At 32.3% G+C, this 72,089-nt stretch overlaps 4 protein-coding genes across 11 annotated transcripts; 2 read left to right on the top strand and 2 right to left on the bottom strand.

Annotated features, from left to right (window-relative positions):
• Positions 1 to 42,983: 42,983 nt before the first annotated feature.
• On the top strand, positions 42,984 to 47,879 carry LOC114177722 (Calmodulin binding protein-like protein). Of its 2 annotated transcripts, XM_028063202.2 has the most exons (8): positions 42,985 to 43,554; positions 43,621 to 43,702; positions 43,888 to 43,966; positions 45,078 to 45,130; positions 45,289 to 45,776; positions 46,194 to 46,354; positions 46,681 to 46,884; positions 46,972 to 47,879. In XM_028063202.2, the coding sequence occupies exons 3-8, from the start codon at positions 43,904 to 43,906 to the stop codon at positions 47,557 to 47,559; spliced, it is 1,557 nt and encodes a 518-aa protein (XP_027919003.1). In that variant the 5' UTR covers positions 42,985 to 43,554; positions 43,621 to 43,702; positions 43,888 to 43,903; the 3' UTR covers positions 47,560 to 47,879. The 2 variants fall into 2 exon arrangements, with proteins under 2 accessions (XP_027919002.1, XP_027919003.1); XM_028063201.2 differs by lacking the exon at positions 43,621 to 43,702 and having other exon boundaries at positions 42,984 to 43,554.
• A 2,498-nt stretch (positions 47,880 to 50,377) lies between these two features.
• Positions 50,378 to 53,678, top strand: LOC114176930 (LIM domain-containing protein WLIM1-like). The gene is made up of 5 exons (XM_028062134.2): positions 50,378 to 50,900; positions 52,134 to 52,230; positions 52,336 to 52,376; positions 52,512 to 52,601; positions 53,247 to 53,678. Exons 1-5 carry the CDS (start codon positions 50,763 to 50,765, stop codon positions 53,493 to 53,495), a joined length of 615 nt encoding a protein of 204 aa, XP_027917935.1. The 5' UTR covers positions 50,378 to 50,762; the 3' UTR covers positions 53,496 to 53,678.
• A 2,615-nt stretch (positions 53,679 to 56,293) lies between these two features.
• Positions 56,294 to 57,819, bottom strand: LOC114175661 (uncharacterized). The gene is made up of 3 exons (XM_028060435.2): positions 57,392 to 57,819; positions 57,150 to 57,283; positions 56,294 to 56,731 (listed from the first exon to the last, which is right to left on the bottom strand). The coding sequence occupies exons 1-3, from the start codon at positions 57,690 to 57,692 to the stop codon at positions 56,612 to 56,614; spliced, it is 555 nt and encodes a 184-aa protein (XP_027916236.1). The 5' UTR covers positions 57,693 to 57,819; the 3' UTR covers positions 56,294 to 56,611.
• Positions 57,820 to 65,923: 8,104 nt separating this feature from the next.
• On the bottom strand, positions 65,924 to 71,540 carry LOC114178209 (nucleobase-ascorbate transporter 6). Of its 7 annotated transcripts, none has more exons than XM_028063978.2 (15): positions 71,305 to 71,540; positions 70,940 to 71,081; positions 69,972 to 70,069; positions 69,671 to 69,847; positions 69,187 to 69,287; positions 68,812 to 68,887; positions 68,685 to 68,744; positions 68,387 to 68,571; positions 68,028 to 68,124; positions 67,447 to 67,533; positions 67,092 to 67,150; positions 66,908 to 66,999; positions 66,711 to 66,788; positions 66,446 to 66,606; positions 65,924 to 66,347 (listed from the first exon to the last, which is right to left on the bottom strand). In XM_028063978.2, the coding sequence occupies exons 2-15, from the start codon at positions 71,049 to 71,051 to the stop codon at positions 66,129 to 66,131; spliced, it is 1,602 nt and encodes a 533-aa protein (XP_027919779.1). In that variant the 5' UTR covers positions 71,052 to 71,081; positions 71,305 to 71,540; the 3' UTR covers positions 65,924 to 66,128. The 7 variants fall into 7 exon arrangements, with proteins under 7 accessions (XP_027919779.1, XP_027919783.1, XP_027919782.1 ...); XM_028063982.2 differs by having other exon boundaries at positions 70,940 to 71,071; positions 71,305 to 71,518; XM_028063981.2 differs by having other exon boundaries at positions 70,940 to 71,110; positions 71,305 to 71,504.
• Between the last annotated feature and the right edge of the window lie 549 nt (positions 71,541 to 72,089).

Below are 72,089 nucleotides of genomic sequence, written 5' to 3'. Positions count from 1 at the left end.
CTTTTTCTCTTTACCTCATTGTTCCTTTTCTCTCTACCCTGGTGTCTTCTCTCTTTTGTTGTTTATTCCCTCGTTCACTCACACCATTGATAGATTAACAGACACATTATATTAATGTTTACTTGTTCATGTCGCTGTCATGTTAATGATGTCATGTTTTTGAAATCGTAGAGTAGTGTGGTGATTGTTTGAAATTCGGAAAGAATGTGCTCATTCACGAACAAAATATTTTAAGACCTGAAAGCATGGATATCAAAAGGAAAAAAGTTACCTGTGGCGGATCTTTACTTATAAAGGGTCAAAATATTATTTGATTATTAAATTAAATTATTAATATAATCTTTTTAAAAATAATTTATTTAATTAAACAATTTAATTATTAATAATTTGATCATTAGGTAGAATAATTAGTATAATATTTTAAAATATGTAAAAGAATAAAATTTATTTTGTTTTTATTTTCATCAATAACTTTCTTTTTATTATTTTTAAAAAGTAAATTTATGATTTTACTTTTTATTAATATAATTTTTAAAAATTAATATTAAAAATTAATTTATCATAATTTAATGAAAATTTGAGAATGAAAAATTGAGAGTCGTAATTACTAAAAGAAAAATATATTATAATCAAATTATAAAATTAATTTGAAAAAATATATAATACATTAATTTTTTTTTCTATTTTCATAAAAAAATAAATATATAAAGTTTATGAAATAAAAAATAGTGTTAATAACTATTAACCTAATAGTTCATTATTAAGTGAGACAAGAAAATTATTTTTTTTCTTCAAGAATAAAAGAGAATAAATGACAAATAAGAGCAAAAGCAATAAATTTGTGTTTAACTTTTTTTTTTCTTCAAAAACAAAAGAAAAACATATGAGACCAAAAAATGAGTACAAATTTATGAAAACCTAAAAAAATAATGAAAAATAAAATAAAAAATATCTTAATAAATATTTGTTTTAATTATTATTTTAGTTTTTTTTTTCAAAAATTTAAGTTGGTCCTTAATTTGATTTAGTCTCAATTTGGTTTTGATTTTTTAGTCAAAATTTGACATTTATTGGATAATAATAAAGATGAAAAATAATTCAACCTAAATATTTTTATTCTTTATTATATTTAATTTTATATTTTATTATTTATTAAATTAAGTATTATGGTTTATAAAAAAATTAAAAAGACACAATTTAAATTTCTATCAATTTTTAAAATACATTGTTTATAATTTAAAAAAATTTCAAAATTTTAAAAATATAAGTAATTAAAAAAATCAAAAGTATATACATAACTAAAAAAAATCAAAAATATTTTGGGACCATGGCCCCTCCCTACTCCATATATAGTCCATCAATGAAGGTTACTTATATCGATATCTGGAAGTCAATAGAAAAGAATTATTCTTTCTTATCTTGAGTTCATGAAGTTACTAAAAAGAATTTCTCTTTCGAAACTCGACTTTTAATAGTGTATTAGCTCAGATCTCAAACATTAAAAATTCTCTTCCGAATCTTGACTTCCGAAAATTAATGAAATTTTTTCTTTTTTAGATTTTTTTTCTGAAAGTCAATTGAAAAAATCTTTTTCCAAATCTTGACTTTCTAAAAGACAATAGAAAATTTTCTCTTTTAAAAGTCACTCAATAAATTTTTCTTTTGGAACTTAACTTTTGAAAGTGTATAGTTTGGATATCAAATATTCAAAATCCTCTTTGAGATCTTGATTTTCGGAAGTCAATTGAAAAATCCTCTTTTCAGATCTTGACTTTCGAAATTAATGGAAAAATTCCTTTTTAAGAAATCACTCAATAAATTCATCTTCTGGAACTTGAATTTTGAAAGTGTATAATTAAATCTCAAACATTCAATATCTTTTTCTATATTTTGACTTTCAAAAGTCAATGAAAAAATCTTCTTTCGAATCTTGACTTCCAGAAGTCAATTGAAAAAATCATCTTTTGAATCTTGACTTTCGGATATCTATGGAAAATTTTCTCTCCCAAGTAGGGGAAAACTTTGAAGGTGCAAAAACAAATCTTAGGGTTGCAGCAAGAAACCAACCCTTCTTTGACTTTGATTTAAGTGAGCCCACTTGTTGGAGAAATGACAAAAGACAAATTAGCTCTAAATTGTACCTTTAAGGGTGAGAAATGGATTTGTTCACAATATTCCGCTTTTTCGGTGTACTTCAGGATTTCTTTCTTTATTAATATGAACGAAATCAATTTAATAAAAGATTGGTTGATATGGATCAACTATGAGTAATAATAAAATTTTTAATTTTTAATTTAATTTATTGATTATTGTGCTATGTTTAATGTTATATATATATATATATATATATTATTTTTAATGTTTTATTTATTTATAAGTGGATTTTAAGTTATATAAGATTTAAAATTTTAACTTGCTCAATCTTAAATTTATTATTTATATATATATATATATATATATATATATATATATATAAAATTCCATACGTCATATTGATTTAATTTATTAATTTATTAAAAATAATATAATAAGCAATAAAATTAATTAAGATTACAAGGTCAATCAAATAGAAGGAAAATATTAAATATTGAATTTTGAAAGTTAGAATTAAGTTTTTACGTTAATTTACTTCAGATTTGAAAATAAAAATAAAGTAAATCGATTTAAATAATCACATTCATCTTAATAAATTTTTTATTTATGTAAAATTTAGAGATTACAAAAACGGGTTATTTAACCCATTTTGACCGTTCATGTTTTGACATGCAAAATGTGGATAAGATTAATTCGTTTCGCAATTTTAAAAACGGATTTATTTTTTTTCCCCATCTCGGTACGTGGTCCATGGGTTGGGTCCTTATTTGTAATAAGCAAAATATTTTTTTTTTTTTACTTTTTCATAATAATTTGTTTCGCAATTTTAAAAACGGATTTATTTTTTTCCCATCTTGCTACGTGGTCCATGGGTTGGGTCCTTATTTGTAATAAGCAAAATATATTTTTTTTTATTTTTTCATAATAATTTTTATTCATTTGTCATCAAAATGATTTTAATTAGTTCAACTAACCATAGACAAGGAATAATAACACTAAAGATTATAAAATACAATATTAATATGTCACATTACAAAATATATACAAATTTGTTAACCTAAAAATGTATAAAAAGACATTTTCTATTCGATAATTAAAATCATTATCTTATATACAACTACTATATATAATAATAATAATAATAATAATAATAATAATAATAATAATAACTTATAGAAACAACGTGACGAACGATGTGAGATCCTAAGAGAAGAATAGCAAAGAGTTTTATGACTTTTTTACCACTACTGCTTTATTGTCCCATTAAATTTATTTCATTTTGTAAATAGGTCAACGAGCTAGTCCGTCCCGTCTCATTTTAAACCTGCACAAACATTCAATTTATGCGGACTAGTAAGCAAACCAGTTCGCCTATCCCACTGAATTGTCACCTCTAAGAAAAATAAATAAAATATTTTAATATAGCATTTGTCATAAAGAAGAAATGTTTAAACTGTTTTTAACCTCAATTTCTCAATTCCTAAAACTATTGATGGACCTTATTTTAGCTTTAAAATTTAAAGTTAATTTCTAAATTCTGTAATTTCAAAAAATTATTTTAACATTCTTTTAAACGTCTATAAATTAAATTTCATTAAAGTAACAATTTTAAAAGAAACCTAAATATACAATATAGTATTTGATAATAAGAATACAAAATTTAAGCATATTATCGCCTAAACGATTTAAACTTTTTAATCTAATAAAAAAATTTAACGATATACTTCTTGACATACGTTAAAAACTATTAATTTTATAAAATTACATAAAGTGAAAAAAATCAATTTTCAATTAAAAGTTAAAAACAAACTTGCTCTTCGAAACAAACTTTTTTATTTTAAACGATTGGTATGTAAAGAATATAGGTTTTTTTATGTTAACAAAAGTTTTAATTGGAAAACTGTTTTTCTATATACTTTTTGCTTTTTTAAATTAATTTACTGAAATATATTAAAAATTGTAGTATATGTTTATCTTAAATAAAAGTACCCATAAACTTTGTTGGGGAGTGTCTAACTTTTAAAGATGTGCGTGGACTCTTATTTTGTTTGTTCTTAAACCTTTCGGGTTTGTGGGTCCATTTAACACCGGCCCATAACCCAATGTGACGTCCATAGGCCTATTTCATCACAGCCCACCCACCGACTCATGACGCATATCGCGTGTTCTTTACGTTGTATTAATTATATTATCACTTGGGAATGTTTATCACTGTAGGAAAAAAAATAATATATAAAAGGTTATTGAATTATTAAATTTAACATATTTAATTTATTAATAAATTAAACATAATAAAAATGTATTAATTTTAAGAATATTTCTAGGATTTTAGATAAATTTTAAAAATAATTTAAGTTAATAGAAATAACTACTAACACAATTTATAAGAATATTACTATTATAAATATTATAATTGTCTCACTGAAATTCTTAATTATAATTAATAAAATCATAAATCATATGTCCATTCAATATATATATATATATATATATATATATATATATATAAATTAGGATGAAAATAAATTTGTTCTGTGAGTTTATCCGATTTTAACAAAGAATATATGATTGAGTATGAATATGGAGTATCTTCGACCTTTTCAATTGAGTATGGAGATGTACATATTGACCTAGTCCCTGTTTCCATACCCATCATATTTTGTAGCTGTTTAAATTTCACACTTAATTAAGTATCTTTAATATATATTTTTTTATCTTATCATAGCTTTTATGTAACTATATTCAAATAATATATATCAAATTAATATTTTTTATGTCTCACATTTAAATATTTTTATTTATCATATATTTTCATTTCACATGAGAATGTTTAACACTCTCACTTTAGGTGTTTAATATATAGCATAGAATTTTCATTTATTAGGTATTATAAAAAAATTATCTTATTTACTCTATTATTATTAATTTTTGTTTCATTTGAAGAACTCTTTTGTTTCGTTGAAACAATTTTTGTTATTTATCAACCATTGACTATGTTGATATTCGAAAAATTTTCTTAATCTTTAAGGTATTTTTCATTTTATCATATCCTTAATTATACATTTGTTTTCATTTATACAATTTTATATAATAGTCTCTCAGATTGTTTTTAAGACACATTTGATAAATTTTTAATATTCTTATTTGTTTTTTAATTTTATCAAGTAGAATACTATTTTGATATATTTTATATAATTATTTTTTATTTTCTAAATCATTATCAATCATATTGTAATTTTGTCTCTATAATTGTATAAATAAATTTTATTTACTATAATATAAAAATTTAATGTAATTGTCATGAATTTTTTTATCACCATTTAACGTATATTGAAGTTCAAAAGCTAAAAGATCTATCTTAAAATTTTATTATTATTAGTTTAATATTTATTTTTTACATGATTTTGATCAAGTGATGTATTTAGTAGTGTATAAAATGAGATTTATTAGAATTTAAAAAATTGAAATAAACAAACATTTAAAATAATTTTAATTTGAATATTTATTTTTCTTTTATATTTTTAAGAAATATTTTTAAATTTTATCAACTAAGTTCCACTAATATTTACAAATTTAATAAATGTTTTGGTTCTCATGATACTGATTAAGAATTCCCCCACATATATTATTTGTCAACTATTGAGTCAATTGATTTAAATTTAAAATGGGTGTTTTTGAAACATGTCATTTTAAAAAAAATATTAATTCAAGAAGCAAACTGATTATACAAATAAATAGAAAGTTGTTTATTTTTAAATAAATAGATTAGAGAAGTAAAAAAATAAAATAAAAATTTACTTATATTGAAAAAGTGCAAAGAAATGGCTTGATTATTTTTGTGGTTGAAGTTTCGTTATTAAGGTACGAAGGAAATCATTGGAAAGTTATGTTTCTCCTCTCTGGGAAAGTGAGTTTTGAGAAATAATGTGTGTCTTTCTGCAATAATAATGATTCCACGAGCTATGACAGAAAAACTTGGTAGACAGCATGTAAAGAGGAAAACATAGTTATAAGAATATTAAGTGTAGATTTGAGTTGGAGTAGTTGAAGGTAGCTACAACTTATGTGGAGAAAGAAGGTACGTAGGTAAATGATGGATGCATGTGATGAAATAATAGAAGCATGTGCATGGTCCAGAATTTATATCACCTTCTTAACAATTGCGAATACTCTAAGGAACTGATGTGGTCCAACTTCATTCACAATGGAAGATGCAACATTTTGTTTACTTTGGAACCTAATGCTTCACCACTTTCTAATAACAATTTTCTAGACTATCCTACATATACATCAACCAAAACTATATATTCACTTTTCCGACTTTTCTCACTTCACATCTCTCATCAAGCTCAAAAAGAAAAAAAAAACAATAATAAAATAAATTAGTTGTAAAAATAGAAAGAAGATAAAAAAGATTGCAAGTTTAGATTTATAAGATTAATTTGAAAAAATTTGAATTCAAATCTTCCTATTAACAAAATAATAACAACTAATAAACGATAAAAATAATGTATATTCAAAACTTCCCCTAATTCAATCGGTCTAATCGCTTTTAGGATAAATAAATTTATGTTTTTTGGAGAGTCCACATAAACCCTTTAGGATCAAACAATATTTTAAAAAGATTATTTATGTAAGAATTTTTTTACAATTAAAAAAACTATATATTTGTAAATATAAATTTATGCTACAATATTATTTTTATTGTTATGTTTTAAAAAATAGTATCACTCCAATGCAATTACACGTGTCGTTATTGGGTTGATTGTTTAGGTTCTAGATCGTTATAGCGATGTTGCAATTTGCATGAGGATGATGGTGGATGAGTTTACAAATCCAAGTGTGTTGTTAAATCAATAATTTATCCATCGTTCATATCACATCAGTAGTTGTCTGTTAATCAATGACATGGCTCAGTTGGTCATGCATGAAAACAACCTCATTAGACACGTGGCCTCTTCGTTTTGGTGTGTTATCTTGTATCTTCAAGGTATTATTACATTAACTAAAGTAATCGTACTTCTAATTATTGTAAAAGGAGTGATTATGCCTACTTATAGTTTTTTTCTGAGGGAAAATAATAATGGTTTTGTTTCTTGTTTGTACACAACAAAATTGAGAGTGGAGATAATAAATAATCTTCACATTAATGGAAGATATGGGACGACATACATTTGTTTTCAGTTTCACTATTAAATTACTAGTACACTTTTATCACATAAGTTAGATAAAGTTTAAATATGTTTTTGTCTGAAAATTGAAATTAAGTGTTTTTTTTTTTTTAATTTTGAACTAATTTATTCTTTCATTAGACATATGTAGATTTAATCTTTTAAATCATTTTCTTTTTAAAGTTTAGTTAACATTTTAAACGCGTTTCTCAATTAACATTGGAACTAAAATATATCAAATGGTGTAAACAAACTAAAATACTACAATGAAACATCAAATAAACTTAATAAAAGTTGGTTAAAAAGACTAAATTCACACATTTACATAATTGAGGGACTAAATTAGTTCAAGATTTTCATGAGGGGCTAGTTCCAATTTTCACTGCAAGTTGAAGCACAAAAAACATATTTAACCCTTTAGATAATATATATTGATTTTTTTATTTAATTTTGTATCTTATTTTTAATATATATATATATATATATATATATATATAATATTATAATTATAACTAATTTTTAAATACTTGATATTAAAAAAATGTATAATTATGATATTAAATATTTGTTAATATTTTTTTATATAAATATTATCTAATTAATGTTTGAAAAAATAAATATGTGAATAATATATATTATCTTCGATGTATTATCCTCTGCTACTCTCAATATATGTGCACAAAGTAATCCTATGAACAGATCAGTCGATATTGCATAAAGAAGAAAGTGAATGTGTGAATAATTTGACCATCTTAAAATGTATATGAACTATGATTTTCATTAATTTAATGGTTTACCTTTTTGTATTATACATGGTTTTTTCAAGAATAGATTTAGATTGCTTAGATATAAATTTTTCTAAGTGGATATATCTTAATTTAATCCTCCACAATTATTTGTATTATAATGTTTTTTCTTTCAATAAATATTATGAAGAAACACATAATTATCAACATACGGTTTATGATTCCTAAGAGATCTCTTAATATAAAATCAAGTTTTTAAAATATATAATAATAACAAATAAATTTCTATAAATGTCTTTAAAAATATTGATTATATTTTATTTACAATAACAATTTAAATTTCTATAAAAATTTAATTTCAATTAGTTATAATTTCCTTATACTTATACATTGACGTCTAATTAAGGGATGAAAAAAAAAAAAAATTCACCGTGTAAGAGTATATTGATATTATGGATATATAATTCATACATCGTTAGTTTTGATCCACCAATATTTCACAACCAAGAGGGGTGAATTGGTTTTAACAAATTTTATTCAGTTTTAACAATTTCGAAATTGTTTTGATAAAACATTTGCTTGTTGAATCAATTAAAATAATGTGATTGGATGCTTAATGTTTGAAGCATTTATACCATGTCAAAAATATAGAGAAGAAGAGATATCACACACATGATATTTATACTGGTTGGATTCCTTAAAATCTATACATCCAGTTTCTCCTAGCAAACTAGCTAGAGATTTTCACTATATTTCAAGAATTACAAGATTTACATATACACTTGGTAAATCTAAACTTTAAGACAAAAAGAACACACAAGCAAGGCTACCACACACTTGCTTAAACAAACAAAACAACAAGGCTATCACACACACTTGCTTTAGACAGAAAACATAAAAAACAGAGAGTTTCAAACTGTACTAAAACACAAGAACACAACCTATAAATTATATTGAGTACACATTTTCCAAGTCTGAAATTTCTTCATCTTGCCAAGTCAACTTTGATGTGTCTTGATGAAATTCTCAAGAGGACCTTCCAAGATTGCTCCAAGAACCTGTTCCACACCTTTTTTTCTTTCTTTGGGTTGCACAACTCTTTTTTCAGCAGGTGCAAAGACTGTTTTTATCTTATCAGCTGCTGTCAGCACGAGTCTAGTCGACAAGATTAGTTGGCTAGTCGACTACATTATGACAGGACCCAAAATCAAGATCCAGAACTAACTTAGCTAACTAGATTAGTAGTTTAATCGATTATCAAAACAACATATTAATATTTTCAAATTATCACATACATATATCATGTCAATCATTGTCATGCTATTATGGACATCATCAAAAACTTAAAAACATCACACATACACTTAATAGCAATATACATAATCTATACACGATTCAAAGACTAAAACATAATCTAAAATATTTTTAATAATTAAGAATAAATTTTTATATGGAGTTAAAGTAAGCCATAACTGTAACATCCTAAAAATTGATCTCAAAAACTTTAAGTCAATTACTTAATAAAATATCAAGATTAAAAATGTCATATATATATATATATATATATATATATATAGAGAGAGAGAGAGAGAGAGGTTAAATATGTTTTTATCCCTTAATTTTCAATGAAAATTAGAATTAATCCTTCTCAAAAACTTTGAACCAATTTAGTCTCCCATCCTTAGAAATATGTGAATTTAGTGTTTATAACCAAATTTTGTTAAATTTATTTTACGTTTCAAACATACTTTATGATAATATTTGAGTTCTTTACAATGTTTGACACATTTTCGCTTCAATGTTAACTCAATACTATCATGATACGCATTTGAAATGTCAAATAAACTTAATAAAATTTGGTTAAAAGAACTAAATTCAAACATTTCTAAAGTTGAGAAACTAAATTAGGTTAAAGTTTCAAAGAGAGATTACCAAAAACATATTTAACCCTATATATATATATATATATATATATATATATATATATATATATATATATATATATATGAAGTTTAAAGGCTATTACAATCTTTTAACATTGTATCTCAAAATAACTTTTCCTAAACATCCCAAAGTACTTCAAAATATGATAAGTATGTTTGATACAATTTTCTAAAACAAAGACAAAGACTTCATCTACTGAACTAATAACTATTCAAAACTATCAGAGATACTATTAATGACAAACTCCTTCTCCTGAGCTACTCACCCCATCCGTTCCTACCTTTGCTCACGTATTTATATATGATCATCACATAAAAACAAGCAACACAAGGAAAAGAAAAAAAAAAGGTAAGCTAATGCATTTAGAGGAGAGGAAAAACTGATTGGATAGGACAAAATAACATACAAGAATATTAAATAAATCTTTTATAGTGACAACCCACAAAATAATCTCAAAGATTTACTATTAGGCTTGTACAGAAATTACTACTAAAGTCTCATTCATCATTACAATGCACCAGCACATCCAACTCCTATTACAATTATACTCACGTACGTTACTTCCTTCTAGAAGATTAGCGTATTGAACGGACTCGTGAGACTCTACGCTTGTCATACTTACTCACTATCTTTGAGACCATCATTAGAGAGGGATTAAGATGAAACAAAATATAATTTAAGTCATGACAGGATTAATTTCACTAGCTCCCTAAGTATGATTCTCTTTCCTATCATATTGTATGTCATGTGAAGTTTCCCTCAACTCTCATCACCTAGAGATATCATACTCTATGTGACTATGTGAGTTAGATATTAGTAGAGTCAGGATAGTCTCACTATCGGAGTCTCCTTTCAATACACTTTGACATCCTGAATAATGGTATTTTTCCTTGAAAATGGTCACTGGGAACCAAACTTTTCATATCTAAGCCAAAAAAGACATAACAATTAAAAAAAAAAACTTAGTTTTTTCTAAAACTCTAGACCAGCGACTCAGTGCCTCCCCTGCCACCTAACAGTGTTTAGAGCCACTCAACTGTGGACACACAATAGAAAAAAATTGCTTCTAAACAATTGAATTTTTCCTTCTACCATAATATCATACTCAGCTTATCGACATTATTATTTACAATAATACCAACCTCTCTAAATTACTCCTTTTCAACAATATCAACATCACATTTGGTCAAAACAAATACAAGAACCCATAACAAATTAACATATCAGTTTTTACCATCTTAATTTATCTCATTCTATAACACAGAATTCACACATTCTCTTTCCCAAGAATCATTTTCTTTTAGTACTTATCAATATAATTCTCATTCAGACTCACTTCATACTATTAAACAATTTAGTCATGTCATCGGTCTACAATTCATCATCCACCAAAAAGATACCCACTCAAAACACAACACAGATACTTAAAAACTCTAAAAAATTGCATCAAATCAAACTTCACAAAAATTCATTTAAAGGTTATGGAGTTATAAATTCTCATCTTAAAACAATTTAAACGATTAGTTTTCCTTATCTTAAGGAAGACTCTTATCACTCTTCTTCCATTACACAACGTCTCCACTTACCATGGTACTATATTTATAACCCATACACTAAAATCAAAATCAACGATCGAATGATGGTTTAAGGACAACGACTAGATAAAGATGCATATAGAAAACAGAAAAAATCACATGCAGCTAGAGAAAGCTGCATGCACTAAAATTAGAGAGAAAAATTTGAACTTATCCGAATATGAAATTGATTGACTTGTATAATAGAATTCTTAGCACTAATTATTTCTATGGCTTGGATCTTCAAGAGGAAAAAATGCAGAAGATCAATTTACTAAAAAAAAATATTGATTACTTTTATAATATATAATATGTTATCAATAGAGAAAACTGAATATCAATATAATAATATAAATTCTACTCTCTTCACAATCTTTCCACAATATACATAATTAAAAGAAAAAACATTATCTTATTTGGTCAGATCTCCCGAAGAGGCAAAGTCTTTATTGTACTCTTTTATATTACAAATATTATTATGGTGTAATGTTAATATTACAAATTTTAATTATACCCATTGAATTTCTTTACTATCGTCAAGTATTACAAAAATTTAATTAAACCTAAGAAAATTATTTTTAGTAAATAATTTAACAAATTCGGTATCTATGCATAAATTTCAGGTCATATATATATATATATATATATATATATTCCTTTAAGTTTAAATCAATGTTAGTTAAAAGTTAAAAATATTTCATTTCATCGATTCTTTTAATTGTAAAATGCAAGACAATCAAATATCATAATTCAAACTTTGAACTCTAAATTGACAGTAAAAACATTTCCTCTTGTTTTTCGAAAACAGCTTAGTTTTGAAAGACACTTAGGATTTATAATTTGAAGTTGAAAAACGTAAGTTTGTGTAGAAGGATTTTATTGTTGTCGATTTGTGTTGAATGAAAGATGAGGAAAAGTAGTAGTTTTGGGTTTGGCATGCCTAATGTTGGAGGGATGAGTAAAATATGAATTAAACCGAAACAATGATTTATGAAGGAAGATTCCCGGAAGATGAAAAGGGATAAAAAAGGTTTATTGTACCTTACGCTACAAAAAATAATAATGAGACAAATACTAATTATTTGCACCATCTTCCTTATTTCATCAACAACATATCACGCTTCACAAAACGACACTAACTCTATTGTTAATCAACTTAAATACCCATTGTACGTAATTATTTTATCATCATGTCGTCATCAGGTCGTAAGACATTTTTTATTATTTATTAATAATTTTATTCATTTTGAATAAAATTAAATTATACAAAGATACATGTTTTTAAATAAAATATTTAGAGTCTTCTTAGGAAGTGTAAGAGTGCCAGATGCTTATACAAGAAGAATCCATGTTTCCACGGAAAATATAACAATCTTTAAAATATTTAAATATATTAAATTTAAAATTTATTTTATTCTAATTTGTTTCATTGTTTAAAAGTTCTGGTTAAACAAGATAATTTTAATGTTGTGAATTTTAATTTGTGAATGTTACGCTATTTATTTTAAGAATATGAATGGTACAAAATGTATTTGATATCTTGATGAATAAATATACTTTATTTTGCTAGCTTACTCTTATGTTTGTTTTTTTTCTTTCAATTGTATTTAGTATGTGAGCAAACATATGATATGCAGGCAATGGTAACAGTACTGGAGTAAGAAATTATAAACTCCACGTAAGTGGTTTCTTATAATAGATTATTCTAATTAGATTAAACTTATAAAATAAGACAACATTCCAATGAAATTTCAATATGTTAAATGTAAGATGTAACAAAATGGTATTTTAGAATTAATAATAGTTTAAAGATAGTAAGATTTGATTATTTTAATATTAAAAGAGTCTAATAAATAGTTTTATTATAAATGAGTTTTATTATTTTAAAACAAATAATTTTCAATAAACTATTTTTCTAAAGTTTTTTACTTCTCTCTAAGAGTTCTCATATTCTGTTTGTAAGGGAGATATATGTAATCACAGAAACAATGAAAAAGTGATGTTAATATTTGTTGGAAAATCACTTCAAAATTTATATAGATCAACAAAGCCTAAACATCATCATTTCGTCCCAAACCATCAAACCCCCCAAACAACAAAAATGAATGACTAAACTACAAGGGTATAATTTCCAAATTATATACAAACGTGGTAAGCACAATGTGGTCGCAGACGCTCTATTCTGCCAAGAGGCACCAACACCATTTGTTTTGCTCGCCTTGTCTTCTGCTTTTTTCGATCATCCTCCAGGAGTTACACAATTCCATTGCACTAGTAAGGGTCAACAATTAATTCGTTTGTGCACACAGGACCAACCGTTGCCTAACCTTTTCTTTGTTTGCCAAGGCCTTTTGTTTTTTCGCCTAAAATATTTCTACCTTCACCAAAGGACTTCAGACAACACATCCTCCACGAGTCCTACATAACACCTATGGCAGGTCACTCTGACCTCAAACCCACTTAGGGTTGTAGCCTCCTTCTATTGGCTTAGGTGAACTCGAGACACTAAGCACTTCATTCAATAGTGCCTCATATGCCAATGCAACAAGTACCTGTCATAGAAAATACAGGGGTTACTTCAACCATTACCACATCCATAATAAGTGTGGGAAAACTTATCCATGGACTTTATCACACACCTACCTTCCTCAACGGGCCATATAGTAATGTGGGTCATATGTGATCGCCTAACAAAATATGGCCACTTCATCGCATTACCCATACATTTCATCGCTCAAAGCCTTGCCCGTCGTTCCTCCATTAAGATATGTTGCCTCCATGACTTGCCTAAAACCATAGTATTTGATTGGGATCCTCTCTTTCTAAGGACTTTTTGGCATACCCTGTTTAAAGCTCAAGGAATAACCCTACAATTCAGTTCTTCATACCACTCAAAAACTGACGAACATAGAGAAGTTTTAAATAGAGGCCTGAAAGCTTACCTGAGATGCTTCACTGGAGACCACCCCCACAATTGGTACCAATACTTGCACTTGGCAGGACTTTGGTACAACACAACTTACCACTTGAGCACTGGCACATCGCCCTTTCACGCGCTCTATAGGCGCCCTCCACCGACAACCCTTAACATGTTACACACCTTTAGAGACGACACCACTATTTTAGACCTTCACCAACACACATTGGTCTTGCACAATCTAAAAAGTAATTTTCGTTGCACTCGTCAACAAATGGATAACCAAGCCTAGCATCGCACTAACATGAGTTTTAAAATCGTCGATTGGGTTTGGGTTCGCCTCCAACCATACCATCAACACTTTGTGCACCGCTGCCCTTGTCCGAAGCTAGTCCCAAGATATTCCAGTCCCTACCAAGTCGCTTGCTGCATAGGCAATCGCTTACGAACTTAAACTCCCCCACCTCTCGCATACACCCAGTCTTTCACATTTCTCATCTACGACCCTTTAAAGGGCACCCTCCTTCAAAAAACCCAACTCACACTACATTTCCTACACCAAATGCACTTAACTCACCCACTTCAAGTACATTAAATACTCATCAGTTCTTCACCTAACACATTAACTGCACCGCCCTTGTATAGAGCATATGGTTTAGTTTGATTGTATAAATATTATATTTTTATAGTGTTATCTTTTGTAAAACTGTATTAATATACTTTATACACTAGATTACTTATTTTGAATACTATGGTGAAGTGTTTTATTATATTAGTTTTAAGCTAGTAAAATGGGATGTTACAATAAATATTTTATAGGATGAGTTCATAAACAAATTAAAACAAATTACTTTTTTTTCCAAAGTTTACAACGATAGCAGAGTGTTTTGATAAGTGGGTTTAGATTTAGGAAAGAAAAAAGACAAGTTCAATGTAAAAATGAACTATAATGTATTAAACAACAAAAATATTTGTTCATTCAAACTTTAAAAACGAAAATTTGAGTTTATGTTTTTATAAGCTTTCTTTGAACCATTAAATCAAATAGAAGTATGATTGAATATGAATAAAAAATACTCAAAGTTTAACTATCAATTCCTACATTCTTTTAGGAGAGACATTGTTAAACTATAACTATTCATGAATGTGGGTTAAGAAAAAAAAGTATAGTTTGGATCTACAACCTTGAAATTAATCTTTGTGAAAGTGAAAGAATATATTGAAATTCTAGTTTGGATTTTCACTTTAGGGTAGGTTTTCTCCTCTCGTCTTTTCCTTTTAGGCGACACATTATTTTGAAATAACTTTATGATTTGATGGATATGTTTTGGGTTTTGAAGTTATCTAAGAATCCCTAGGATTCCTTACCAAAGTTTGATTTAATTAAAGTTATACTAAAAGGTGTTGATAAACACAAGTGTGGCACTTAAAGTGAAATTAGCATTCACACGTTGTGTAAAATGATATTTATTAGAGATAATACTATTTTGTAGGAATATGATATATACATTAGGTTATAGAATATATGGATGACATATTCAGACTATTTATAATCTAAAGTATGTAGATAAAAAATATCGGATGTTGACATATCAATGATATTTAAAAATGAGTTATGTTAATTTTCCACATGTTAAATTGAGTTCAAGAAATAAGTGGATTCTCATATAAAAAAAATCATTCAAGAATAATAAAATATTTTAGAGAATATATTATGGATGGTGTTAGTTTCATATATTTATATTATTATATAATAAGGAAATTTCACTTTTTAGTGTATATATTTATTTTTCATTTTTATCCTTTAAATAAATGTTTTTTAAAATTAAAGTAATTATTTTATCAATTATATCCTTTAAATGATAATGTTTTTTATTTGACATTTTTTAAATTAAATTATATATAATAAAATTGTAAAATTTATTTATATTTATTTTTATAATTATAGTAATAATAATTTTTTTTATTATAAAGAAAAAGAAAGATGTCTTCAAAAAGTTTTAAAATCTAGCAGTTATTAATTTAATTGTATTAAGATAAGTATAAATATAATAAATTTTATGTTATATTAATTTTTTTTGTTTTCCTGTATAGTTATGACGTGATTTTGAAATCTAATACGGGTTAGATTACTATATGAAAATACATAAGAACCTGATCATAAATTTTAAAGAGAGTAGAATTATATTATTATAGTAATACTCTGTTTTTCTTATTAATAGCATGTTTTATATATTATGAAAAAATTAAAAAAAGTTTTGAAAAGGGTTTTTATCTTAGAAAACAGAGGTCATCTACAGAAATCTTACGAAAACTTATTTAATTTTCGGTTCTCAATCTTCTTCCTTTCTTCTTGCCAAGGATTTTACCATACCATATATTAGGGTAAGTTCAAGATTTTCTCCTTTGATTTTTTAAATCATTGTTCAATTGTTGATTTTAGTCTTTGAGTTGTGAATATAGGACAATTGTAAATGAAATGTTGGGTAGGAGGAAGAACAATGATAACAGTTTTTTAAGGTAAGAGAAGCTGATAATTTAAATTATTTTAAAATGAGAATTTGTAATTGCATAACCTTTAAATGGTTTTTGTGAAGTTTGATTTGATGCAATTTTTGTAGAGTTTTTAATGATCTGTGTTCTGTTCTGAGTTGGGTATATTTTTGTGGTTGATGAATTGTAGCGTGATGACATGACTGGGTTGTTTAATAGTATGAATGAAAATTATATTGATGAGTACTAAAAGAAACTAATTCTTGGTGAAATGGATATGTATATGAATGATGTGTTATAGAATGAGAGAAATTAAGATGATAGAAACTGATATGTTAATTTGTTATGAGTTCTTGTATTTATTGTGACCAAATGTGATGTTAACATTGTTGAAAAAGAGAAAATTTGAGAGTTTGGTATTATTTTAAATAATAATGTTGATAAGCTGAGTATGAGATTATGGTGGAAGGAAAAATTCAATTGTTTAGAAGAATTTTTTTTTTTTATTGTTGTGTCGTGTCCATTATTGGGCGGCTCCAAATACCCTTAGGTAGCAAGGGGAGGCACTCAGCAGCTGGTCTGAAGTTTAGAAAAACTCTAAATTTTTGTTTGAATTGTTTATGTCCTCTTTGGCTTAGAAATGAAAAGTTTGGTTCTTTATAGCTATTTTTAAGGGAAAATATCACTATTTAGGATGTCTCTATATTGAAACGGAATTCTGAGAGTAAGACTACCCTGACTCTACTAGTATCTAACTCACATAGAGTATGATATATAGGTGGTGAGAGTTGAAAGAGCCTTCAAAATTAGTTGATTATAAAGATAAAGAATTATTGCAGTTCATTCTATTTCTTTTATTGGTTTGGCTGATAAGAACTAAGTATTGTTTTTGTTTTAGAATCTTAAGAAAGTCCTACCCTATTTTAAATCCTATAATTATTCATTCTATTATTTCTTAATTTTGTGATTTCTCACATAATATCTTAATGCAACTCCCATTACTTTGTCTGATTTAATGTCAATCAATTATTTTGTCTTATCTATAACAGAACGTACTTATATTCTTTGAGTATTTGCAAATGGATAAAATTTCTTTTACTTTATATTATTATCAAATAATTCAAAAATTATTCTATGTATTGATACTTACATCTCCTACTACTAGTGGGGTGACAACTAGTTTTGGCATGTTGGGGGATATCATTACCGTCGAACCAAACGCTTATATTGTATTTGCTGGTAAAAGAGTAATTGAACAAACATTGAATAAGATAGTGCTCGAAGATTCACGAGTTGCAGAAGTTTGGATTAGTTTATTATTTGGGTCATACTTAGGGATCTAGTGAAATTAACCCTGTCATGACTTGTTGTTGAGTTAATATATTTTTTCATATGGGTTATAATCATTGAGAGATTGTGGTTATAATCTCAGTCCTGCAGTTGCTTTGAATACTGAGGTACCAGACAAAATTTGGTTTGGTAAGAATGTTAGCTATGATCATTTACGTGTCTTTGGTTGCAGGGCATTTGTTCATGTTCCTAAGGATGAAAGATCCAAGTTAGATAAAAAGACAAGGCAATGTATCTTTATTGGCTATGGTGAGGATGAATTTGGCTACAGGTTTTATGATCCTATTGAGAAGAAGCTTGTTAGAAGCCGTGATGTACAATTCATGGAAGACCAGACCATTGAAGACATTGATAAGGTGGAAAAGACCACACCCGAGAAAGACAATAATCTCACTGATGGTAATTCGATGAGGTTGCCCGCTCACAATTTGGAAAATGTTGAAACGGAAGCTCAAGACAATGAGCAACATGATGATGTTGATGATCAACAGGTTGGAAGTGGAGTAGAGGTTCCAATTGATGATGCTCAAGAGGAACATGATGATGATGATCTTGGTGATATACCTGAATCACCTCAAGTCCAACTCAGGAGGTCTAATAGACAGAAACAACCTTCTACAAGGTATTCTTGTGATGAGTACATAACATTGACTGACGGTGGAGAACCTGAGTGTTTTGAAGAGACAAAGTTCATTGCTATTACTGAAGCATGCAAGGAGTTATTATGGTTGAAGAAATTCTTACAGGAGCTTGGTTTTAGGCAAGATAACTATTCATTGTTCGTTGATAGCCAAAGTGCTATCCATCTTGGTAAGAATCCAACCTTTCATTCTAGATCCAAACATATTGATGTGAGGTATCATTGGATACGTGATGCTTTGGATGCTAAGTTGTTGGAGTTGGAAAAAGTTCATACAGATGATAATGGTGCTGATATGATGACTAAAGCATTGCCAAGAGGAAAGTTTGAAGTTTGTTGTGAGATCGCCGGTTTGGCGGTTATCTCCACATAGTTGTGAGGGGGAGATTTGTTGGGTATTGGGCTCCCTTCCTATGTGGAGAAAAGGCCCAAAATTTGAGAAGCCCATGTCTCACTTAACCTAGTGGAGAGGAGGCTATAAAAAGAGAGAGGCAGAACAATAGAGTTAGAATACACTGAAAGCCCTAACACATAGAGGGAGAGGTAGAGGGAAAATTCTGTTCACGTTTTTCATAGAGCTGTCGCAGTAAATTCGGCGCTGCGGATTCGTTCACCGTTGGATCGGGCTGAAATTTTTACAGCAGGTTCGGAACTCATTGCTCTTCATTCTGACCGATCGGATCTTTGATACGAGGTCTGAGTTGGGAGATATTAATTTCGCACTGCAGCAGTGATTTGTAGAGGTTTTCCTCTCTTGTTCTTCTCTATTTGAAAGCTTTGTTGCTTTGTTATTTGGTTGGGTGTTGGCACTAATTTGTGCTATTGATTGAGACTCTTTTTGTACTCTTGTTGATCATAGTGGAGCTATTTCTTTGGTCTGGACGACTCGTGGTTTTTACTTTTGATTTGAGGGGTTTTTCACGTTAAAAATCTTGGTTTTTCACGTTATTATTGCTGCTCTTTGATTATTGCTCCTCATAGATTCTTGCAAGTTAGGGGAAATTATATCCGCTGCATTCTCTGGTATATTGTTTGTTGTTGTTTTCCCCATCAGAGTGGTATCAGAGCTCTTGGTTGGGCTATATTTACTTGCTTGAATGATGGAGGCAAATGCAAAGATGATTGCTTTGAATGGTACAAATTATCATTTGTGGAAGGACAAGATGAAAGATTTATTATTTGTCAAGAAATTGCATCTTCCGGTTTTTACTACACAGAAGCCAGATTCTATGTCTGAAGAAGAATGAGATTTTGAGCACCAACAGGTATGTGGTTTTATTCGGCAATATGTTGAAGATAATGTTTATAATCATATTGCTAATGAGACACATGCCAGAGCTTTGTGGGAGAAGATTGAGTCTTTGTATGCTTCTAAGTCGGGCAATAATAAATTATATTTGTTAAATTGCTTGATGAATTTGAGGTACAGGGAGAATTCTTCTATTTCTGATCACTTAAATGAGTTTCAAGGGCTCCTAGATCAATTGTCAGGAATGGGCATAAAGTTTGATGACGAAGTTATGGGATTATGGTTGCTTAATACTCTACCAGAGTCTTAGGAGGTATTTCGGGTTTCAATTACGAACTCTGCCTCGAATGGTGTTGTTTCTTTTCAGATGGCAAAAAGCGGTGCTCTTAATGAAGAGATGAGAAGGAAGGTACATGGTTCTTCATCTCAGTCTGAGATGCTTGTTACAGAAGCTAGGGGGAGAAGTCAGAAAAAGGAACATAAAGGTGGTAGAGAGAAGAGTAGGAGCAAGTCCAAGTCAAGATACAAGAATTTAGAGTGTCATTTTTGTCATAAAACTGGGCACATTCAGAAATACTGTTTTAAGTGGAAAAAGGAAAACAAAGACAAGAAGGGCAAACAGAGAGAGAATGACCATGATGATGATCGTGTCACTACTGCTACAGATGGTGATCTTGTTCTTCTTCGTGACTTTGAGTCCGTTAATCTTGTATCTGATGAGAGCATGTGGATTATTGATAGTGGTGCTACACTGCATGTTACACCTAGGAAGGAGTTCTTCACATCTTACACTTCTGGTGATTTTGGAGTGTTGAAGATGGGTAATGATGGTGAGTCTAAAGTGATTGGTGTTGGTGATGTTTGCCTGCAAACCAACATGGGAGTGCAGTTGTTGCTTAAAGGAGTCAAACATGCTCCAAATGTTCGTTTTAATTTAATCTCTGTGCAGTTGCTTGATGATTGTGGTTATGACAATCACTTTGGTTCTAGTAAATGGAAGCTCACTAAAGGTAACTTGGTTATGGCCAGAGGGGAGAAACAATCTAAATTGTACTGGACTAAAGCTTTGGTTGCTAAAGACAGTGTGAATGCTATGTATATGGAGGCATCTTTGTGGCACCGGAGGCTTGGTCATATAAGTGAGAAAGGGCTTAACTGCTTAGCTAAAAAGGATGTGCTTATGGGATTGAGAAATGCAGAATTGGAGAAATGTTCTCATTGCATGGCTGGTAAACAAACCAGAGTATCTTTTAAGAAGCATCCTCCCTCAAGGAAGTCAGAATTGCTTGAATTGATGCATTCTGACGTTTGTGGCCCATTAAAGGTAAAGTCATTTAGTGGTGCACTTTACTTTGTTACTTTTATTGATGATTGTTCCAGGAAGCTATGGGTCTATGCTCTTCAGCGGAAAGGTCAAGTACTTGAAAAGTTCAAGGAATTTCATGCTATGGTTGAGAGGCAATCAGGCAAGAAGCTGAAATGCATCCGTAGTGATAATGGTGGTGAGTACCGTGGACCTTTTGATGTTTATTGCAGGCAGCATGGTATTAGACACGAGAAGACTCCTCCTAAAAATCCTCAGTTGAATGGTCTAGCGGAGAGGATGAACAGGACCTTGGTTGAAAGGGTTACATGTATGCTTTCGGAAGCAAAGTTGCCTAAGCACTTTTGGGGAGAGGCATTGCTTGCAGCTGTGCATGTTATTAATCTCAGTCCTGCAGTTGCTTTGAATACTGAGGTACCAGACAAAATTTGGTTTGGTAAGAATGTTAGCTATGATCATTTACGTGTCTTTGGTTGCAGGGCATTTGTTCATGTTCCTAAGGATGAAAGATCCAAGTTAGATAAAAAGACAAGGCAATGTATCTTTATTGGCTATGGTGAGGATGAATTTGGCTACAGGTTTTATGATCCTGTTGAGAAGAAGCTTGTTAGAAGCCGTGATGTACAATTCATGGAAGACCAGACCATTGAAGACATTGATAAGGTGGAAAAGACCACACCCGAGAAAGACAATAATCTCACTGATGGTAATTCGATGAGGTTGCCCGCTCACAATTTGGAAAATGTTGAAACGGAAGCTCAAGACAATGAGCAACATGATGATGTTGATGGTCAACAGGTTGGAAGTGGAGTAGAGGTTCCAATTGATGATGCTCAAGAGGAACATGATGATGATGATCTTGGTGATATACCTGAATCACCTCAAGTCCAACTCAGGAGGTCTAATAGACAGAAACAACCTTCTACAAGGTATTCTTGTGATGAGTACATAACATTGACTGACGGTGGAGAACCTGAGTGTTTTGAAGAGACAAAGTTCATTGCTATTACTGAAGCATGCAAGGAGTTATTATGGTTGAAGAAATTCTTACAGGAGCTTGGTTTTAGGCAAGATAACTATTCATTGTTCGTTGATAGCCAAAGTGCTATCCATCTTGGTAAGAATCCAACCTTTCATTCTAGATCCAAACATATTGATGTGAGGTATCATTGGATACGTGATGCTTTGGATGCTAAGTTGTTGGAGTTGGAAAAAGTTCATACAGATGATAATGGTGCTGATATGATGACTAAAGCATTGCCAAGAGGAAAGTTTGAAGTTTGTTGTGAGATCGCCGGTTTGGCGGTTATCTCCACATAGTTGTGAGGGGGAGATTTGTTGGGTATTGGGCTCCCTTCCTATGTGGAGAAAAGGCCCAAAATTTGAGAAGCCCATGTCTCACTTAACCTAGTGGAGAGGAGGCTATAAAAAGAGAGAGGCAGAACAATAGAGTTAGAATACACTGAAAGCCCTAACACATAGAGGGAGAGGTAGAGGGAAAATTCTGTTCACGTTTTTCATAGAGCTGTCGCAGTAAATTCGGCGCTGCGGATTCGTTCACCGTTGGATCGGGCTGAAATTTTTACAGCAGGTTCGGAACTCATTGCTCTTCATTCTGACCGATCGGATCTTTGATACGAGGTCTGAGTTGGGAGATATTAATTTCGCACTGCAGCAGTGATTTGTAGAGGTTTTCCTCTCTTGTTCTTCTCTATTTGAAAGCTTTGTTGCTTTGTTATTTGGTTGGGTGTTGGCACTAATTTGTGCTATTGATTGAGACTCTTTTTGTACTCTTGTTGATCATAGTGGAGCTATTTCTTTGGTCTGGACGACTCATGGTTTTTACTTTTGATTTGAGGGGTTTTTCACGTTAAAAATCTTGGTTTTTCACGTTATTATTGCTGCTCTTTGATTATTGCTCCTCATAGATTCTTGCAAGTTAGGGGAAATTATATCCGCTGCATTCTCTGGTATATTGTTTGTTGTTGTTTTCCCCATCAGAGTGGTATCAGAGCTCTTGGTTGGGCTATATTTACTTGCTTGAATGATGGAGGCAAATGCAAAGATGATTGCTTTGAATGGTACAAATTATCATTTGTGGAAGGACAAGATGAAAGATTTATTATTTGTCAAGAAATTGCATCTTCCGGTTTTTACTACACAGAAGCCAGATTCTATGTCTGAAGAAGAATGAGATTTTGAGCACCAACAGGTATGTGGTTTTATTCGGCAATATGTTGAAGATAATGTTTATAATCATATTGCTAATGAGACACATGCCAGAGCTTTGTGGGAGAAGATTGAGTCTTTGTATGCTTCTAAGTCGGGCAATAATAAATTATATTTGTTAAATTGCTTGATGAATTTGAGGTACAGGGAGAATTCTTCTATTTCTGATCACTTAAATGAGTTTCAAGGGCTCCTAGATCAATTGTCAGGAATGGGCATAAAGTTTGATGACGAAGTTATGGGATTATGGTTGCTTAATACTCTACCAGAGTCTTAGGAGGTATTTCGGGTTTCAATTACGAACTCTGCCTCGAATGGTGTTGTTTCTTTTCAGATGGCAAAAAGCGGTGCTCTTAATGAAGAGATGAGAAGGAAGGTACATGGTTCTTCATCTCAGTCTGAGATGCTTGTTACAGAAGCTAGGGGGAGAAGTCAGAAAAAGGAACATAAAGGTGGTAGAGAGAAGAGTAGGAGCAAGTCCAAGTCAAGATACAAGAATTTAGAGTGTCATTTTTGTCATAAAACTGGGCACATTCAGAAATACTGTTTTAAGTGGAAAAAGGAAAACAAAGACAAGAAGGGCAAACAGAGAGAGAATGACCATGATGATGATCGTGTCACTACTGCTACAGATGGTGATCTTGTTCTTCTTCGTGACTTTGAGTCCGTTAATCTTGTATCTGATGAGAGCATGTGGATTATTGATAGTGGTGCTACACTGCATGTTACACCTAGGAAGGAGTTCTTCACATCTTACACTTCTGGTGATTTTGGAGTGTTGAAGATGGGTAATGATGGTGAGTCTAAAGTGATTGGTGTTGGTGATGTTTGCCTGCAAACCAACATGGGAGTGCAGTTGTTGCTTAAAGGAGTCAAACATGCTCCAAATGTTCGTTTTAATTTAATCTCTGTGCAGTTGCTTGATGATTGTGGTTATGACAATCACTTTGGTTCTAGTAAATGGAAGCTCACTAAAGGTAACTTGGTTATGGCCAGAGGGGAGAAACAATCTAAATTGTACTGGACTAAAGCTTTGGTTGCTAAAGACAGTGTGAATGCTATGTATATGGAGGCATCTTTGTGGCACCGGAGGCTTGGTCATATAAGTGAGAAAGGGCTTAACTGCTTAGCTAAAAAGGATGTGCTTATGGGATTGAGAAATGCAGAATTGGAGAAATGTTCTCATTGCATGGCTGGTAAACAAACCAGAGTATCTTTTAAGAAGCATCCTCCCTCAAGGAAGTCAGAATTGCTTGAATTGATGCATTCTGACGTTTGTGGCCCATTAAAGGTAAAGTCATTTAGTGGTGCACTTTACTTTGTTACTTTTATTGATGATTGTTCCAGGAAGCTATGGGTCTATGCTCTTCAGCGGAAAGGTCAAGTACTTGAAAAGTTCAAGGAATTTCATGCTATGGTTGAGAGGCAATCAGGCAAGAAGCTGAAATGCATCCGTAGTGATAATGGTGGTGAGTACCGTGGACCTTTTGATGTTTATTGCAGGCAGCATGGTATTAGACACGAGAAGACTCCTCCTAAAAATCCTCAGTTGAATGGTCTAGCGGAGAGGATGAACAGGACCTTGGTTGAAAGGGTTACATGTATGCTTTCGGAAGCAAAGTTGCCTAAGCACTTTTGGGGAGAGGCATTGCTTGCAGCTGTGCATGTTATTAATCTCAGTCCTGCAGTTGCTTTGAATACTGAGGTACCAGACAAAATTTGGTTTGGTAAGAATGTTAGCTATGATCATTTACGTGTCTTTGGTTGCAGGGCATTTGTTCATGTTCCTAAGGATGAAAGATCCAAGTTAGATAAAAAGACAAGGCAATGTATCTTTATTGGCTATGGTGAGGATGAATTTGGCTACAGGTTTTATGATCCTGTTGAGAAGAAGCTTGTTAGAAGCCGTGATGTACAATTCATGGAAGACCAGACCATTGAAGACATTGATAAGGTGGAAAAGACCACACCCGAGAAAGACAATAATCTCACTGATGGTAATTCGATGAGGTTGCCCGCTCACAATTTGGAAAATGTTGAAACGGAAGCTCAAGACAATGAGCAACATGATGATGTTGATGGTCAACAGGTTGGAAGTGGAGTAGAGGTTCCAATTGATGATGCTCAAGAGGAACATGATGATGATGATCTTGGTGATATACCTGAATCACCTCAAGTCCAACTCAGGAGGTCTAATAGACAGAAACAACCTTCTACAAGGTATTCTTGTGATGAGTACATAACATTGACTGACGGTGGAGAACCTGAGTGTTTTGAAGAGACAAAGTTCATTGCTATTACTGAAGCATGCAAGGAGTTATTATGGTTGAAGAAATTCTTACAGGAGCTTGGTTTTAGGCAAGATAACTATTCATTGTTCGTTGATAGCCAAAGTGCTATCCATCTTGGTAAGAATCCAACCTTTCATTCTAGATCCAAACATATTGATGTGAGGTATCATTGGATACGTGATGCTTTGGATGCTAAGTTGTTGGAGTTGGAAAAAGTTCATACAGATGATAATGGTGCTGATATGATGACTAAAGCATTGCCAAGAGGAAAGTTTGAAGTTTGTTGTGAGATCGCCGGTTTGGCGGTTATCTCCACATAGTTGTGAGGGGGAGATTTGTTGGGTATTGGGCTCCCTTCCTATGTGGAGAAAAGGCCCAAAATTTGAGAAGCCCATGTCTCACTTAACCTAGTGGAGAGGAGGCTATAAAAAGAGAGAGGCAGAACAATAGAGTTAGAATACACTGAAAGCCCTAACACATAGAGGGAGAGGTAGAGGGAAAATTCTGTTCACGTTTTTCATAGAGCTGTCGCAGTAAATTCGGCGCTGCGGATTCGTTCACCGTTGGATCGGGCTGAAATTTTTACAGCAGGTTCGGAACTCATTGCTCTTCATTCTGACCGATCGGATCTTTGATACGAGGTCTGAGTTGGGAGATATTAATTTCGCACTGCAGCAGTGATTTGTAGAGGTTTTCCTCTCTTGTTCTTCTCTATTTGAAAGCTTTGTTGCTTTGTTATTTGGTTGGGTGTTGGCACTAATTTGTGCTATTGATTGAGACTCTTTTTGTACTCTTGTTGATCATAGTGGAGCTATTTCTTTGGTCTGGACGACTCGTGGTTTTTACTTTTGATTTGAGGGGTTTTTCACGTTAAAAATCTTGGTTTTTCACGTTATTATTGCTGCTCTTTGATTATTGCTCCTCATAGATTCTTGCAAGTTAGGGGAAATTATATCCGCTGCATTCTCTGGTATATTGTTTGTTGTTGTTTTCCCCATCAGAGTGGTATCAGAGCTCTTGGTTGGGCTATATTTACTTGCTTGAATGATGGAGGCAAATGCAAAGATGATTGCTTTGAATGGTACAAATTATCATTTGTGGAAGGACAAGATGAAAGATTTATTATTTGTCAAGAAATTGCATCTTCCGGTTTTTACTACACAGAAGCCAGATTCTATGTCTGAAGAAGAATGAGATTTTGAGCACCAACAGGTATGTGGTTTTATTCGGCAATATGTTGAAGATAATGTTTATAATCATATTGCTAATGAGACACATGCCAGAGCTTTGTGGGAGAAGATTGAGTCTTTGTATGCTTCTAAGTCGGGCAATAATAAATTATATTTGTTAAATTGCTTGATGAATTTGAGGTACAGGGAGAATTCTTCTATTTCTGATCACTTAAATGAGTTTCAAGGGCTCCTAGATCAATTGTCAGGAATGGGCATAAAGTTTGATGACGAAGTTATGGGATTATGGTTGCTTAATACTCTACCAGAGTCTTAGGAGGTATTTCGGGTTTCAATTACGAACTCTGCCTCGAATGGTGTTGTTTCTTTTCAGATGGCAAAAAGCGGTGCTCTTAATGAAGAGATGAGAAGGAAGGTACATGGTTCTTCATCTCAGTCTGAGATGCTTGTTACAGAAGCTAGGGGGAGAAGTCAGAAAAAGGAACATAAAGGTGGTAGAGAGAAGAGTAGGAGCAAGTCCAAGTCAAGATACAAGAATTTAGAGTGTCATTTTTGTCATAAAACTGGGCACATTCAGAAATACTGTTTTAAGTGGAAAAAGGAAAACAAAGACAAGAAGGGCAAACAAAGAGAGAATGACCATGATGATGATCGTGTCACTACTGCTACAGATGGTGATCTTGTTCTTCTTCGTGACTTTGAGTCCGTTAATCTTGTATCTGATGAGAGCATGTGGATTATTGATAGTGGTGCTACACTGCATGTTACACCTAGGAAGGAGTTCTTCACATCTTACACTTCTGGTGATTTTGGAGTGTTGAAGATGGGTAATGATGGTGAGTCTAAAGTGATTGGTGTTGGTGATGTTTGCCTGCAAACCAACATGGGAGTGCAGTTGTTGCTTAAAGGAGTCAAACATGCTCCAAATGTTCGTTTTAATTTAATCTCTGTGCAGTTGCTTGATGATTGTGGTTATGACAATCACTTTGGTTCTAGTAAATGGAAGCTCACTAAAGGTAACTTGGTTATGGCCAGAGGGGAGAAACAATCTAAATTGTACTGGACTAAAGCTTTGGTTGCTAAAGACAGTGTGAATGCTATGTATATGGAGGCATCTTTGTGGCACCGGAGGCTTGGTCATATAAGTGAGAAAGGGCTTAACTGCTTAGCTAAAAAGGATGTGCTTATGGGATTGAGAAATGCAGAATTGGAGAAATGTTCTCATTGCATGGCTGGTAAACAAACCAGAGTATCTTTTAAGAAGCATCCTCCCTCAAGGAAGTCAGAATTGCTTGAATTGATGCATTCTGACGTTTGTGGCCCATTAAAGGTAAAGTCATTTAGTGGTGCACTTTACTTTGTTACTTTTATTGATGATTGTTCCAGGAAGCTATGGGTCTATGCTCTTCAGCGGAAAGGTCAAGTACTTGAAAAGTTCAAGGAATTTCATGCTATGGTTGAGAGGCAATCAGGCAAGAAGCTGAAATGCATCCGTAGTGATAATGGTGGTGAGTACCGTGGACCTTTTGATGTTTATTGCAGGCAGCATGGTATTAGACACGAGAAGACTCCTCCTAAAAATCCTCAGTTGAATGGTCTAGCGGAGAGGATGAACAGGACCTTGGTTGAAAGGGTTACATGTATGCTTTCGGAAGCAAAGTTGCCTAAGCACTTTTGGGGAGAGGCATTGCTTGCAGCTGTGCATGTTATTAATCTCAGTCCTGCAGTTGCTTTGAATACTGAGGTACCAGACAAAATTTGGTTTGGTAAGAATGTTAGCTATGATCATTTACGTGTCTTTGGTTGCAGGGCATTTGTTCATGTTCCTAAGGATGAAAGATCCAAGTTAGATAAAAAGACAAGGCAATGTATCTTTATTGGCTATGGTGAGGATGAATTTGGCTACAGGTTTTATGATCCTGTTGAGAAGAAGCTTGTTAGAAGCCGTGATGTACAATTCATGGAAGACCAGACCATTGAAGACATTGATAAGGTGGAAAAGACCACACCCGAGAAAGACAATAATCTCACTGATGGTAATTCGATGAGGTTGCCCGCTCACAATTTGGAAAATGTTGAAACGGAAGCTCAAGACAATGAGCAACATGATGATGTTGATGGTCAACAGGTTGGAAGTGGAGTAGAGGTTCCAATTGATGATGCTCAAGAGGAACATGATGATGATGATCTTGGTGATATACCTGAATCACCTCAAGTCCAACTCAGGAGGTCTAATAGACAGAAACAACCTTCTACAAGGTATTCTTGTGATGAGTACATAACATTGACTGACGGTGGAGAACCTGAGTGTTTTGAAGAGACAAAGTTCATTGCTATTACTGAAGCATGCAAGGAGTTATTATGGTTGAAGAAATTCTTACAGGAGCTTGGTTTTAGGCAAGATAACTATTCATTGTTCGTTGATAGCCAAAGTGCTATCCATCTTGGTAAGAATCCAACCTTTCATTCTAGATCCAAACATATTGATGTGAGGTATCATTGGATACGTGATGCTTTGGATGCTAAGTTGTTGGAGTTGGAAAAAGTTCATACAGATGATAATGGTGCTGATATGATGACTAAAGCATTGCCAAGAGGAAAGTTTGAAGTTTGTTGTGAGATCGCCGGTTTGGCGGTTATCTCCACATAGTTGTGAGGGGGAGATTTGTTGGGTATTGGGCTCCCTTCCTATGTGGAGAAAAGGCCCAAAATTTGAGAAGCCCATGTCTCACTTAACCTAGTGGAGAGGAGGCTATAAAAAGAGAGAGGCAGAACAATAGAGTTAGAATACACTGAAAGCCCTAACACATAGAGGGAGAGGTAGAGGGAAAATTCTGTTCACGTTTTTCATAGAGCTGTCGCAGTAAATTCGGCGCTGCGGATTCGTTCACCGTTGGATCGGGCTGAAATTTTTACAGCAGGTTCGGAACTCATTGCTCTTCATTCTGACCGATCGGATCTTTGATACGAGGTCTGAGTTGGGAGATATTAATTTCGCACTGCAGCAGTGATTTGTAGAGGTTTTCCTCTCTTGTTCTTCTCTATTTGAAAGCTTTGTTGCTTTGTTATTTGGTTGGGTGTTGGCACTAATTTGTGCTATTGATTGAGACTCTTTTTGTACTCTTGTTGATCATAGTGGAGCTATTTCTTTGGTCTGGACGACTCGTGGTTTTTACTTTTGATTTGAGGGGTTTTTCACGTTAAAAATCTTGGTTTTTCACGTTATTATTGCTGCTCTTTGATTATTGCTCCTCATAGATTCTTGCAAGTTAGGGGAAATTATATCCGCTGCATTCTCTGGTATATTGTTTGTTGTTGTTTTCCCCATCAGAGTGGTATCAGAGCTCTTGGTTGGGCTATATTTACTTGCTTGAATGATGGAGGCAAATGCAAAGATGATTGCTTTGAATGGTACAAATTATCATTTGTGGAAGGACAAGATGAAAGATTTATTATTTGTCAAGAAATTGCATCTTCCGGTTTTTACTACACAGAAGCCAGATTCTATGTCTGAAGAATAATGAGATTTTGAGCACCAACAGGTATGTGGTTTTATTCGGCAATATGTTGAAGATAATGTTTATAATCATATTGCTAATGAGACACATGCCAGAGCTTTGTGGGAGAAGATTGAGTCTTTGTATGCTTCTAAGTCGGGCAATAATAAATTATATTTGTTAAATTGCTTGATGAATTTGAGGTACAGGGAGAATTCTTCTATTTCTGATCACTTAAATGAGTTTCAAGGGCTCCTAGATCAATTGTCAGGAATGGGCATAAAGTTTGATGACGAAGTTATGGGATTATGGTTGCTTAATACTCTACCAGAGTCTTAGGAGGTATTTCGGGTTTCAATTACGAACTCTGCCTCGAATGGTGTTGTTTCTTTTCAGATGGCAAAAAGCGGTGCTCTTAATGAAGAGATGAGAAGGAAGGTACATGGTTCTTCATCTCAGTCTGAGATGCTTGTTACAGAAGCTAGGGGGAGAAGTCAGAAAAAGGAACATAAAGGTGGTAGAGAGAAGAGTAGGAGCAAGTCCAAGTCAAGATACAAGAATTTAGAGTGTCATTTTTGTCATAAAACTGGGCACATTCAGAAATACTGTTTTAAGTGGAAAAAGGAAAACAAAGACAAGAAGGGCAAACAAAGAGAGAATGACCATGATGATGATCGTGTCACTACTGCTACAGATGGTGATCTTGTTCTTCTTCGTGACTTTGAGTCCGTTAATCTTGTATCTGATGAGAGCATGTGGATTATTGATAGTGGTGCTACACTGCATGTTACACCTAGGAAGGAGTTCTTCACATCTTACACTTCTGGTGATTTTGGAGTGTTGAAGATGGGTAATGATGGTGAGTCTAAAGTGATTGGTGTTGGTGATGTTTGCCTGCAAACCAACATGGGAGTGCAGTTGTTGCTTAAAGGAGTCAAACATGCTCCAAATGTTCGTTTTAATTTAATCTCTGTGCAGTTGCTTGATGATTGTGGTTATGACAATCACTTTGGTTCTAGTAAATGGAAGCTCACTAAAGGTAACTTGGTTATGGCCAGAGGGGAGAAACAATCTAAATTGTACTGGACTAAAGCTTTGGTTGCTAAAGACAGTGTGAATGCTATGTATATGGAGGCATCTTTGTGGCACCGGAGGCTTGGTCATATAAGTGAGAAAGGGCTTAACTGCTTAGCTAAAAAGGATGTGCTTATGGGATTGAGAAATGCAGAATTGGAGAAATGTTCTCATTGCATGGCTGGTAAACAAACCAGAGTATCTTTTAAGAAGCATCCTCCCTCAAGGAAGTCAGAATTGCTTGAATTGATGCATTCTGACGTTTGTGGCCCATTAAAGGTAAAGTCATTTAGTGGTGCACTTTACTTTGTTACTTTTATTGATGATTGTTCCAGGAAGCTATGGGTCTATGCTCTTCAGCGGAAAGGTCAAGTACTTGAAAAGTTCAAGGAATTTCATGCTATGGTTGAGAGGCAATCAGGCAAGAAGCTGAAATGCATCCGTAGTGATAATGGTGGTGAGTACCGTGGACCTTTTGATGTTTATTGCAGGCAGCATGGTATTAGACACGAGAAGACTCCTCCTAAAAATCCTCAGTTGAATGGTCTAGCGGAGAGGATGAACAGGACCTTGGTTGAAAGGGTTACATGTATGCTTTCGGAAGCAAAGTTGCCTAAGCACTTTTGGGGAGAGGCATTGCTTGCAGCTGTGCATGTTATTAATCTCAGTCCTGCAGTTGCTTTGAATACTGAGGTACCAGACAAAATTTGGTTTGGTAAGAATGTTAGCTATGATCATTTACGTGTCTTTGGTTGCAGGGCATTTGTTCATGTTCCTAAGGATGAAAGATCCAAGTTAGATAAAAAGACAAGGCAATGTATCTTTATTGGCTATGGTGAGGATGAATTTGGCTACAGGTTTTATGATCCTGTTGAGAAGAAGCTTGTTAGAAGCCGTGATGTACAATTCATGGAAGACCAGACCATTGAAGACATTGATAAGGTGGAAAAGACCACACCCGAGAAAGACAATAATCTCACTGATGGTAATTCGATGAGGTTGCCCGCTCACAATTTGGAAAATGTTGAAACGGAAGCTCAAGACAATGAGCAACATGATGATGTTGATGGTCAACAGGTTGGAAGTGGAGTAGAGGTTCCAATTGATGATGCTCAAGAGGAACATGATGATGATGATCTTGGTGATATACCTGAATCACCTCAAGTCCAACTCAGGAGGTCTAATAGACAGAAACAACCTTCTACAAGGTATTCTTGTGATGAGTACATAACATTGACTGACGGTGGAGAACCTGAGTGTTTTGAAGAGACAAAGTTCATTGCTATTACTGAAGCATGCAAGGAGTTATTATGGTTGAAGAAATTCTTACAGGAGCTTGGTTTTAGGCAAGATAACTATTCATTGTTCGTTGATAGCCAAAGTGCTATCCATCTTGGTAAGAATCCAACCTTTCATTCTAGATCCAAACATATTGATGTGAGGTATCATTGGATACGTGATGCTTTGGATGCTAAGTTGTTGGAGTTGGAAAAAGTTCATACAGATGATAATGGTGCTGATATGATGACTAAAGCATTGCCAAGAGGAAAGTTTGAAGTTTGTTGTGAGATCGCCGGTTTGGCGGTTATCTCCACATAGTTGTGAGGGGGAGATTTGTTGGGTATTGGGCTCCCTTCCTATGTGGAGAAAAGGCCCAAAATTTGAGAAGTCCATGTCTCACTTAACCTAGTGGAGAGGAGGCTATAAAAAGAGAGAGGCAGAACAATAGAGTTAGAATACACTGAAAGCCCTAACACATAGAGGGAGAGGTAGAGGGAAAATTCTGTTCACGTTTTTCATAGAGCTGTCGCAGTAAATTCGGCGCTGCGGATTCGTTCACCGTTGGATCGGGCTGAAATTTTTACAGCAGGTTCGGAACTCATTGCTCTTCATTCTGACCGATCGGATCTTTGATACGAGGTCTGAGTTGGGAGATATTAATTTCGCACTGCAGCAGTGATTTGTAGAGGTTTTCCTCTCTTGTTCTTCTCTATTTGAAAGCTTTGTTGCTTTGTTATTTGGTTGGGTGTTGGCACTAATTTGTGCTATTGATTGAGACTCTTTTTGTACTCTTGTTGATCATAGTGGAGCTATTTCTTTGGTCTGGACGACTCGTGGTTTTTACTTTTGATTTGAGGGGTTTTTCACGTTAAAAATCTTGGTTTTTCACGTTATTATTGCTGCTCTTTGATTATTGCTCCTCATAGATTCTTGCAAGTTAGGGGAAATTATATCCGCTGCATTCTCTGGTATATTGTTTGTTGTTGTTTTCCCCATCAGAGTGGTATCAGAGCTCTTGGTTGGGCTATATTTACTTGCTTGAATGATGGAGGCAAATGCAAAGATGATTGCTTTGAATGGTACAAATTATCATTTGTGGAAGGACAAGATGAAAGATTTATTATTTGTCAAGAAATTGCATCTTCCGGTTTTTACTACACAGAAGCCAGATTCTATGTCTGAAGAAGAATGAGATTTTGAGCACCAACAGGTATGTGGTTTTATTCGGCAATATGTTGAAGATAATGTTTATAATCATATTGCTAATGAGACACATGCCAGAGCTTTGTGGGAGAAGATTGAGTCTTTGTATGCTTCTAAGTCGGGCAATAATAAATTATATTTGTTAAATTGCTTGATGAATTTGAGGTACAGGGAGAATTCTTCTATTTCTGATCACTTAAATGAGTTTCAAGGGCTCCTAGATCAATTGTCAGGAATGGGCATAAAGTTTGATGACGAAGTTATGGGATTATGGTTGCTTAATACTCTACCAGAGTCTTAGGAGGTATTTCGGGTTTCAATTACGAACTCTGCCTCGAATGGTGTTGTTTCTTTTCAGATGGCAAAAAGCGGTGCTCTTAATGAAGAGATGAGAAGGAAGGTACATGGTTCTTCATCTCAGTCTGAGATGCTTGTTACAGAAGCTAGGGGGAGAAGTCAGAAAAAGGAACATAAAGGTGGTAGAGAGAAGAGTAGGAGCAAGTCCAAGTCAAGATACAAGAATTTAGAGTGTCATTTTTGTCATAAAACTGGGCACATTCAGAAATACTGTTTTAAGTGGAAAAAGGAGAACAAAGACAAGAAGGGCAAACAGAGAGAGAATGACCATGATGATGATCGTGTCACTACTGCTACAGATGGTGATCTTGTTCTTCTTCGTGACTTTGAGTCCGTTAATCTTGTATCTGATGAGAGCATGTGGATTATTGATAGTGGTGCTACACTGCATGTTACACCTAGGAAGGAGTTCTTCACATCTTACACTTCTGGTGATTTTGGAGTGTTGAAGATGGGTAATGATGGTGAGTCTAAAGTGATTGGTGTTGGTGATGTTTGCCTGCAAACCAACATGGGAGTGCAGTTGTTGCTTAAAGGAGTCAAACATGCTCCAAATGTTCGTTTTAATTTAATCTCTGTGCAGTTGCTTGATGATTGTGGTTATGACAATCACTTTGGTTCTAGTAAATGGAAGCTCACTAAAGGTAACTTGGTTATGGCCAGAGGGGAGAAACAATCTAAATTGTACTGGACTAAAGCTTTGGTTGCTAAAGACAGTGTGAATGCTATGTATATGGAGGCATCTTTGTGGCACCGGAGGCTTGGTCATATAAGTGAGAAAGGGCTTAACTGCTTAGCTAAAAAGGATGTGCTTATGGGATTGAGAAATGCAGAATTGGAGAAATGTTCTCATTGCATGGCTGGTAAACAAACCAGAGTATCTTTTAAGAAGCATCCTCCCTCAAGGAAGTCAGAATTGCTTGAATTGATGCATTCTGACGTTTGTGGCCCATTAAAGGTAAAGTCATTTAGTGGTGCACTTTACTTTGTTACTTTTATTGATGATTGTTCCAGGAAGCTATGGGTCTATGCTCTTCAGCGGAAAGGTCAAGTACTTGAAAAGTTCAAGGAATTTCATGCTATGGTTGAGAGGCAATCAGGCAAGAAGCTGAAATGCATCCGTAGTGATAATGGTGGTGAGTACCGTGGACCTTTTGATGTTTATTGCAGGCAGCATGGTATTAGACACGAGAAGACTCCTCCTAAAAATCCTCAGTTGAATGGTCTAGCGGAAAGGATGAACAGGACCTTGGTTGAAAGGGTTACATGTATGCTTTCGGAAGCAAAGTTGCCTAAGCACTTTTGGGGAGAGGCATTGCTTGCAGCTGTGCATGTTATTAATCTCAGTCCTGCAGTTGCTTTGAATACTGAGGTACCAGACAAAATTTGGTTTGGTAAGAATGTTAGCTATGATCATTTACGTGTCTTTGGTTGCAGGGCATTTGTTCATGTTCCTAAGGATGAAAGATCCAAGTTAGATAAAAAGACAAGGCAATGTATCTTTATTGGCTATGGTGAGGATGAATTTGGCTACAGGTTTTATGATCCTGTTGAGAAGAAGCTTGTTAGAAGCCGTGATGTACAATTCATGGAAGACCAGACCATTGAAGACATTGATAAGGTGGAAAAGACCACACCCGAGAAAGACAATAATCTCACTGATGGTAATTCGATGAGGTTGCCCGCTCACAATTTGGAAAATGTTGAAACGGAAGCTCAAGACAATGAGCAACATGATGATGTTGATGATCAACAGGTTGGAAGTGGAGTAGAGGTTCCAATTGATGATGCTCAAGAGGAACATGATGATGATGATCTTGGTGATATACCTGAATCACCTCAAGTCCAACTCAGGAGGTCTAATAGACAGAAACAACCTTCTACAAGGTATTCTTGTGATGAGTACATAACATTGACTGACGGTGGAGAACCTGAGTGTTTTGAAGAGACAAAGTTCATTGCTATTACTGAAGCATGCAAGGAGTTATTATGGTTGAAGAAATTCTTACAGGAGCTTGGTTTTAGGCAAGATAACTATTCATTGTTCGTTGATAGCCAAAGTGCTATCCATCTTGGTAAGAATCCAACCTTTCATTCTAGATCCAAACATATTGATGTGAGGTATCATTGGATACGTGATGCTTTGGATGCTAAGTTGTTGGAGTTGGAAAAAGTTCATACAGATGATAATGGTGCTGATATGATGACTAAAGCATTGCCAAGAGGAAAGTTTGAAGTTTGTTGTGAGATTGCCGGTTTGGCGGTTATCTCCACATAGTTGTGAGGGGGAGATTTGTTGGGTATTGGGCTCCCTTCCTATGTGGAGAAAAGGCCCAAAATTTGAGAAGCCCATGTCTCACTTAACCTAGTAGAGAGGAGGCTATAAAAAGAGAGAGACAGAACAATAGAGTTAGAATACACTGAAAGCCCTAACACATAGAGGGAGAGGTAGAGGGAAAATTCTGTTCACGTTTTTCATAGAGCTGTCGCAGTAAATTCGGCGCTGCGGATTCGTTCACCGTTGGATTGGGCTGAAATTTTTACAGCAGGTTCGGAACTCATTGCTCTTCATTCTGACCGGTCGGATCTTTGATACGAGGTCTGAGTTGGGAGATATTAATTTCGCACTGCAGCAGTGATTTGTAGAGGTTTTCCTCTCTTGTTCTTCTCTATTTGAAAGCTTTGTTGCTTTGTTATTTGGTTGGGTGTTGGCACTAATTTGTGCTATTGATTGAGACTCTTTTTGTACTCTTGTTGATCATAGTGGAGTTATTTCTTTGGTCTGGACGACTCGTGGTTTTTACTCTTGATTTGAGGGGTTTTTCACGTTAAAAATCTTGGTTTTTCACGTTATTATTGCTGCTCTTTGATTATTGCTCCTCATAGATTCTTGCAAGTTAGGGGAAATTATATCCGCTGCATTCTCTGGTATATTGTTTGTTGTTGTTTTCCCCATCAGAGCCGATGGTTAAAATTGGCTTAGACGAGTGCAGGTCCCTGTATCGAAAGTCTTCCTGGCAAGAGTTTCAGGTAAGCGTGTCCCGTTAAGATGAACGGCGGTACGAGAAGGGGTACTCGTGGTTGGGGATGCTCCAGTATGGTCCTAGTATCGAAAGTCTTCCTGACAAAGGTCCCAGGTAAGGGTTCCAGGTAAAGCGTGTCCCGTTAAGAATAACAGCGGTACAGAAAAGGGCAGAAAATGAGTACTCGTGGTTGGGAATGCTTCCGCTGGAGGGGGAGTGTACCAATGTGGTTGAAGGGACTCACCCTTGAGGGGGAGATTGTTAGGAATCCAAGTGTGAGTCTAAGTCCCACATTGACCAGAAATGAGAAAGTAGAGCACTATATAAGAATCAAGACCCATAAACCTAACGCCTTAAGGTTTTGGGTTGAGAGTGGTGTCAGTATCTTATGTGGTTAGGCTCAGATCTCATTGGTGTTGTTCTCCCCAGTGAAACCCCCTCTGTAAAACCTGACAGTTATGAACCTTTATTTTTGTATAGTGTTTAACTTTGTCTATTCTATCCAATGTTGAACTTTGACTGACACTTGGACTATTCCCAACACTTATTAAGTTAGATTTTGTTTCATTTTAATCCCTCTCTAATGATAACCTTAAAGATAGTGAGTAAGTATGACAAGTCTCTCACGAGTATGTTCAATACACTAATCTTTCGCAAGTAAATGTGTGTCAATATAATTGTGATAGGAGTTGGATGTGTGTGCTAGTGTTTTGTAATGATGAGTGAAACTTTAGTAATAATTTATGTAAAAGCCTAACACTAAATCATTAAGTTTGTTTTTGTAATAAAAGATTTATTTAAAATTCTTGTATGTTCTTTTGTTTTATCCAATTAGTTTTTGATCCCATTTTAAAAGCATTAGTTTATCATTTTTCTTTTTTTCCTTGTGTTGTTTGTTTATATGCGATGATCGTATATAAATAGTGAGCAAAGATAAAAACTGATGGGATTAATAGCTCAAGAACAGGAGTCAGTCACTGCTATTTTAGAAAAGTGATTAATTTAGAAGATCAATTATTTGTCTTTCTTTTAAAAAAAACCATATCAAATATACTTCTCATATTTTGAAGTATTAGAAAAAGTTATTTTGAGATTTAATGTTAAAAATTGTAATAATCTTTAAAATTGTTTATATAGATATGTATGACAATTTTTTTTATTGATGGTATTAAGTAATGACTTAAAGTTTTTGAATTCAACTCTTATGGTGTTACGATATAGATGTAAGACAAACCGGTATCTGAAAGTAAAATATGTCTGAAAGATTTATTTTAAAATTTAATTCATTCACCTTTTACATAAATGAATATTAGTATGTCATAATAATAGAGATATGTGTAAATTGAGTTTAAAGAAAACATCCCATTTTTTGTTGGTATGTTTAGTTAAATATATATAATTATATGTGACGTTTATTTATTTTATGATTTATGTTTTTTACAGTTTTAAGAGAAAACAATTTACTTATTTTTAAAAACTCTGATGTGTAATGTGTTGTTGAGAAGGATAAAAATAAAACAATAGACGTGACAGGAATTTAGGCAGCAGCATGCAGAATCCTGAAAACGCGATTCTGTGAGCATAGGATGCCTCGGAATCAAAGTCCAACGGCAAAGTTTGTAGTTTTGCGACTAATCTGTGGGTCTGACAAACGTTACGCTTTTCTTCTAAAAGATAAACACCACAATGTAACGTGTGAGTACTACGTCAGACAATACTACAACCTTCTTGTGAAGGAAACAATCTTAGTTTCATCTTTTAGAAATTTGACTTATCCACTTTATCTTACCCAAATTAATCAACTAAATTTTCTGTGTTTTGGAAGTTAATAAGTGGATTATTTGGTAAGGTTTTAAATCATTCAAGTACATATCATGTTTAGCCATGACATCGAACTCAATCCACATTTTTGCTGTATATATATTAACTATTAATGTACCCATACACGTAAAGTGGATAGGTTTATTACGCTGTTTTGAAAAGAATTTATTTTTAATACAAAGAATATATTTAGAGGTCGACAAAATAATTTTCTTCTATTTTTTATTTTTTAATTTAGAGAATTAGTATCATAAAAAAATATGAAGTCACAATTTATATTATCTATATTTTTTATCTAGCTTCTAAAATCAAACAAATTTTACTTATATTTTTCATTTCAAATTTACATCCAGATACAATTTAGTTTTAGAGATTGTATCAATTTATATATCAATCAGTAATATATCATTTACACATATAAAATACACATTCTCTTTAAATATCCTTAAGTGAAAACCCATCAAAATAATTTATTTTTCTTTAAAAGTGGGATTAAATTCACTCACATGAAAATTTTTAAAATTTTTGGACACTCTCCACATTGAATATTTAAGATTGGTAAACAAGAACTCTCGGTCTACTCTCACTCTATTTCTGTTTCTTCCACGTGAGAGACAACTTATTGAAAACGCAAAAAAAAAAAGAAAAATCTTCTTCTTCCTAAAGTCCATATCGTCATGTCCTTAGGATTGTTGAAAAAATTGAAAACACGAATCATCTTCTTGAGACATGTAGTGTATTGTCCTTAAAAATAAAATTTATTAAAGATTTAAAGAGTATTAATATAACTCAGAATAACAAAAGAAGAATGAGAAATAAGAGAGAATAGAACTTGAAGAAAGAAAAGTAAAAAAATATAAGAGGTGCTTTTTTTTGGAGAAAGGATAAAACACTTGTTTAAAGATGAAGAAAGAGTTGAGATAACAATAATGATCAAATTATTGCTATAACTACCGAATCAAAACCGCTACAACAATAATAACAAAATCAAAATCAAAATTACTCTTGCAACTTTCATATGTCTACCATAACAATTCAAAATATTGATTTTACAACAGTTTCATTGTAAACATTTATATTTACTCAAAGAAAATGAGAGAATTTTTGAAATGTTTTTTTTCCAACTAATTGGAATTTTATTACTTATTTGATGTATCAATTTAAAACATAATTTTATTTTGATTTATCATAGACTATTTAAAGTCCTATACTGTAATCATTAATCTTAACTTCTAGTTACATCATTAATCTTAATTTCTAGTTACATAATTACGTTAAATGTCTAAAAGAACAACTTTATTACTTTAATCCAGAACCACAATTAAAAACGTGTGGCTAGAAAAAAAAAGAAGCATACTAAGACATATTTCTTTCCTGATTTACATCATCAATTAATTAAAAAAATGTTTTCACAAGATTTTAAATAACTATTATAAAAAACAACTGTTGACCGAACATCTTGTTAGGTGATGATAATACAAAATTATGATTAAGCAGTAATATAAAGATCTTTAAACAGTGGACAGAATAATAAAATAAAAAAAATGTATGAAATTTAATAAAATTGTAAGGAGAAAGTTAGTTTGTTTATGATTTGTAGTTCCGTCATGCTCACATATTCACACAATATTTGTTTTAAAATTGTATTGTTTTTCCTCTGCCCTTAACCTATATGACATGACTTTGTGTAGGCATGGGAATAGTAGAAAGAGGCATAGGATAGCGATATGTTTCCTTTTCTCTGTTCAGTTTTCGTTAGGATGGAATCTCAGACACAAAATCAAAAAGATAAACCCAACCCTTATTCCTACAATATTATTGAGGTAGGATATCCTTCTTCTTTTTTAATAAATTTAATTTATTTGGATATCTCCAATCCAAATTTCATACTAAACTTTATTAAGATTATGAGTTATAATTATAAAAAATATATTTTTTTAATTTATGTTTTTTTTGTAAAACCAAATTTGTAATAAACAAGATAACATAAGATAAGTTTTGTCGAAGTAAGTATTTTTGGCATACCCGTAAGTATATTTTTAAACTTTATACTTTGTTTTGTGTAGCACTCTTATTATATTATGCTTTTCGATTTCAACAACCAACAGCCATGGTTATGTGTCATTGTGTTCGTTATCTGAACAAATAAAATAAAATAAAACTTTTTTAATACGAATTACTCTACTTTGTTTGCAAACCGTCTCCCTGCAAATTAAAAAAAAAATTAATATATTTCTTAATTTAGTATAAAATAATTTTAATTTTGAAAGATATATTTTTCTTTTTTCTCTAAAAATTTATATAGAAATTTTTTTTTTCAAACTAAACCTGTTTCAGTATTTAACTGTGTGTAAAATATTTAATCATTCCAAATAAAAAGATGTAATTAATCAATTGAATTAACAATACTGATGGTACAATAAACTAGTGTTTAATGTTTTCCAATCACAAATTATACTTTTTTAATATATTTAAATCTGTAACAAATATAAAGTAATCCTACTTTTTAAGGTCAATCTTAACATCATATATCTATCTCTAACTTGCTTTTGAAGGAATAATTTTAAAAGGTTATTTTGAAATTTGAATTGTTTTGATTTAAATTTTCTGTTTCTAAAAATAGTTTTTTTAGGTAATAAATTAAATTTTTAAATTTCAAATTTCAATAAAACACACACATATATATATATATATATATATATATATATATATAAAAGTATAAAAGTATTAAGTTATAACCGTGTAACCTTATAAATTGTTACATCACTGAATTTTGCCAATTCAATATTTGAATCATGAATATTTGTTATCAATATATTTTTTTTAAATTGATAACTTATAAAAAAATATTAGTTAAATAATGTGTATTTGAGTATATATATATATATATATATATATATATATATATATATATATATATAAACTATAAATAAGATAATTTTAAGTTAATATAAAATGTTGAACAAATTTGTAATGAAATAAAAAACATGATTTATTAAATTTTGAATAACAAATGTCGAGTCTGGGACCGGCATTGTTAGTCTTTATTTTAGGTATGTGGTTGATAAAAAAAGACAAGCATGCCAAATACTAATCCCACTGCCTAAGGAATTGTTGTTAAAGGTAGTTACTTTAAAGCATGTTCAAACACAGTGTTGGTTGTTAAAACAATTTTTTCTCAGAACTTTACCCATATCAAAGGAGTTAATACCACAATTACACTATCATCATCTGTAATTGCAAAAAATAATAGGAGGGTGAAAAAGTTTGGATTTTTGTGATGCCCTGTTGATGAAAGGATAGTTATTTTTATGGCAAGGTTTGAAGGAGGGATAAGAGAGGTTGGTCCTAAACTTATAAGGGGATACGTATATCACATATACTTCACTCAATCACTTACAGTCACGGGAAGCGCGTTGAAGGGGATATGTATGTGGAGCTACTACTACTGTGGGCCCAGTTTTACCAAGTCGTATAACGCGCTTATAATGGACCCACTCATTCTACCTTGGCTAAGATGTTGTTGTTGTGTTGTTCCTCCTTCTTCTTTCACCCACTTTAACTTAACCGTTTCTTTCCTCCCTTCCCCTGACTCAACTCAATCATCACACAGTGATGGTGGCGTTGTCGCTGTTTGCACAATCAAAATCCAAAGGTGGCAGTAGATGACGAGGAAAGTTGAAGGCAGAGAAGCATCCCAGACTCGGACAATGGTTAGAAACATGACACGGAAGTACTAAAAAGTCGAACTACGAGAAGGAGAGAAGAAGAACGCACGCTGGGCTCTCTACCCCTTTTATCATATATTTTTTTGGACCTTACCGTGTTGTTTTTCTTGTCCTTTATTGTTTCCTGCTTCTCTTCCCTGTCGTATCCACACACTATATATGTAACTTTCTGCTCCCTTTCTTCTTCCTCTTTATCTTTCTCCACTCTCTGCTCTCTGTCGCATGTTGCTCGATTTTAATACCCAACAACACACCATACCCATTTTTTCTTTATTCCCTCACCCATGTCGCTCAAGCGCCGCCCCGATGACGGCAAGACTCCAGACGACAAGCGGAGGAAGCCGCCTCCTTTCTCCAGGTGCGTGTTCCACTTGGAAACTCCCCAATTGGGTTTTTCAATTCCAGCTGAATGTGTCTTCTTTAGGTTCAATTTTGTTCTGGGTGTCCCTGTCAAAATGCTCTCGTGGGATCAGGGACTTCAGGGACTTCCACGTGTTTGTTTAAATGTAAAGCAGACTCAACCCTCTTGTTTGTTGATTGTTTAACCTGGAATGTAGAATAAAAATGGAAGTTATCTCAATAGCGAATGGAGATGGCAAATCAAACACATTAAATTTGTCAAGTGCTATAATTTATTAACGGAACTGTGAAGTTTTTCTTTCTGACATTGGTTGTAATGAATAATGTGTAGTGTGGTGCGTGACGTGATGAGATTACAATCACTCGGGCATTTGCTGGAGCCAATTCTTGAACCATTGGTTCGGAAAGTGGTATGAATTTTACCTGTCATAACATTATGGATTAGTTGCATTTATTTATGTTTCTGATTTTCAATTTTGTTTTCTGTTTATGCTGTTTCGTGAAGATATGATATGTTCATTATTCTTGGGCGCTTCTTGATGGTTTGTGGACATGATTGTTCTTCTTGGAATAATTGAATTCATTTAGTCAGACAATTAAATTAGTGCTTGTGAGTATCACCATGGTTTGCAGGCTGCAGATAACTTGTGTTGCATTCACCTTGTTGGCCCAACACCAGGTGCCACCATTCTCCATTGTGGAAAACTTCAGACTGCTTTCTAACCAAACCATTTTCCATATAAAAGCCTATGAATGTTAGTTCTATCGAATGCAATGACTATTGGATTTTGAGTATTGTCACAGAAGAAGACTCACAAACCAAAGATATACTTTAGACCTACTTTGATTTGACTCATTTCAAAACCTGTCATTTGACTTTGATGTACTGAAACAAGTTAGGAAATATTTAATTTGATAAAATTAAGCTACTCACCTAGTTTCCTAGACTTGTCTATATCTATAAATCTATAAATGAAATGAAAAACCAGGAAAAACGAAGGAAAAGAAAAAAGAAAACACTTGAAGAACTTACCTGGTTGAATTTGTGCTCGTGCAATTATCTCCTAAGATGTCAACCTTTCTTTTTGGTTGGTCTTTGACTGGGACGATCATGTGGAGGACTTACAAAAACTGAATTTTATGCTTCCATTATTTTTCCTGTATCTTGAAAGCATATATACTGATTTACACAAACAAAATACTAGTTCTTTTAGGTTATTTATTTCATAATTTAACCCTGCACCCTGCTTATTATATTTGTGAGATAAGTGAACCAATAAGATGAAGTCCTGTTCATATTGGGCAATGAGTGTTAAGTCCAGTAATGCAGCAAAACATAATTCCCTTTCTAGGACATTAATGTTATGAACAATTGGATGTGATTTTTTATGGAAATCATATGTTAATTCTCTCTCTCTCTCTTATGAGGTAGCATGCTTAAATTTTGATCCTATAAATGTTAGTTCCACTTTTACTGATAGTTGATGTCAGACACCAATCAAGTATGTGATCTCTTTACAGGTTAAGGAAGAAGTTGAAGCTGCCCTAAAGAGGCATTTAACCAGCATGAAACAGTAAGAAATAATCTCCTGCTGATTATTTAAATTCCAGTAACTTGGACGTGGTATTGAGCTAAAAGAATGGACTTGGAAAAAATGCTGTAATTGAATGATTTGAAATTGTGTAGCTTGACTGAAGTTATTTCTTATGCAACCTTTTTACTTGTTTTCAGGACCTGTGGGAAGGAGTTGCATACTACTGAATTAAGAAATTTGCAGCTGCAGTTTGAAAACAGCATTTCTCTGCCTGTCTTTACTGGAGGTCGGATTGAAGGAGAGGATGGTTCTAACCTAAGAATAAGTTTAGTTGATGGCCTAACTGGGGAGGTTGTCTGTACAGGACCTGAATCCATGGCTAAGGTGGAAATTGTAGTTCTTGAGGGTGATTTTGAAGAAGAAAGTGATATTTGGATGCCCGAAGAGTTCAAGAGCAATATTGTGAGAGAGAGGGAAGGAAAAAAGCCCCTTCTTACAGGAGATGTAATCTTATATCTTAAAGATGGTGTTGGTATGGTGGGTGAAATTTCGTATACGGATAATTCAAGCTGGACAAGGAGCCGCAGGTTCAGGCTTGGGGCAAGAGTTTTGGACAACTTTGATGGTGTTAGAATAAGAGAAGCAAAGACAGAATCATTTATTGTCAGAGATCACAGGGGAGAATGTGAGTATTTATATCTGTTTAGACGTATTAAGATCTGATGTTTGCAGATGCTATCAAAATTTACCTTTTAGACTAATTTTGAACTCTAGAAGGCTGAGATGTTTATGATACGAAAATGTATGCAATTGACATAATGCGGTGATAGGTTTGCTTAAAATATTTTTATGTGGAGAATATCGTAACAAAAAACCAGGACACATGCTGTTTACTGGTCCTGATTTTTTAATCTGATATTTCCATGATTTTCTTTTTGGTATAAAATCAATTATTTATCTTCATTCTATATTTATTTTTTGGAAATGAATTGAAAGTCTAAAAAACTGAATCCCTTGATTACAGTAAATATATATGTATAATAGAACATATTAACAAGAGAGTAATTTAAACTTAGTTTGAATATCTGATTTATGGCTGCAGTGTATAAGAAGCACCATCCTCCTAGTATGTCGGATGAAGTTTGGAGATTGGAAAAGATAGGCAAGGATGGAGCTTTCCACAAGCGTTTGAGTCGGGAAAAGATCCTTACTGTTAGAGAGTTTCTCACGCTTCTCAATCTGGATCCAGCAAAGCTGCGCAGTGTAATAATTTAAAGTGTTTTTTTACTTTCAAATTGTTTTTGTAGTTTGTCATTTGAAGGGATTTGGCAATAACTTTCATTGGCACTGTTTAGTTTTCACCAGTCATGTTAACTGTCAAGGCATTTAGATTAGCTTTGTAATTATCAAATCAGAAACCTCCAAGGTAATAGGTTTATACATTGATGAAGACATCCCATTCTGTTACTGTCACTAGCTTGATTAGGCTCTATGGGTGAATCATTATCATTATATAAAAGTAAAGCACTCCTTTGATTAACCAAAGTTCTGAATGGTAAACATTCTAATCATTGGTTGGAAATGTGCAGATACTGGGCACTGGGATGTCTGCAAAGATGTGGGAAGTAACTGTGGAGCATGCTCGAACTTGTGTACTTGATACAACTAGGCACGTGTACTTCCCTTCTAATTCTCAGCAACATGGTGTGGTCTTCAATGCTGTGGGACAAGTGACTGGACTGCTTTCTGAATGCGAGTATGTCACAGTAGATAAGCTGTCTGAAACTGAAAAGGCATTTATCCCTCATCACCTATTACTTGCTTTACTCTTCCCTTCTCTTATTTCTCTTTAATAATTAGCAATGATTTTCCACCATCAGGTTGAGGCTCAAAACACAGTTGCTACTGCATTAAGACAAGGGGAGAAATATGCAACTTTTGAAGATGAAGATTCTCTCATGGAAGGGTCTTCACACTTAACTAATGTACTTCACTCTCACTCCCCAAGCTCTCCCAAGACTGAGGGATCAAGTGCCAACAAGCTTTTGGGTCCCCAAAAAACTGGAGGATTCAATTACCCCCAAACAAATGCCTCTTCTCCAGATATCATGTCATCCATTTATTCTGTTGGTGGAACTAGTAGCTTGGATGACTATTGCTTGCCTAATTTCGACAACATGGGCCTCAGATATGATCAGACCCTCAGTTTTCCTGTCCAAGTCTCCAACTCTTTGATCTGTGACACTGATTCAATGGCTCATGCTTTTAGTGAAGAAGATCATCTGCAATTTTTTGATACTGATCTTCAATCTCACGTTGAAGCTGACTTACAGAGTGCTGTTGATAGCTTCATGCTCGCACGTTCTACAGCCAATGGTGGTGCGCAGAGGAGATGGAGAAAGGTATGCAACGTCCTAAAATGGTTCATGGTTAGGAAACGAGGAAACCAAATACAGGTAAGGTTGTGAAGAAAATGAAAGTTCAGTTACTAATGTACATTGCGCTCATGAATGCGACAAAAAATTATTCTGCCCCTTTTAAAGAGAAAAAGTTATGGTTTCTCTTAGATGTAAGTAAATACATCTGTGCATTTGTTCTTAAAGCTTGCCAGATGTCATAGAATTGCTCTACCCTTTGGTTATTAATTTTGTATATACTTGTATTTTACGGTCAGGAGAGGATTTCTGGTTGTTGGCAGATGCTTAGTAATTTCAAGATCCAGTTACCTTTATTCTGGATCATATTTTTGTAAGCATGTTGTCTAATAAAATCAGTTTTTTTCCGAGAATGTTGGTTCACCATGAAAACTTTTATCAGATATCTGGATGTTCTTTATACAGGACAGTAAAAGTGTTCACACAGAACCTAGTAATTCCAGATCTGGTTCAGTTGCTTCTAGATGCAGATCCAAACGCGCAGAAACTGATCTTATTTAAGATAAAATCTCTAAATATAAAGCAATCTTGAATTAAAATATTGAAATTATAATGAATTAGTTGAAAATCTAATCTAAATGAAATAGAATAATGCTTTATTATATAAGACTTGTGAGTAAAAGTGAATATTATTTTTGATAATTCAAAGAGTACAAGAAGGATCAATATTTATATAACTTTGATCACGAACACTATGGCAGAATTATGGACATTAGATAAAATTTGACTAATACAAATATGGAAATCCTTCCAAGACAATCCTAATGAAAAAAAAAAAAAAAATCTAATTAAATTTGTAAAGTAAACAATGCACATTTCTTGTTACACATGCTAATACTTCTATCCATAATTGTGAATAAAATCTTAAAATCGTTCCGTAAGTAACCTGTTATTAAAAATTTCGTCAGTTGATTTTCAGAAAAAAACATGTTATCTCTGTAAAGTAATTGTGAAATATTTCCTCTTTGAAGTACTTATTTATTTCTATACGTTTTTCTCTGCTTGTTCAATTGGATTATGGCAAATTCTAATGTAAAAGATTTTTATATTACCAAAAGATTGTATTTATTATGAAACTACGAGTTGATTCATGAAATATATGTAAGCAAAAAGGCTTTTTTCTTCAGTAAAAACATATGGGCGTACGAATTTTTGTAGAAGTATATACAAGAAATTTATAACTTATATTATCTTATTGAACCAAAGACCATGTTTTAAGAAAAAATATTTCACAAGAATCTTTCTCTAGGTGTATTTTAAAGTTAACGTAAACAAATATTTAATGTAGAGAAACAATTATTACTGATTTAACCAATTATAACAGAAAGATTGGCAAATTTATTTTAAATTAAAAATAAATAAAATTAAAAACTTTGTATATTCTCAAGATATTTAGTATATTTAGTTTTTCAATATTTTATTAGTCCAGAAATATAAATTACTTAATAAATAATCTACACCATAAGAATTTAAACTAATTAAATCCAATTTAAAAAGCATGAAAAACACAATATGTGAATATATATGTTTTAAAAATTTATCAGCTAGTCCAATTGTGTTCTATGTTTTTCAATTTGATTTTATTTTTCTAACATTCGAATTTATACTTTCTATTTTTTAGAGAAAAATATGTATTACAACGTAACTTTTCTTAATTATTTAAGTAGGCTAATCATATTTTTCTTCTCTCCATGTGTAAATATGGACAACAACGATAAAAAAAAATTAAACCTTTACTTGCAATTAATGTTGGAGCTTTAAAAATGAAATCGAGGTATTGAATGAAGTTCTCAGCTAACACAATAGTGTATGAAAGTTTATTTTTCTTTTCTGTGGTTCCAAAATTAATAATATTCTATTTCTTTATAATTATATTCCATGTACTATGTAAATATAAGATTTTTTTACATAAGTTGATCTATTCACTTATCCACACACACAATCACTTCTATTTTTTTATTGAGGTACTATTTCTCTATCCATTAACGCCAAATGCCTTAGCTTCGTAGTTAGTACAGTTTTCACGATTTGTCAACATCATTAAAGTCGCAACAATGAGTTTGAAGAAGTACGAGAATATATGCTTGCAATAATTTAGTCTTCCATTAACAAAAAAAGAATATTCTTAGTGTCTGTTCTGTATATGAAATCATGTATCATATATTTAAACATTTTGGAACCTTCAATTTTAGGATGTTTATCGCAATTCTACTTTTATTAACTTTTGAAGTATTCGTTGAAGTTTAAGCTGCTGAGTATTGCATTCTATGGATTTTGCCTACTATTCTTTTATCTTGATAATGATAGTACGAGCCTCTCAAATAAATTCATAAGTGATTCAAAATAAAGCATATCTAGATCATGATGGTACCTGGCTCTCAAATAAAGTTTTAAAGTTAAATATTTTGTTTTTGAAAAGAACCTCTCTAAAAAACTACGAAAAAAGTTATTCAAAAATGATGGGCCACTAATGTTTTGCTTTTCAATTCTTGAATTGTTCATCAACCACACCTTTTTTACCTAATAATAATAATAAAATTAAAGTCAGATATTTCGGCCAAGCAATTTTTCACAGATTAATTTTTTAAAATTAACAAGACAAGGTCATTGGTCAACGGAAATTTTTATAAATACCCTTCTTACTGAAATAGTTCACTCCTTTTCCTAGTCTTTATCTTAGGTTAGATGTAAGAAAATCATTTGTGATTTGATATTACTTTTAGTTGATGTTTTTGAAACTAGACCAAATTCATCAAAGTACTAGTTCAAAAAGATTCAATCGGGGTAGAACAAACATTAATAAAATGACTAATAATTCAATATAACATCTAAAGTAATACTAAAAAATGTTTTATGGTTGGTTGGTAAGTTTAGAAGGTAATTCTAGTGCAGAAAAGAGAGGGAAAAACACGTAAGGTATATTGCAGCAGATGAAAATGTGAATACACCTGAATGATTGAGACATGTACATCTGTCTGGTTGATGGTAGAATGGTCATTTCAGCAGAGGCTCTGCCGGTGCCATTGGTGGCCCAAAGCCGTCATCAGCTAGTCCCAAATCAAATCATCAAACTGGCCATTATGAATACAGCTAACTTTGTTTTATATTTGTCTTTTGTTCAACTCTTAAATATTAGACCAATGGACAATTCAACATGATCACCACCTGTTTGAAAATTTTCCCATCCCAGAATTTTGAAAGAAAGTATTCACCCTCTATTCAATTCTCCAACTGAGATGGCATCATTTGCAGGCACCACCCAGAAGTGCACAGCTTGTGAAAAGAAAGTATATTGGGTGGAACAGCTTACTGCTGACAACAAGGTGTACCATAAATCGTGTTTCAGATGTCACCACTGCAAGGGCACCCTCAAGGTCAGACCAAACATAGGATCGTGCTTTTAGATTTTCTTTGCTCCGAATTTGATCAAAGCTTCATTTGAGTTTTTACTCTTAGATTGGTTGAATGATTGTTTTCTGTTCTTCTGGTGGATTGATGATGATTTGTATGATTTAATGCATGGAAAGTGTATCTTTTCTTCCTTTATGAGGACACGTTGCTAAGAGTATCTGCTAGAAAAATATGTTCTGTTTCCAGTAATAATCATACAATGTGACTTGAGTGAGATATAGGAAAAAGGAGCATTGTAATCCTAGAATTGAGGGTTGGAAATAGACCAGAATTGATGATATCTATTGTACCTTAGAGAGAATGGTCCAGTGTGAATAACAGATTGAGATATGTTACCTGTTTTTCAATCTGAATAAGGAGAATGTGGCCCTGAGTAGGGAAGAGGCCAAGATGAATCCATGTGGCGAATCCATATAGTAAAGTGTAGAATAAAAGGATATTCCTGTTGGACACTAATTTCAGATGAATTTGTTCCTATTTCTACTTCATATCTTTCAAAGAGTGCCCAACACTATTCTCCAGATGCCATTTCCATCTTTAGCCATGAGGAAGAAAATCCTATTTTTCACAACAAAATTTTCAAGAAATTTAAACTAATTGACGTGGTTGACTGGTAGAATAATTACTGTGTGAGATTGCATTTTTCCTATATCTGATAAACTTTTTGTACCTTTCCTCTTGTGATAACTGTTATGCATTTAATTGCAAAGAACCTAATCTTAGATGCTTTATGTATCTTTATTTTATTCTACTAATAGTAATTTAAGAATTCATATTTGGATTCTGAAAGTATACCATTTATCTAACAGCTATCTTCTTCTCGATGTTTGAGATTTGGATGCACGTTACTTAATCCACGTCGATGGTTGTCCAACTCACTCATCAAATTTTAGTTTTTCTTTTAAAAACTTTGAATCTGTAAGCCTGTTTTGTAAGCCTGTTTCATCAGACACTGACTTGATCAGTGGAGGAAGTTTTAGAATCATGTGACAACTTTCTATTCCATATTATCTGTTTTAAAACTTTGTTTTTACTTCACATATATAACACTTTTAAAATAAAAATTTATTTATTGTTTTCTCAACAATATTTTTCTTATTTATCATTGTTGCTCTCAAACATTAATTCATAACAATAAAATACTTTTTACACGCAGAATTTAAAATAGAAACTTGTTTTTGTTGTGCATCCTGCAGCTGGGTAATTATTGTTCCTTTGAGGGTGTCCTATACTGCAAGCCCCATTTTGATCAACTGTTTAAGATGACTGGAAGCTTGGACAAAAGTTTTGAAGGTGAATTAATGCTATATATGCAGTTATTTTTTGAAAACAAATACTTCTTTTAGTTTTAGCAATGTACACTCTTCTCAAGTTATTCTGTTATATTCATGTTTGAAGGTATTCCAAGAATTGCTAGAGTTGAAAGATCTGCAGATCAGGTTTTTACACATTCTTAATACACACAAAAAAAATCTTTCTATCGTTAGGATTCTTGTTTAGGATTGTAGGAAAATGCATTTGCTACAAGTAAAAAAAAATTAATTCCCTTTGTATTGTCTCTGGGAATTCCACAGGTCCAAATCAACAACAAGGTTTCAAGGTTGTTTTCTGGAACTCAGGAAAAGTGTGTTGTTTGCAAGAAAACAGTGTACCCAATTGAAAAGGTATATAATATTGTTAGTGATCTTCAGATCTTCCCATTGTTAAATATTTCTCTAAAACAAGTGTCTGTAGTAGAAATGAACAACTAAGAATCTATGTACTTAAATTTTTAAAAGATTAATATCATAACAGGCTTTAAATTAAATTAGCAGTAGATACGTTCTTAGTGCTTATTTTAAAACCAAATTCACTTTGGAAGATGATTATTCTAGTTATACAAAATCATTAGCTTAATATTATTAAACGTGGAAGAAGCACTAGAAACAAAAATATAATTTTCCAGTATTTGTTTAAAAAGGGGAAATAAACGAATTGAAAGAGCCAGAAATAACAGCGAATAACGCATCTCACACTCTGGCATATAAAAATAATCAATTATCATCATCCATTTTTGCAATGGAGACACAAAAAATAGGAGACAGTAGATTCAAATAAAATATATAATACTAGAGAAGATAAAATAAAAAAAAAATTAAGTTATTTGTTTAAAATTTTACGAAGTCAAATGCACACATTCATAGGGCACTTGGCATCCCAAGATATACCCCAGAAAAAGAGTGACCATAAACAGCATAATGAAAAACTTAACTACCTGAAACTAAATTAGATGATGTCTTTTTTTACTGATGGCACAGTTGTTTCTTCAGGTGGCTGTTGATGGAAAATGTTACCACAAATCTTGTTTCAGATGCACCCATGGAGGTTGTGTGATCAGTCCATCAAATTATGTTGCTCATGAACATCTTCTTTATTGCAGACACCACCATACCCAGCTCTTCAAGCAAAAGGGTAACTTCAGCCAATTAGTGAAGCAAGAAAATCTCCAACTCACCACTCAAAACACCACACAACCTGCAACTAATGGCACTGCAAGTCCACCTCATCACTCTTCTTAGGTTTCACCAAGTGTCCCTGTTACACTACCAACTTCTATTTCTTTCATTATTTATGTTATAATAGTTGTGTGGCAAGCTTGTAAACACAACTTTAAACTTATTTTTGATTGTTTTTGTTATTTTGCGTTCAGAAAGAATTCATGTATACTTCCATTAAAGTCCTATTGTTGGCCGCTTGGTGCATATACTATGAATATTTGAATAAACTTATAATATTTTAGGTAGAAAAATATAAATTAAGATTACTGTAAATGTTTTTCTATTAACTCATGCACAAATTAATCTTTTTAAGTTATAAACAAAATTATTTTATCTTATTTTTTAAATATATATATATAGAAAAAAAAATCAAAATGTATTCACCGAGTCATGAAAAAAAAAACACAATATAAAAATATTAAAGTATGTAGTGAAAATAATTCCTCTTAGTAAAATAAGTGAGAATTAGTAACAAAAGAAAATGACAATATTCACAAAAACATATATCAATATTTTTAATGTAGAAAAATTTACTCAATGTTACACCGAGAGAAACAAATATACAAGTCAATCAATGAAGTTCTAAGATTAAATATAAGGTTAAATATAAGTACAAAAAAGTCAAATTGAAAATATGTTTACAATTAATTAATACATCAAAACAATAATATTCTAAAAAGAACAAAATTAAAATAAAATAATAATGCGAAATTGATTTTTATGACCACGTACATTCGATCGATGAAGTGAAAAATTTTATGTCTTCAACCTATTTTGAAAATTTCAGATCAAACAAAACAAAAATTACAATTTTATTAAGAGGGTATTGTTAATATGACAATTGATTTTTTTTCTCTTCCAAAAGAGTGTGAAAATAACACTCTCTTACTTAAAAGATTCATTTTCACGTAATTCAAAATTTTGTTAAAAGGGTGTTCAAAACTAATGTATCTCTGTCTGAAATAAGATGATATTTGAAAAAAATGTGTGTTCTACAGTCAAATTAAGTCCTTCCCAAATGTCCAGGTTTTGATTTTAAGATTTTGAATTGTTGTACAACTAACATGTGGGTTGAGTGTGCACGAGCTGTAAACATGTCCATGGCCGAGAAATCCGCAACCACTCTAGTTGCCCTGTGTATGAGGGATTTGTTTCCAAGACAAAGATTATATACACTTTTCTCATTTATTCCATTTTTTTGTGCAGCCTGGAAAATGATTTAACAATGAAAACTTAACACTTATTACTTTTACATGTCATTTGGAGAGAGAAAACAAAAATCTAAAAATCAGACATTATCAGTCAAACTTTGAAGGCGGTTTCTTAAGTTGTTTTTCCTAGCTGTTTGTTTCTGCTGTCCAACCACAATTGGTTACTTTATACACATATCCTCACTCTCACTCTTAACAAATGTTTGGTTGAATTTGCTTCCAACAAAGATCAACGTCTCTTTGAAACCATAATTTAAAAATCAATGCAAAAAAAAAGAGACAAAATAGACATCCACTTCCTCTTTTTCAGGTATGGATATCACATACATGCATCTCTAGCTAGTATTGTTGTGGAACTGTGGTGTGAAAGAGATAATACAAATTAATGACCCAAACATACATAACTGCAATCTGAGAGAGAAAAGGAAGGTTTTGCTCGAATGATTGTTCATCATACAGAAGGGAAATAAAGTGGGAAAAAAAATAAACAGACAAAGAAAAAGCAGGAAAGAAAGAATGCAGTGGGTGATGTTATGGATTTTTTAAACACAAGGAAAGCACTTTGGGAAGAAAAGTTAAAGAAGCCAAATATTGGTGGGCCGTGTGGAAGGAATTCTATGTAGTCGATGATGGAATCTTGAGACCCCTCGTGCAGTGCAACTAAATTTCATGCGTAGGAAGTGCACGAGTGGTGAGCTGGTTGCAATTGTCCTATTCTATAGTTTTTCTTTCATGCTTTTTTAATCCTTCTTGATGCAAAATCTTTAAGTAAGGGAAAGAAAACAATTAAAAAAGACAAAGCAAAAATAAAGGCTCTTTTGCTTTACCAGCAATAGACAGAGAGAAAGTATAGAGACGAATAATTCAATGGGCCACAACAAAAATAAAATGTTCTGCTTCTAATGCAACAAAAAATATCATGCATGTCTAAAGTCATGAACTGCATAGGCACATCTATTGCAACTGTGTTAAAGTAAACCTTGTGTTGTGTTGTGTTGTGTTATGTCGTGTCACATCTTCCTTCTCCTCACTCCTTTTACTTTTCATTTCTACTCCACACATTCTTTATCTTACTTCTACTTTCTTCATACTCATTAAAACCTCTTCTTCATTTTTATATTACACAAACAAGTGGATGCTTCAAGACAACCAAGCCCTTACCCCATCTCATAATTATTCCTTCATACATTAATACTGTTCAAATGTCATCTATTTATTTATTAAAAAGTACCCTCTATTTTTCTTTTGCCACACATGCCTCGTGTAGGTTTTTGGTTTATTAAGCTTCAACTGAAAAAAGTAGTAACAGTAACCGTACATCAATATTCTTTGTAGTGCTTTATTGCCAGAGTTAAAAAATTTCTGTTATACACTTAACAGGTCGTAGATCTTGTTAAATAACCAAACCATTAGTACTTTAAACATTGCTCTTAAGTATTTTGTAACATTCTGGTGGCTTGATATTAAGAAAAGAAGATAAGAGAGCAACCATGATTTGCTTTAAGCCTTGTGTGACGGTGCTCACAAACATATTACTTTTTTTCGGTAATTATCTGTCTGATGCTGATGTATTAATTATGAGCCATATATATAAAAACAAAAAACAGATAAGAAAAACGGTGAAGTTATGCTGTTGAAGGGTGTTTTCACCAGAAAGTAAGATCTGAATACATAAATTGATGTTCAATATGTCAACCTTTACTATACAGAATTATTATGCATGAAGGTGGTGAAGCGAAGGGAGTTTTATGATCTCTGAGTTTTCTCTGGGTTCCCCAAATGTACTATATTTAATTTAATTTAATTTGCACAGATCTAAGCAATGATGGAGAAGGATTGATTAATTTGATTTTGGTGGTTTGAGTGTCGCTGAATGCTCCTCTGTCTGTCCCTCACATCACATGTGGGAAAGATTGAAAACACAGATCAGCTTGTTGCCTCTGAGATGCTTTGTAAAGAGGGTTGCCATGTTCTTGACTTAGCTGTGGCACCAGAAGCATTATTACTTGATGCTGTCCTTGACCCCTGTCTTTCACCTTTCGTTTCCTGAAAATCATAATTCAAAATCTAAGAATCACATACCTCAAACCACCAACTACATATTATTATCTTTAAACAAATCTCTCTCTCCTTCCTTTCTTCAATAAAATCCATTATTATAATTCCTTGCCATTCATGTAAGTTTTCTTGATTCTATACAAGTTACTAGAGAATAAACGGGGAAGAAAAATGATACCATGAAGGATCAAGCTCCCAAACGAACTAGCAAAACCTTAGTTAGTAGAAATACATCTGAATCAGTTAGTAGAAATACATTATCTAATGTTGCTTAACGAAAAACTGGTTGTCTATAAGCACAAATACTACACCAGGAACCTGTTTTAAAGATTTATTTTTTGACAATCATAACATAAACAAGTAAGGAAGTAGAAACAGTAAAATCCAAAGTTTGATTGAGATTTACCAGGTTGTCCTCCGGCTCAGACCTCCTTGCTGATTTGTCTGTCCTTTCCTTCATCAGATTTGGCTTTTGTGCTGATTCTGGCGAGTTTCTCTTCAGCTTTGCTTGCTTCTTTGCCCAGAGACCCTTCATAACCTCTGAGAAAAACACCACATAAAGATTCAAAATTTGAAAACTTTAAGGGGAAATAACAACATAAAAGAGTTAAAAAAACCAGAGGGTGATCAAAGAAAGTTGAAACTAACCTTGAGCTGAGATTAGTCTATAAACTTGGCCAAGCATAAGGGTATCCGTTGGCTTGAGAAGCTTGATGCGGGTGAGACGAACGGGGTTGGTGGTATTGGGGTTGTTGTTTTCACTCTTAATTTGGCAATTTTCAGTGTCCTTGGACGTGCACAATGTGGTGGAGATAAGAAGAGCAACATAGTGATCAGGGTTGGTCTTCATGACTTCACTAGCAGTGACAGGCCAATACAACCTTTCCACTTTCCCATTGGGTTGTTGTATGACCAGAGTTGCAGTGTCAACGGCTTGACAATTTCCCATCTCTAAAACTCTCTCTCTCACACACACACACACGCAACAAGAAGAGGATAACACTAATGGAAGGTGGGTTACTGCAACATTTATAGCAGCCACAAGTTTGAAAAGGGGCAAACAAAGATTTACAGAAGAAGGAGGGCTATAAATAGTGGTTGGTAAGTTGGAAAGTTTTACAGAAATGATAACGATAATAATATGTGGATTAAAAAAGATAGATTTTTGGAAAAAGATAGAAGCAAAGATGAGGAAAGAGAGTAAAGTAGAAGGGGACCTTGGCAGCTTAGGTGATGTGATGTGCTCCTCTAACACGTTACATTCTCGTGGTCTACCTTCTTAGGGTAATGTAAAATCATATGTTTCTCTGTTCATAAGGTTAAACTCTTCCCCTCCATGTCACCCACTTACCCTCTATCCATAGGTTATACCCTGCTTTATAGGGTATAACTTTTTTTTTTTTTTCATTTGACCTTTTGGACTTCAGGACTCCGACATTGACGCAAGAACAGAAGCCATTATTAAACTCCACAAAAAAAAACAAAGAACAGTGGTCATTAAAGTAATGGCAAGGGTACATGCAAAAACAAAAGAGTTTTATACATAAAATCATGACATTCATCTACGGTGTGCATGATCTTTATAATAACTATATTCGTACACTGGTTTTTCTTTACATTATGTCACTTGTAATATTTGTATTTTGTTCTCTCTTTCTTTAATATTCTTTTCCTTTTCACCTTTCAACACTCTACGAGTATACACTTTTAATCTATTACTTTCTCATTGAATAGAATAAGTACGGAACTTTAGAAGATTATCAATTTTTTAACTATACTTTAATAAACACGTACATACGGTAAAGACTTACAAAAATATGACATTTTAAAAATATAATATTTTAAAAATAGTAAAATTTGATTATTTTAATAATAAAAAATTTTAGTATAAAATAGTTTCATATAAATGAGTTTTATTATTTTAAAATACACAATTTCTTTATAATCATTATATCATTCTTTGAGGGTTTTTTGACTTCTATCTAGAAGTTCTTGTGAGTTTGATAAATTTGATGTTTTATATGTTGATGAAATCTAAATTATCGAATAAATTTGGTTTGATTTGTATTGTTGAAGTGATTTTTATGATTTAGTTGAAAGTTGCATGTTATAATATATGTGTTTGCTTTGATTGATCTTGTGATATTTGAGAGAATTAAAATTTGAGTAATTGAGCAATCTGATACGAGCCTCAATATTTTAAAAATGTTTTTTAACCAAAGTATAAAGAGAGGAGTAATTGAACAATTAAACAGGTCCAATTTCCCTTATATCATAAAGTGCATTTTCTGATTTCTGGTTTCTGATGGAAGATTGGCGTTGAGCGTCAGTCTCGTTGTGCATGTTTGGGAGCATTTAACCTTCAAGCCGCTTAGCGTTGGTTTATACGGCTAAGTGTTGAAATTTGCAAGTGCTTATGCGCTAAGCGGCACCAATGTGATGCTGAGCAGCATTTATTGCGAGGAGAATGGCGTTGAGCGCCAGTTTGCCCTACTTATTCTATTTTTTTGCTTTGGTATCCTTGGTGATGTTTTTTATTAATTAAGTTATTATGTTAATTGTTTTATGAATAATAATGAATGTGAGAATGATCTTGTGAGCACATGGAATGATGTTTACAGAGTTTCAAGAAAAATTATTTGTGATAGTATTTTTAGTGTATGTCTTAATATAGGAGATGTTTGGAAGGATGTATCCTAAACTCTAATAATTATTATTCACACTCAAATAAAGTAGAACGAGTTATGTGATGAGAGCCATCAATCAGAGGAGTGAAGGTATCAGGAAGCTTTAATATTGATTAGTCTTTAGGATAAAGCTTGTACAAAGCTGGTACGATTTGAGTGTATAAATTATATATATTTTATAATTTGAAATGATATTTTTTAAGTGATTTTTTAATTTTTTAATTTTTGTATATTTCAAAATTATTTTAAGAAATATTATCTTAAATTAATAGAGAAAGTTGTTAAAATATAATTGTTATATATATATATATATATATATATATATATATATATATATATATTTCTATTTCTATTTATAGGCAAGTTGCATTTATAAATGAGGATGGAAAACTGCCACGGATCATTAGTTGTTTCGGTGCCTAATTCCTTTGAGCGCCATTACTCAACCCAACTTCTACTATATTGTCACTGCCACATTCACTTCTCAATAACTATACATCAACAACATTACCTTCTTTTTCAGTTGCCTATTTTCAAAGTGCGTGTCATTTATGTATTTTTTTTTTAATTTAGATCATATAAATACATTAGATTCTTAGTTTGATCATTGAATAGCACTTTTTTATCCAAAGTTACACGACATTATATTCATTCAATACTATGCATATATCACGTGCAGATACGATTGGCTTAAACCTTTAAATTCTGAAATACATATATACTTATATAAGATACATTTTGAAACTCATGAAACGAGATAAACATTTAACTGTTATAACTCAGCAAATTCAAATGGAGAATGTAATTTGTGGATATTAGCAAAAACAAAAAATTGAGATTATTGTTGTCATAAATTACTTCTTATTTAATTATAATTGAGTAGGAATAGTTTTTTTTTTTTCCTTAAAATCATCCACACGGAAACAATTTCATTTTTCGGATTATCAAATGCACAATTTTTAAACGTTTCTATATTTTTAAATCTGTATGTCTCATGTAGCTATGTTTTGCTGGTAGTGTAGCTATGTTGAATTTTCACAATACAAACTTGGATTATTTAATATATATATATATATATATATATATATATATATATATATATATATATATATATATATGATCTAAATACGATTTAAAATGATAACATAAAACAAATTTAATTAGATGATTAATAACTATAAAACCAAATTGAGAATATATTATGTGAGAACCCCAATTTTGTTCTGCAAACCCTTTTATTTCAAATCATAATTTCCTTCAATCATCTTTCTTTCTCCCTTAAATCTTTAACCACTTCATCCTCTTTTGAAAATCCAACAACAATAGAGTGATGTATGCGAAAAACTCTACCAAAGCTTTCCATCGATCTTTTCCTTTTGATAATCTTATTTTCTGTCATTTTACTATGAAGTAATTTGTTTCTCCCTCTTTTCATGCAACTATTTTCTCATTGCATGTGATTTTCCTTCCTTTTTGTTGAGATCTCCTCTGTTGGAGATACTAAAATTTTGTAGATAGAATGGTTTTCGAGTGTGTGACACGATTTAAGAGAGGAGAGCAAAGCTAGACAAACTTTATCAGGTAAGAGAAACTACTTTAATTGAAATTTTAAAGTCTTATTGTTGAATTTTAAAAAAAAATTGTATGAATTTTGTCTTTATTTGCTTGTTGAAATTTGAGAATAATCTTTATGAGAAGGGAGAAGGATATTTTGATTTGAATTGTGAAATTATAGAATGTGTTGAGAAACTACTATTTTTGATAGATGAACGTTGTTTGTACTGTTTTTTTTTTTATTAATGGAGTGGGTATGAATGTGATTACAGAGAGACTGACTTATGAGAAAAATTGATAAAATTGATGTTAAGTGTTTTTGATAATGCATTAGTATGAAATGTAATAATTATTATGGAAGAACCAACCTATAAGAAGAGAAAGGAATATGTGTGATTCTGATTTTACTATGGTAAAACAATTGTTTGGATTTGTAGGATTGAATGTTTTTGGTGTGGTATAATAACTTTTCTTTATAAGTGTAAAAGTAATTGAACACTTTAGTTTAAAAGAGATTAAAAACATATGAATTTGAAATATATTGTTGCAAAAATTTTGAATGTGTTTGACTGAATGTTTGTATTACAATGATGTAGCATTGAATGTGGCATTGTATTTTTGAGATTTTGTGGTATGTTTATATGATTGCTATAGAGTGTGAATTAGTAGCTCCTTATAATGTTGTTAAATAGTTTCCTTGTATGTTACTTAAGAAAATTATGATTGTCTTTGCTAGTGTATGTGTTTATATGTAAAGTTTTATTATGTGTGCTAGTCAAATTAGTATTTTCAAGGGAAAATACTAATTTTGGTTGAGTCTTAAAAAGGAATTTTGAGAGTGAGATTATTCTAACTCAACTAGTATCTCACTCACATAGAGTTAAGTCACATATCTAGGTGGTGTGAGTCGAAGGAGGCTCCACATGACAAATGTTTTTTGGAAAATTTATTTTAAGTATGTCCTATCAGAGACTAACATCTGATCAAATCTACGAGTAGATTTATAAGCAAATATGTGAATCATGATATTAGGATAAATTCATCACAACCCAAGCCACGCATTTACCGATATCACAACTCTTGGGAATAGTCCAAGTGTGAGTCAAAGTCTCACATTGGATAGAAAAGACAAAGTTAAATATTATATAAGAATAAAGACCCATAACACCATTGCTTTAAGATTTTGGAGTAAAAGTGGGATCAAATACTTTATATATATATATATATATATATATATATATATATATATATATATAACCATTTATCCTAGTTTATGACTTGGACCATCAACGAAACTAAGAAATATATGTTATAACATAGGTGTCAATCCTTAATCGACAACTCAAACAATAGTTCACACATCATCAATAATGTGTGATTTTAAATTCATACAAGTTCCATCAATTTCAAGAAACATTATAATACAATATAACTTTTTTAAATAAAATCATAAATTTATCGATCATAAAAATTAAATTTCATTTTGTGTATATAAAAACAAAGTATTCAATGAGTTGAAGATATCATAAGAAAATATTTTTTTAGCATGAGTGAAAATATTTTTGTTCAAGCAAAAATTAGACATAAATTACACTGAAAAAAAATATATTTTTTGTTAAAATAAGAAGGCCAAACGAGCTAACAGAAAGGAAAGTAGGTATTGACATTTTTTCCTACTGTTTAATAATACAAACAAATAGTTATGCAAATAACAATTAACACCACAAATTGCTTATATTATGGAATTCCTAAATGAATAATAGAAATACAAATTTGTGAGATGATAGCCTGGCACTGCCACAGTAACGGACATAGTCCATGTGTATGTTCTCTCATCACTATGCCGTTAAGGCCCTTACTCATCATTTTTATTTTCTTTAGAAAATATTATTTAAGATTTTCTAAACACTTTATTGGTTTATAATGAACAAAATACATATTTATCGATATTTGACGAGACTTAATATTTTTGATAAATAGTAAAATTATTTGAGGTATTATTTGTTTTAAAATTTTGATTTTGTAGGATCAGGTCATTCTAACTTAGGATAGAATCTCTACATGTAAATAGAGATCATATATCATGTCAAATTACACCTATATGATAATAATATGTCATACAACTTTTATTATAGCATCTAAACCTTCTTCAAATAAGAGTGCATTCCTAGAATGAAGATGATGGTGAATCCAATCAAGTTAGAGTCTAAATAGTAAGGTATATAAAGGTGACCTACCACTAGATAAAGATTATCTTCAACTTTATACAAATACATATGTTACTTATTATATTAACTAACTTGAACATCAAAGTGTTTGTAAATATCTTACCTCTTTATGTTCATTCAAAGATCACTTGAAAACATCTCACACGTTAGAATAAGAACACACGTGATTTTGTAAGACAATTTAGTTCCATACAAGATAATATTTTATTTTCAAAAAACATATTAAAAAATTAAATAAATAATATAAATTTAAATTATTCTTAATTTTTACCAAATTATGTAAAAATATTGAAGAGGGTAAGAAGAAGATAGATAAGTATTATGAAAGTTGATAATGAAAAAATGGTGTGACTGAAGCATCAAAAGAGGAGAGAATAAGTAGAGAGAGAGAGAGAGGGTAACGGTGAGAGAGACAGATGAAGGATCACAACATGCATTCCATGGTTGACAAGAACAAGTAGCCCAATGACAGTGGAAAATGTTGTGTTGAGATGCATCAAAATTTCAATCACTTGTTTTGGGACTATTCTGCATGTTATTTCTCTATCCTACCAGAATGAGAATGTGCATAATCACTAGACTAAAGTAGATAAAAGGACACTAATTTCAAAAAGAGGACACACACATACACAAGACTAGAACCCTAATAAACAATTCTAGTGGGTTTCATTTTCAGCCCAAGAATCAAACTTCCAACTTTTATGTGCCATTATTTTTATGCCATAGCTCTTCAAGTGCTTTGCTTCTTACATCTTCAATCATCCACAAAATGCTATTTTTAACTAAAAAATCTCATATCATTTTATTTACTTTTAATTCGAAACATAATTTTTTTTCTTTCTTAAAAATATTCACACATAAAAAGTTGATCTGGTGTGTGAGTGAATGGTTTGGAATGAATCAACTATTCACATCTTTCTGACTAGTCTAAGAAGAATGAGTTCCACGGCGGAAGAAAATATTGAAGCACACAAAACTTTGTTCTATTTCAAGCACTTTAAGATTAAGAATTTACCTTTTTTTGTAAAATTAAAATTATTATTATTATGATGATGATGAGTAGTAATATGTATTTAGTGTGAAAAGTATCATTTAATTATAAATCATCATAAATGTTCGATCAAGATCACGTGAACTTTTCTATGGGATCGATTTTTCAGAATATTTATAAGTATATTTTAAGTTTAGACTTCACATTTTTTTTTTTTGCTTTGGACTTGTCATTCTTTTTCTTTTAAGAAAACTAATAAACTTGTTAAATTTATAATAATCACCTTAAAATTATATTGATACATTTTATAAGTAGCTGACAGTCTATAGAAATTAACATTTGTGTTATTTATTTTTTATACATATAATTATAAATGTATTTAAATATTTAGAAGAAATATTAGCAAATGAAGATGAAAGTAAAATACTCAATGCTTTAAAAAAAATTAGAATAATAAATATTTTAAGACAAATTTAAATATATAAAACATGAGGTTCTGGTGTTATTTTTCATTGAAAGCAATATACACTTGTTAAAATAGTTTATTATGCAAAATTTAGAAAATAATGTAAAATTGTTATGTACCTAAATAGAATAATAATGAATAAAGATTTTCAAAAATGTAAATAAATAATTAGCTAATCTTGTAAAATTTATTTCGTATTAACATGTAAAGAAATAAGATAGAGTAAGAGTTAATTATATGAGTTTCTATTAACCTTTTAAGAAGTTTATTTTTTTAATTTATATACAAGATAATTTTAGTTTACAAAAAGAAATGTATTTTCTTTTTCTTCTTTTATAGGTGCTAATAGAAAACTTTATCAAAATAAATTTAAATGTTTAAGAAAACTTACGAAAATATCTTATAATCAGTTTTTAGGAAGTCGGTGACATATGCTTGAGTTGATCATTGCTTGTTTAGGTTCGAATCAACTCAGGTCACATCAAGTTCATAAGATATTTTAGTTTTTTTTTCACAAGCTTCTTAAAATACCTCATAATAACTGTTAATGCAAAATTTACAAAAGACACACCTTCAAATCATATACCAGGACAAAATATATATATCCTGCGTATTTGTCTTATTTTCTTAATTTTTTTTTCTTCATCCAAAGTAATATAAAGATCAACCTTATACAAAATAAAGTATATTTATTTATTTCTAAAAAATTGTTTTTTAGATGAAAGAGAAGGAATCGTATGAAAAACAATTTTTTTAAAAATAAATAATTATAATTTATGGTTGGATATGAATAGATGAAGAAAACTTTCTTTTTGGTTTGTATTCCTTCACATTATTATTATCCACACCAAAGTCTCTATTTGTATTAACACAAATAATCATGAATAGCCTTCAAGATTTTATCTTTAAAGACATAAAAGTTCATCACTAACCAAAAAATACTAGTACTCATAGCATGATTCAAGTTATCACGTTTAGAATCAAGCTACCACGTAAGCTACCACGTAATTAAGTGTAACACTAATGGATCTAAACGTGATTAAAACTCTAGAATCAAGCTTATTATGGTTGCTCACTCTCACTCCAGCAAGGGCTGCTAGATGTGAGGCCAATCCCCACCTCTATTATTATTATTATTACTATTATTATTGTAATTATTATTCTGTTCCCATTTTTATTGATTCTGCTACTGGTAAGAGAATGATACAAGCCTGTTTCTGTCAAAAAATAAAGATCAAAAGTGAAGATACATAATGAAAGATAAATAACATGTGCATTTTACTACAGTGAATCCACTTTCCCAGTTCAGCATTTACAGAATGAAAAGCAATAGAACAAATGTTTTAGAATATCCTATAGCAAAAGAGGACTTCATATAACTATAACCTGTAATAAGATCCAACTCATATCAGAACAAGTCAAATTACGACCTTTCAAAGACTCTGGTTCAGCTACACAGTTACACAGATGGGAAGTATTTGTTTAGGTTGAAAGGCAGTGAATAAAACTCCTCACTTCTTGTGTCAGTCTTGAAGGAGCGGTACTTGTCCCACCAATGTTTTCCTCTGTCTTTCCGAATAGCACCATCCTTCTTATGTATTGTGTTATCAAGGAAATACGCCATGCAACCCGCAACAAATGCTTTTGATTGGAATGGGACATTGATTATATCATTGAACTGCCAAGGTAAATAAAATTGTCAGTGAGTGAATTCATGGAAAAAGCTAACAACAAATCCAAGGTTTTACACATCCCATCCACAGATTAGTTCAGTACCCATCTTGCTTTGGTGTGAACTGGACCATAACCATTAATTGCTGTGTACTCATTGAAGTACTGTGACACAGATAGACCAATGAAGATGGAGAAGCCTAGTACAAAAATTGTTCTAAAACTGTTGAGGTTGCAGAATTGAAGAAAACTTAGACCTCCCGATCCTACAAATAATGAATGAAAGTGGAACATTACATGCTGTTTGATGTAAGTATATAACTAAACCAAAGCTTGAATGTCATATGAAAACATCTTGAATGAGGCTTACCAACATATGCGAAGAACAAGCAGTACAGTGCAGCAACAATAGAGGGTGGGATGGATGCAAAAACAGCTCCAAATTTACCTACCCGGAAAAGAAAAATTAGCAAGAGTTGAAGGGAATGAAGGCACAAGATTTAGTCTGTTAAGGCAAACTACATATTGAAATTACAAGCACTGCAACGAGCTTCATCTTCAACTCACCAAGAATTGAAAAGAAAATCATAAAACCAGCCGATATCTGCACCACTCTTCGGCTGCCTACTCGTGTTAAAGCCAAAAGACCAGCGTTTTCTCTATACGGAAATCAAACAAACACCTCATAAACAAGAAAGTTGTTTACCTAAATTGAAGTAAGCGCATACAAGCAGAATGATTTTAGTCTTACACTGATACAGAGGATCCATTGCCCGTTCCGAACAATCCCGATAACAAAATAGCAACTCCCTGAAGATAAGAAATATGATGCATAAATATCAGCATAATCAAAACACCTTAAACTACCATTGATTATAAGGATTAGATCAATTCCCTTATCTGAGTCAACAAATTCTTAAATCAAACGTGACAACTTTTTACTTAAGAAACATATTTTTAATAGAGGCTAAACAATTATGAAAATACACCCACGTGTTGCTGTTTGATTTGAAAATTAGATCCCAAGGATCTGAGGAACTCGATTTAAGTTTTGTTTTATAAATGTGAAAAAAAAAATGCAGGCATACTAGTAGTTATCTTTGTACCTGCCAACCGATGCCGCGACTAAGAATAGATGGTGGTAATGGTGTTGCACTTGCATACCGATAGACAGCAATAAAAGCACCACTGGACTGCTTGCAGCAAATGAATTGTGAATATATAAATTAGTTCTAGCGAATCAGTATCATTCAATGTAAACTGGCAATTGTATAACACTAACTTAGAGTTAGAGCATTGGTATAGAATAGAATCCAGAGACTCTTGCTCAGTATGTCATCATGCATATCATTACTATTTCCACTGGTCGAACATGACTGATAAACTAAGAAAAAGAATTTAGATATCTCCCTCCTTTTATTTCCATTACCCTGTATAATTCTTCCAGACATTCATTAAGCTACCAACCACAGTCTCCAACCCAATATAGCCGCCTATTATGTAGCAATTTTCATATCGTTGCTAAGGTTTTCTTATAAAGCCATTATATACATTCAGTGATTATTGATAAAAGCTAAACTAATAGGACAAGTATTTGTTACAGAAGAAGAACGATACCAGTTAATAAATTAAAGGTATCTCATTCCAACTTAAATATAGACAAGACTGATCTACAAAATGAAATTACCTCTACAAGGGCAACAAAGGATGCCATCATCATGGCAAATGCTTCACCTGCATCAAATGTAGGGGCTCCCCATTGAAATGGATATGGAACACGTATCCTGCAAACCCAAAAAACATGTTGAATACTTCCCCAAAAAGGACAAAGGTGACAATTATTCAAAAACATCAATTCACAATTCCTAATTCAGCACACTCCAGCATAGAAGGAGCTGCTCCTGGAATTGGTATCAACAGATAGGTTTGGGAAGAAAAGTCAATACAAATTTAGCAAACTAAGAAGAAAAAGAAGGTAATTAAATAAGCAGTTGCAAGCGAAAAAATACCATTTAGAGAAATAATCAATGAAACTTCACTACTAACCATGGGGCAGATTCTATTAAACCAGCACGATCAGTACGGCAAGTTGCTTGTGTTTTAGGGGCAGCATGATTGTATGCCCCTCCAACAGTGAGCAGATAGGCATATAGCCACACAATTGCAACAGTAAATAAAACAGTGAAACGTTCGAAGACATGTTTTCCTCCATGCAGAACATGGGGTACAAACTGCATGAAAACCAATAAGTGTTGTTAACAAAGATTCATAGAACTGAGATCAAGAGAAAAAAATGAACTGAGATCATGATGCTAAGAGTTTTTGACACTATAAAGAACTGTACCTGTGAAACAAATACTAGCAATATGAGCTCCGGCAGTCCAATCTCTATACATTTAGCAACCTACACACCAGCAAGACGTCAACATTTACATTAGGTTTGAACCCAAGCCATTGAAATGTGTACTTACCCCAGGAAAGCCGAGCTCGTAAAGCCCAAAACCAACAAGAGATACCAAAGGAACTGCTGAAAGTGGACTCAAGAACCTGAAAAAGAAATTGGAAACTTACATCACTAGGAATATTACTCTCAATTTCAGGAATATTCAGTTCTTTCAATATCTTTAGCTCACTGGGACTACATTGTTGATACAAATTCCATCACACAAAAAAGTCAAGCATGTCAACATAATTTCTACTTCAAACCAAATTTCAATTCAGAGTAAAAACTGTCAAATGAGCATTCATGGCAAAGACGATAAATCTAGATTACATTTCTGTTTAGACACTTTTTACCATATATGAAGACTAATATAACAGACACTTACTAAGGACTTGAGACCAACCTTGCAACATTACGCCAAAGCCCACTAAAACCTAGTACTATTTGAAGAGTTGATGCAACAATAAGAGCACCTTGGGTTGCCCGCATTATCCTCTTGAATTTCTGAAAAGAAGACAAAATAAATCCAAAAGGCAGAGGAAGAAAGTGATTAAACTGCTCATGTACACCCAAAAAACAAAATAGTGATCAAGCAACTCCGTCACATAAGCTACAGGACCCAGTGTCATATTCAGCTCCGTGAATTAGAATTACACTTTTTTTTTCTATAAATAGTTTCCTTATAATTTCAAGGTACTCTACAAAACACCAGGAACTGAACCCAACTTTACTCTTTAACACAGTTTCTAATGCATTGATTAACCCACCCCTCATTGGAATAAATTTGCCAAAAACTATACAGATTACAAAGCATGTGGAAGCCTTTGTTTGGCAAGTATATCAACCACACAACTAAAAAAAAAAATCGTTCCAATAAAATACAAGACCTCTATGGGATCTGGCTCATCACTGAAACGGCCAGCAAGAATAATAGAGATGGTTGTTGCAACATAAGTATAAGACCCTCCAATTACTGCAGGCAATCGAGTTCCAAACAGAGTTTGCAGCAATGTGTTAATTCCAGCTACAAAGAGTAGAGTTTGAATAACTTTTGCCTTCTCCTCCTGCAAGAAATGGACTTTCAATTTTCTATTTTTTTATAAATATGATTTTTGGCTAGGAGAAAACTTTCAAATTATTCCATTTAGAATTGTTTATTTTAAGTATATTTAATTTGCTAAAGCTTACATTGCCACCTCCCATCTGGGGAACAAGAGCAGTGGGAATTAGCACAGTTGTACCGAGCATCACAAGATAGTGTTGAAACCCAAGAAGTATGGCCTCAGCTGCATCAGATTGGCACCAACATTTAGCCATATTTTCAATAACATAAGCCGAGGAAGTAGTGATGTATATTTTAAAAAAATCAACTACTAGGCGTCATTTCAGAATACATCATTTATTTGTCCATAATATCCACATTGTTTAATAAAGTTGTTGAATGTTGACTGCATGAACTTTTGAAATTCAATAAATTGATAACAGATCATTTTGAAAACAGACATTATTTATGAGTAAAATACTCTAAAATTATTACAGCAGAAGCAAGAATTAGATTTTTAAATATAAAGTAACAAACCCGGATCTGGAAATAACTGGGAATAACTGGGAATAGCCTCAATACCAATATAGAATTTGAATAGTGTCTCAGATGGGCAAAATCAAGAGTTCAATTTATAAGAATTTCAATCAAATGGAAGTTTGGAATCACCCAAATAGGGCATTGAATTGGTTTCAATCAAGTGATTCAGAGGTAAGAAAACCTTTGACTGCAATTTCATAAACCAGAACCCAAGTCCCTGAACCAACACCGTGAATTAAACGTCAATAAATCTTTTTTCTTTTCTGGTTTCCCCTTAATTTCATTCACAATCCTTATCAAACATAATCTTACAATCGGTTTAAGAAAAAGTTCTATTTTCCAAAGGAAAATTTTTTTCTCTTCTCATCAAAACACCTAAAAGGAAAGAATTTACTGAAAGCCACTTTAATAAGCAGATAAAAAGCCAGCATGCGCAAATAAGTAATGTCAGAATCACAAAGCATGCTTTTAAATATATACCATATCGATAAAGATGACAGAGGAATCAGGTTCAAAGCAAGAGCACACAGAAACCGAATCTACGATTACAGAGAAACAAAAACAAAAAACTCACGCCATGGAGGAGGACTGGTAATGCAGTAGGAAACATTCGGTAGCTGATCCTTCGGTGGATGTGGTTGTGGCTCATCAATCTTAGGCGCCGGAGCTCCTCCACCTCCTGCCATAACTCTCTTTCACGCACCTTCTACAACAAACTGCAAATATCAATAATCAAAACCCAAATCTGAAAAAAAAAAAAAAAGTTAAAAAAGCACAGTCATACGAGCTACCTAACAGTGAAGGTAAAGGGAAAAAATGGAATGAGGCCAATAATAGCAGAAAACGATAGAGTGAGACTAGGAGAGAGTCTCTTTGAGTAAGCAATAGTTACAACAATAATTGTGCAGTTCCAAGAAAAGAAGAGAAAAATAAAAGCACCTTTTGACGGTGTTTGAGGGTGCAAAACAAGGGGACTTTAAAGTCAAAAAACTCAGATGACCCACACCAACCAAAAACTAAATAGACTAAAAAAATGATTTGAAAAGATTAATGAAAACGCAGACAGTGGTGGTGTTATAGGGCAGTGTAGAGTGTGGAGTGAAACAGAGTCCAAAGTCTGAGAGAGGAAAAGATAAACCCGAACACAGAATGAACTCAAGACCCTCTCTCCTTCTTCACTTTCTATTAGATACTAGATTTTCGATTTTCTCTCTCTAGCCGTATACACCGCGTGACCACGAGTTACACAGTTTAAGTATAATCGTATTATAATCGTATTCGTATGTTTTTCTCTTTCTCTGATTTTCATATACATCCAATTTTACTTTCCGACAATGTTTTTGTTTTTCATACATATATATATTTTCCCCTGTTGTCGTCTGGTTGCGACAGTGGCATATGATATGACTGCCAAGTATAAGGAAAACAAGACTCGTGTCATAGTCTTAATCATTCGAGAATAATTTGTTTACTTATACAATAAATGATGCATAAGAAAAAATAAACCTAATGTCTTGTATTAACTTAGCAACTCTAGTAATTAAGTATCATATAAATAATATCAAGTAATATGTAAATTTAATTTTTCTATCAATAAAAAAATGTCACTAAATATTAAACATAATGGTTAAGGAATTACTAAAATCACAATTAAAAAATAAAAAGACCAAATTTATCAATATGAATGTAAAAGGTCAGACAAATTTGAAAAAGAAAATACTCTG

The sequence above is a fragment of the Vigna unguiculata genome, chromosome 3 (genome assembly GCF_037176805.1).
Source record: "Vigna unguiculata cultivar grain cowpea cultivar isolate G323 ecotype 2 chromosome 3, ASM3717680v1, whole genome shotgun sequence".
Lineage (NCBI taxonomy): Eukaryota > Viridiplantae > Streptophyta > Magnoliopsida > Fabales > Fabaceae > Vigna > Vigna unguiculata.
The sequence above is the reverse complement of the archived record's forward strand: the minus strand, read 5'-3'. Positions and strand labels throughout refer to the sequence as shown.

Bases quoted from the DNA above. Each gene is read 5' to 3' on its own strand.
- LOC114177722 (XM_028063201.2), top strand. From the start codon at position 43,481: ATGTCGCTCAAGCGCCGCCCCGATGACGGCAAGACTCCAGACGACAAG. The intron at 45,777-46,193 runs GTGAGTATTTAT...TTATGGCTGCAG, and splicing joins CAGAGATCACAGGGGAGAAT to TGTATAAGAAGCACCATCCT. The intron at 46,885-46,971 runs GCATTTATCCCT...TTCCACCATCAG, and splicing joins AGCTGTCTGAAACTGAAAAG to GTTGAGGCTCAAAACACAGT.
- LOC114176930 (XM_028062134.2), top strand. From the start codon at position 50,763: ATGGCATCATTTGCAGGCACCACCCAGAAGTGCACAGCTTGTGAAAAG. The intron at 52,377-52,511 runs GTTTTTACACAT...GGAATTCCACAG, and splicing joins TTGAAAGATCTGCAGATCAG to GTCCAAATCAACAACAAGGT. The intron at 52,602-53,246 runs GTATATAATATT...TTGTTTCTTCAG, and splicing joins CAGTGTACCCAATTGAAAAG to GTGGCTGTTGATGGAAAATG.
- LOC114175661 (XM_028060435.2), bottom strand. From the start codon at position 57,692: ATGGGAAATTGTCAAGCCGTTGACACTGCAACTCTGGTCATACAACAA. The intron at 57,284-57,391 runs GTTAGTTTCAAC...TGTTTTTCTCAG, and splicing joins TAGACTAATCTCAGCTCAAG to AGGTTATGAAGGGTCTCTGG. The intron at 56,732-57,149 runs GTAAATCTCAAT...TATGATTTTCAG, and splicing joins CTGAGCCGGAGGACAACCTG to GAAACGAAAGGTGAAAGACA.
- LOC114178209 (XM_028063978.2), bottom strand. From the start codon at position 71,051: ATGGCAGGAGGTGGAGGAGCTCCGGCGCCTAAGATTGATGAGCCACAA. The intron at 69,288-69,670 runs GTCTTGTATTTT...TCTTCTTTTCAG, and splicing joins ATGAGCCAGATCCCATAGAG to AAATTCAAGAGGATAATGCG. The intron at 68,572-68,684 runs GTACAGTTCTTT...GTTTTCATGCAG, and splicing joins TGCTAGTATTTGTTTCACAG to TTTGTACCCCATGTTCTGCA.